This window comes from Nicotiana tabacum, chromosome 6 (genome assembly GCF_000715075.1).
Source record: "Nicotiana tabacum cultivar K326 chromosome 6, ASM71507v2, whole genome shotgun sequence".
NCBI classification, from domain to species: domain Eukaryota; kingdom Viridiplantae; phylum Streptophyta; class Magnoliopsida; order Solanales; family Solanaceae; genus Nicotiana; species Nicotiana tabacum.
The window spans coordinates 195,663,799-195,735,887 of NC_134085.1; the positions used below are offsets into that span (position 1 = coordinate 195,663,799).

At 38.9% G+C, this 72,089-nt stretch overlaps 1 protein-coding gene across 1 annotated transcript; it reads left to right on the forward strand.

Annotated features, from left to right (window-relative positions):
* The first annotated feature begins 26,322 nt into the window (after nt 1–26,322).
* LOC107787946 (uncharacterized) lies at nt 26,323–59,612 on the forward strand. Its single transcript, XM_075256431.1, has 6 exons — nt 26,323–26,504; nt 26,588–27,510; nt 27,607–27,961; nt 28,317–28,825; nt 29,271–30,496; nt 59,601–59,612. Exons 1-6 carry the CDS (start codon nt 26,323–26,325, stop codon nt 59,610–59,612), a joined length of 3,207 nt encoding a protein of 1,068 aa, XP_075112532.1.
* Nucleotides 59,613–72,089: the final 12,477 nt, after the last annotated feature.

Sequence of the window (72,089 nt, forward strand, 5' to 3'; positions counted from 1 at the left end):
TACAAGACCCAGAAGCACACTTTGCGGGGATCAGGCTTGATAACAGAAACACTCAAATCCTATTAGGACTTGTTGACTAAGGTTGATGATATTGAAGTTGGTAATGCTCTTGGCAATACTAATGCAAAGCTTAGTGGCTAAGATGCCAATTTTGATAAAATGGAAGGACGCTCCGTTCCTTGGTTAGCAAGAGAGAAGCTGGTGGTGTCTTATTTTGTTGTCATTTCTGTTGTCCGAATTATTCTTAGGGTTGTAATCCGAATATTGTCTTGTGTCAAACCTTCTTATCTTTCCAGTTTGTCATATCAATTTGTTTAAGTTTTGTCAAGGCTGTGTTAGGATTTTATTCTGGTTGTTTTGTTTGTTTTATTATTCAAACCATTTCGCCAGTAGTCTAATACAAAAGTCGGTCTTTTGTTGTTTCCAGTCATCTTTTGTTTAGTCCTTTTATCATTTTTTGTTCAGCGCCGATTCTCGTGACATGACATGTGCACACAGTTTGGGCCTGGTCTTTAAAGTTAATCATAAAACCCTGGAGAGGTGATCAAAGCATTTAAGGGAAATAAGAACAGTTTGAGATTATTTGAAGCCCGAGTCATGTGGAACTGGGGCAAGTAAAACTTAAAGAAAACCGTTAAATGCAAGATTCGCCAAATTGGCATGAGGGTCGTTCATGAGAATGAGAGTGTCGCCCAACGGTGCTTTAGAAATGACAAATGAAAAAGCAAGTGTTTAACATAATTGTCAAGTCCAGCACCATCGGAAGAGATTATAAATCTATGATCAATTGTGTTGTTTGCATTTGGCATGTTTTGAAGACTGGAATGACGAAGGCATTTTGTTCTGCTATCTAAACACTTTATCCTTCGTTACCCCCCTTTGAGCCTTATTTATTTTCTTTCATACCCCTCGTTCGGAATCAATAGCAACGACTAGGAAATACGAGCCTGGAAGGCAAAGAAAAAAAAATCAAAAAAAAAACGAAAAAAGGAAAAGAAAAGAAAAATGATAACAATAAAAAAAAACAAAAGAAAGTCAAATGAAAACAGAGGAATTGGGAACTACGTTTGACCTGATTCCTCAAAGAGGATACGTAGGCGCTTCACGGCTCGGTCATAGGATGCATAGTGTGCATAGTTTGCATGGTGTGCATAGTGTAAAAAAAAATTAAAAAATATATATAATAAATAAATAATCCCCAAGAAAGAAACTGGGGCAAGGGTTGCGCTTGTTATAAATAAGTATGATTTCGAAGGTTGTAATTTTGAACCCCAAATTGATTTGTTTTTGAGCCTTAATACCCTTTATTTCTAAGCCTATCCAAAAAACCCACATTACGGTCCAAAGAAAGACCTTCTGATCAGTCTGCAAAAGATGCCAAGTCAGACAAATGAGAGTCTTACCGGCGAACATAACATTCTGTTCCACAGCAGAAAGGACTCTAATCTCCAGCAGAGAAAGTCATACCGGCAACACTCCAAATCCCCAGCTGGAAAGTGATACAAATGAGAGAGTCTTATCGGTGAAAATATTTACGGACACCATAAGGCGACGCAAGCTGAGAGAAAAACCAAAATGAGAGAGGCTTGATAGTGAAAACCCTTCGGGCACTACAAGTCGAATAAGATTGGGAATCAGATGGGGAATCGCCAAATCAAGGGAAGATCTCGAAAGACGATTGATGACGAAGGATAGGCCACATGTGCATGTCATGACCATTAGAGTCGGTATTTGCGTTTGATAGGTTTTTATTTATAGTTTCTTTTGTTAAAGAGTCATCTTTTTCCGTTGTCTTTTATTCTGTTCCCTTTTATCTTTTCCTTTCATAGAAATTTCCCCAGTAGAGTCTGTTTGGTCAGAACCAGTGGGAAATGACTTCAAAATAGGCCATTAGCTTTCCAAGATAAGATCTGACTAATACATACAAATGGTATAGTCAGCAAGGAACAAACGCGAGGCCAGTAAAGAAGATATCCCCAGCAAAATGGAATTGACAAAAAGATCAACGAGTGTCAAGAGGGATATCCTTGCCAAAATCAAAGGTTATTAAAACCTCAAGGCCAAGGCCCGTGGACAAACAAGGAGAGCAATAAGCATGGCTTGGAAAATTCATGCGATACTAAAAGGTCGGAAAAATGCAAGTCTCTGAGCCATGTCACGAAAGAAGAGGGATATCCCTAGCAGAAAAGGATTATCCCCAGCAAATAATATCGTCCCTGGTGGAATGCAGAGCAAGGAAGGAGAAAGGGAAAAGCCATCCCAGTGGAGTATCACAACCAACTACCACGCTTTAAGCTAACAAATTTTGTTTGAGTTAAAACAGGTAAAGGAAATGGCATTGATGTCGGAAATGCATGCCGCAAGAAAGATTGTCAAACTGGGGCAGAAAATTTTCTTTTCAGTTAGAAAATTTTCTGGAAAATCAGGTACCCATTTGGGGAAGAATAAAGATAGCACCAAGGAAGTGGTCTTTGAACCAGGGTTGCCCCCAACATAATAAGTTTCCAATGGAGGAAGTTGATCCCCAGCAGACAGAACAAAGAGATGACATTTGTGCTCAGAAAAGCAAAGAGCCATTATCATCACCAGCAGCTTCCAAAAGAATGAAGCATCGATTTGAAGGGATAAAATTCTCCAGCAGCGTTATCCTCAACAACGTTATCCCAAGAAAATAACACTTTTATCCCCAGCAGTGTTGAAAAAAAAGAGAAAAAAAAAACCAAAAACAAATTTGAAGGAGGGGAAGAAAGGAGACTCCCACAGTGGTATTATCCCCAGCAAGCAAGAACAAAGCAGAGCGGAGGATAAAAAAAAATTGAAGAAGAAGTCAGGCGTCCACCTGGAGAATGAGGATGAAAAATTGAAGAAGAAATCAGGTGCCCACCTGGAGAACAAGGGAAAACAGTTGAATTATCAGAAGTCAGGCGTCCACCTGGAGAACAAGGAAGGATAGTTGAAATAGCAATCAGGCATCCACATGGAGCACAAGGAAGAAGAGTTGAAATATCAGAAGTCAGGCGTCCACCTGGAGAACAAGGAAAATCACCAAAACTAGGGCAGAAAATTTTCTGCCATTGTAGAAAATTTTCTCGGAGGAACGAGGAAATTAATTCAAGTTTTAAGAGATAGCAAGACAACACGATTCGAAGAAAAACAGTCGGAGGTAAGACAATTCCAAGATTTTGAAAATGGGATCATCCGCCCTCGAATAGGATATTTTGGGTTCATCCGCCCTCGAATAGGATATTTTGGGTTCATCCGCCCTCGAATAGGATATTTTGGGTTCATCCGCCCTCGAATAGGATATTTTGGGTTCATCCGCCCTCGAATAGGATATTTTGGGTTCATCCGCCCTCGAATAGGATATTTTGGGTTCATCCGCCCTCGAATAGGATATTTTGGGTTCATCCGCCCTCGAATAGGATATTTTGGGTTCATCCGCCCTCGAATAGGATATTTTGGGTTCATCCGCCCTCGAATAGGATATTTGGGTTCATCCGCCCTCGAATAGGATATTTGGGTTCATCCGCCCTCGAACAGGATATTTTGGGTTCATCCGCCCTCGAACAGGATATTTTGGGTTCATCCGCCCTCGAATAGGATATTTGGGTTCATCCGCCCTCGAATAGGATATTTTGGGTTCATCCGCCCTCGAATAGGATATATGGGTTCATCCGCCCTCGAATAGGATATTTTGGGTTCATCCGCCCTCGAATAGGATATTTCGGGTTCATCCGCCCTCGAATAGGATTTTATTTTTTAAAGTCCTTAAATAGGATATATGGGTTCATCCACCCTCGAATAGGATATTTTGGGTTCATCCACCCTCGAATAGGATATTTTGGGTTCATCTGCCCTCGAATAGGATATTTTGGGTTCATCCGCCCTCGAATAGGATATTTTGGGTTCATCCGCCCTCGAATAGGATATTTGGGTTCATCCACCCTCGAATAGGATATTTTGGGTTCATCCGCCCTCGAATAGGATATTTCGGGTTCATCCGCCCTCGAATAGGATTTTATTTTTTAAAGTTGTTGAAATCAGGAGCCCCCCTGAAGAACAGAATGGCGATGTATTGGTTGAAGTCAGGAGCCCGCCTGAAGAGAGGAATGGCGATTATTTTCAAAGTTGTTGTTGAAGTCAGGAGCCCGCCTGAAGAGAGGAATGGCATTCATTTTTAAAGTTGTTGTTGAAGTTGGGAGCCCGCCCATAGAACAGAGGCATACATTTCAGTCTTTAATTTTCAAGCATTGAACTTGGGAGCCCGCCCAGATAACAGAGGCATACATTTCAGTCTTTAATTTTCAAGCATTGAACTTGGGAGCCCGCCCAGATAACAGAGGCATACATTTCAAGTCTTTAATTTTCAAGTATTAAAATTGGGAGCCCGCCCAGATAACAGAGGCATACATTTCAAGATCAAGTCAGAGAACAATAAAACAGAGGGTTACAATAGGAATCCCCAGCAGGAAACAATAAAATTCCCCGGCACCGGGAAGCAGAAGGTTGCAACAAGAGGTCGCAGCACAAACTCAAGTGCATGTGTCAAAAAAAGAAAAGTACCGGAAGAAATGCAAGCAGACAAGGAAGCAAGGCAACAAAAACAAATTGTACTCTAGCCTAGCTTCTTGTTTTCTTTTAAGCACGTTGTAACAAGGAGATCGGTAAGCAGTAGTAATAGCATGCAACAACAGTAATAGTGCAGTCCAACGGTAGTCCCAGCTACCAAAGTTTCCCGAACTACATTGACCTGATTCCTGTTTAGCCCAGGATATGTAGGAAACCTTTGAAGCAAAGGTTCGGTCAAATCTTTTTCAAAAAATGCTTCAACGGAGTACTCGAATAGCCAAAAATCGCTCGCTTTATCTTTGCACGAAAACCCTTCGTGTCTTCGGGCAAAGAGGGGCAGCTGTAAGCACGTGATTTTTGCCCTATATGAGAATTACTCCCAAAAAATTCAAAAAATAAAGTAATTTTTCTTGGTGTGCAATTTTGTGATGTTTTGTGATATTTTGAATAATTATTTGTATATGTTTATTTGCTAAATTAATAAAAAATACAAAAATATGTCGCATTTTGCATATAGGATTTAATTCTACAACTGTTAGTAATTAAATTTGTTTTACAAAATTAAAAATTACAAAAATAGGCATAGTTTGCATTTTTAGCATTTAATGTCCAAATATACAATTTTATGCTTAATTAATACTTAATTGTGCGTTAATTGTTATTGGAAGTTAATTTGCGCTTTTATAACTTAATTTAGTTCTTAATAATAGTTTAAGTATTTTTATAATTTAGTTTTAGAAAAAATAAAAGAAGAAAAGAGAGCGAAAATATAAAGAAAGTCGGAATTAGGCCTCTTCTTCAATTTCAAGCCATAGGCCCAAAAAATGGCCCAATCTTCCCTACGACCCAGTCCATTTCGAACTGGGTCGACCCAGTCCATAACCCAAAAGACCCAATACCCCTATCTTGCATTTCAAAGACACAAAACAAAAAAAACAAAAAAAAAACCAAAAACCCTAAAAATGACCTAAGTCATCCGCCCCCCCTATCATTCTTCTTCTTCTTTTCTTCTTTCTTCTCCAAACTCTAAAACACACATCCATGGCTAAGCTCCAGCAGCTTAATCTCCTTCGACACAAGCGCACACACCACCAAGAAGCCCATTTTCTCCATGTCAAGCTCAAAAGGCTCGTCCATGGCTGCGTCTTCGTCGTCAACCCATCGCCATGTTTGTTGCTTTTTCTTGCTGCCTCTGCGTCGTCCATGGCTTCCCGAACTGCTGCTCCATTTTCTCCATAAGCTTCTGAACGCAGCAGCAGTAGACGACCAGCTGCTCCTCCGCCGTAGTTGTCGTTGCTGTTGCTCGAAACTGCGCAAGGCTGCGGCTCCAGCTCCTCGCCATTGTTGCTAGCTGCGAGCTTCTGCTTCATGCTGCCATGGTCGACCAGCTGCTTCTGTTCTGCCGCGTCAACTGCTGCCCGTGTCCAGCTGCGACGAGCAGCCATGGCTGTCCGCGACGCTGCCGCTGCTCCTCCTTCCTCCGCCGCTGCTTCTACTTCTTCTTCGTCTTCGTCGTCCTTCGTTCGAGCTTTGGTCGAGGCTCGGACAGATTTGTTTACAATCAAAGTTCGTCGTTGATTCACCTCCAGTTAGTTGTTTTTGAGTTTTATTTTTGTCCATATTTTTGTTTGATATTTTCCGGATCCAAAATCGTTAAACGATTTAATCCTTGTTTTGTTCGTTGTTCATCATTGAAATAATTTTCTAGTGTGTTCATGTTGTTTGTTAAATTAATTTTCAGATTTCAAAATAGAAGTTTAATTAGTTGTTTTCATATTCATGTCATGTTTGTATTATTGTTTAAGTGAATATTTGTTAGTTTGATGTTTGTTAGATTCAAATTGAAATTTAATTAACTATTTCTTCAATTTGTTTCATGTGTTTATGTATTGTTAGAAATTGTTAATATTGTTAAGTTCAAGCTTAAGTTCATAATTGTTTATTCGTCGATCTTGTTATTTGTCTAAAGAATTTAGTTGTGTTAGAGAAATATGTTGGTTTAATCGTTTAAATCCATCATATTTGTTGTTCAAAATAGATTCAATTCATGTTCATACTTTGTTTGATTGTTCTTGAATTGTTGGTTGTAATGTTGTTAGAATTGATTTTAAGTTCAATATGATTGAAGTTTAGAAATCCAAATATACTTGTTTGTTGTAGTTGTTGAATCCGAAAATAGGATTGTTTGTTGCTAAAATATTGTTCAATCAAATTTTAGTTGTTCTTTGTTGTTCAATTTGTGTTCATGTGATTTGTTGTTGAAATGTTGTTAAAATTGTGTTCATGTGATATTGTTGTTATGATGTTCATCCGTGTTCATATTGTTGTTTGAACATTGTTAGAAATTGATCATATTGTCTATATTTTGGTTAAGTTTGATTAATTGATGTGTTATAGCTGATGGGTAGTTTGGTAAATTTGTAGTACGTTCAGGGGTAGTTTGGTAATTTCAGTAAGGTCGGAGGGGGTAGTTTAGGAATTGTACATTTTGTAATTGTTTATTTGAAGCATGTGGGACAAAATGAAATGGGGTGGGTTGTGATATGATTATTTAATATAAAGGGGGGACAAGATTTAATTTAAAGGGGAATCTTGCATTATTTTAAATGAAGCATGGGGGGACAAAATATAATGGGGTGATGTGATATGTTTATTTAATGTAATGGGGATGAGTGGAAAGATAATGGGTTGGGTAGAGAAAAAGTATTGATTTTAATTAATTAAAAGGTTTATGGGATGTGTTATATATGTGAAGTCTTGAAGACAATAGAGAGAACAGAAATAGAGAAAAGATACGAGAAAAAATACACACACAGATAGAGAAAAAAACGGACAGAGAATAGAAGAGAGAAAAATTCCGAAAAATATTTAAGCTTTCAAAATAAAAATAAAAGCTAAAAAATCTACTGCTTTCTTTCTTTGTTTGAAATTAGTATTAATGGTTGTTGTTTCATTTAAAGCTTAAAGCTTTTGTTTTTGGGATTACTACTCCACCGGTCTGTACTGGGTTGTTACTGTTGCTGGGCAGTTGTTGATGTTGTACTGTTATTACTGCCGCTGATTCTCATCTTCATTTTCTTGCTTCCAATATCAGGTACATATCTGTAAATTCATGTCATGAAAAGCTTCAACATGGCAAGTAAATGAAGTTTGGAATTATAAGGATGTCTTCTACTCATTTAAATTTTATTAGTTTAAGTTTCAGTTTTGTTTTAGTTGGTTAATATAGTATTATACTTGACATGATAAATTGTTAACTAATTAACCTTCTGGAGTAGTAAATTCCACGATAATCTTATATGTTTTGAGGACTAGTGATGATATTTACTGTTTGAATTGTTGAGATAGGGAACATTGCAGAAAATTGGCCATTAATTAAATCATGTGATATTGTTAGCTAAGTAAAGAATAGTACGGAAATACCCAGAAATTACATTACTAGCTTATTTTGTCAAATATCTAATTTTGTTTAAGGCTAGATGATGTCGTCTTATTAAATCAATTGGTAGATTAGTTCTCTTTCTTAATAACAAATGGCATAGTTATTTTAGGAACGCGATCAACTCATTTCTTTTAATGTATGAAATAATGTCGATGATTTTTTACAAAATATAGAAGTTAGTGTTTTTAAATATTCGTGTAGGCAGAGAATAAGAATTGGTTTATTTATCTCAAACTCAATCTTCGTAATAAAAAATTAACTAAATAATTATAACTTTGGACTAAAAACAAGTATATGAAAAGGATATAGGATTTATAAGCACGAATTGCAACATTTTATGTCAAGGATATGTAGAAATAGAGTTCGCATTAAATATAACAATGAAAATTCTTCAGAAACTATTAATTTGTCTATCAAGTTAATTCTTTTTCCAGTTTTATATGTGATTCGATTTTTGGATATATTAATGTTGTATCCACGATAAAAATGGTAGTATTTTTAGTTACATGTTGTTTGTTTCTTTTTCATATCATTAATTCTTTAAAATTTGAATAGTTTTGAGGTATATAATTCATACGCGTAAAATAAGACTTGTAGCAACGCCTAATAAATTTTGAATTCTTTGTCAAAGAAATTTGTTGGCATCCCAATCGGTGATTCTCCATGACTCTTACATTTAAAAATAGATGGATGCAATAAACATTTGTAGAGAATTTATATTACTGTCAAGAATATTTGCATAATTAAGGATGCGTTCGCGTGACTTGATTATACTTCTAAAGGCAATTCGGATTATGCGTTCGCGCAATTTCGAGCAAATTTTTATTAAAAAGAGATTCGTCGGGGAATATTAAATTAATTTTATAAAACCCGAGATGTGTGGTTCACTATTTAAGAAAGGCGAATGTTCTTAATTTTATTTTTAAACACAATTTCGAAAAAAAATGATTATTTTTATAATAAATATATTATCAATATCATTGTGTACACGTACGCGTGACACGATTTCTCACGTAAAAAAAAATATAATATATAAAACGAATACACGTATGCGTGATTCGATTCGAAGAAGGGTCTTTAATTATAAACAATCTAAACAGAAGCGGTAACAAAATCATGCAATAAAAATGTAAAATCGAGATAATTAAGCCAAGAATAAAAACAGTTAAGCGACCGTGCTAGAACCACGGAATTCGGAAATGCCTAACACCTTCTTCCGGATTAACAGAATTCCTTACTCAGGATTTCTGGTTCGCAGAATAATAAACAGAGTCATATTCTCCTCGATTCAGGGATTAAAATTGGTGACTTGGGATGCCTTAAAATTCCCAAGTGGAGACTCTGAAACAAACAAACAAATCCCGTTTCGACTGTCCTTCAATTGGAGAAAACTCCCTACGCACCCTCGCGGGCGCGGAAAAGGAGGTGCGACAAATGTGATTAAGTAACTTATGACTAGATTCGAACGGATTGGTGGTGGAATCAAGAGGTAAAGCTATACTAGAAGCGTGATTTGAGTTTGGAGCATTCGAGGTAAGTGTTTGGTCTAACTTTGGTTTGAGGGAATAGAATTAGGATGTTATCTGCTACTTGCTAATGTGGAGTACGGTGTATAGGCATGGTGACGATTATCTATGCACCAAAGTCTAGCATGCCCGTGAGTCTTAATTGCTTTTAATTCGAATAACGTGACACAATCTCCTTGTTTATTTGATGAGTTTCATATAATGTGAACGGTTGGGGTAAAATTGTGATTGGTGTACTTTTGGAGCGTTAGCTCGAACATGAATGTGTTATTTGAGGAAGAAGGGATTTAAAAAGAGAATGTATTGTGATTACTCCCTTGCCGGGATGTGTAGACCGATATATATACTCTCCCTTGTCGGGATATTTTGGGCTGTTAGATGTACCCTTGCCGGGTTAGAGTGATATGTTGTTGATTTTCCCTAATGGGACTCTCCTTACAAAATCAGATGTTTCGAATTATATTATGGGATCGTGTGGCACGCCGTTCACTTATATATGGTATTATGGGATCGAGTGGCACACCGTCCACTTATATATGATATTATGGGATCGTGTGGCACGCCGTCCACTTTTATATGATATTATGGGATCGTGTGGCACGCCGTCCACTTATATATGATATTATGGGATCGTGTGGCACGTCGTCCACTTATATATGATATTATGGGATCGTGTGGCACGTCGTACACTATATATATATATATATATATATATATATATATATATATATATATATATATCATGGGAACCGGAGTTTCTTCTGTTTATTTCCGATATTTCATTTTTATCTGTTACTCCCCAATAGCATGTCCCCTCCTAGCTTTACTTTGTATTATCTTGTTATTGTTTTCTTGCATTTGTATATATATCTGTACAGGTTAAATTGTGGTAGGTCCTGTTTAGCCTCGTCACTACTTCGTCGGGGTTAGGCCAGGCACTTACCAGCACATGGGGTCGGTTGTGCTGATGCTACACTCTGTGCATTTTTGTGCACAGATCAGGGAGCAGCTTACGGACCACAGCAGTAGGACTTCTGGGAGCTATTTTCAGTCCAGGGACTCTCGAGGTAGCGTAGCTGGCGTTCGCAGGCCGAAGCCCATTTCCATCGTTTGTTCATCTTGTATCCGACAAACATGATGTATTTCATTTCAGACATTGTTTGTAGTATTCTGTAGTAGTCCGTGAGCTAGTAACACCAGACCTTGGGTATTGATGTGTATTAAACTTCCGCACTTTTGGTTTTCAGTTGCTTTAGATTTAAAGTCTTCCGCTTAAATTTTGTCTCGTTTATTATATTGTTTGAAAAAAAGAAGGAAAGGTGTTTTAAATATTTGGCTTGCCTAGATCCGATAGTAGGCGCCATCACGACACTCGATGGTGGGAAATCCGGGTCGTGACAAGTTGGTATCAGAGCCCTGGGTTACTTAGGTCTCACAACTCACAGACAGCTCGGTAGAGTCTGAGGGATCGGTACAGAGATGTCTGTATTTATCCCGCAGAGGCTACTGAGTTAGGAAAATTTCACCTTGTTCATTCTTGTCGTGCGATTCTGTTTCTCAAGTAGTGATTGTCTTTCCACTCTGTTCTTTCGTAGATGGCGAGGACACGTGCTTCCTCTTCTACCGCGCAATAGCCCGAGTCCCCAGCAGCAGCTCCTATCAGGGATAGGGGGCGAGGCCGAGGCCGGGGCAGAGCTCATCCTCGAGCGGCAGTCCCAGAGGTGGAGCCTCATGTTGACTACGATGAAGGGGTCCTAGCTCCTGCAGCTCCGGTGGGCCCAGCTCAGGTCCTAGAGGGTTTCATAGACACTCCAGTGCTTTAGGACGCTTTGGTCTGACTGGTAGGCTTTATGGAGGGCATTTCTAGAGCGGGTTTGCTTCCCATAGCTCCAACCACATCTCAGGCTGGGGGAGGAGTTCAGACTCCCGATACTCGTACTCCAGAGCCGGTAGCTCCTCAGGCTCAGGTTCCAGCAGTTCAGTCAGCCATGGCAGTTCAGCCAGCTGTGGCAGCCCAGCCAGGTATTGCGGCTCAGTCCAGCGATAGTGCGGCTATGTCCGCGGATGCTTTGTAGAGGCTTGATCGTTTCACCAAGCTCTTCACAACCACATATAGTGTCACCCCCTCAGAGGATGCTCAGGATTTCATATTCAGCTGTCATGAGGTTCTACGAACTATGGGCATTGTAGAGACCAATGGGGTCGACTTCGCCACTTTTCGCCTGGCAGGATCCGCCAAGACTTGATGGAAGGGATTTCTGTTTAGCCAGGCCAACAGGGTCGCCATCATTGACCTGGGATCAGTTTTCAGAGTTATTTCTGGGGAAGTTTCTTCCAGTTACTCAGCGAGATGCTCTTCGCAGGCAGTTTAAGCGTCTCCAGCAGGGTCCTATGATGGTCATAGACCCGGTTCATTGATCTTGCTCGTCATGCCATTGTGATACTCCCTACCGATAGAGAGAGGGTGCGGAGGTTTATTGATGGGTTGGCCCAACCGATCCGTGTTCAGATGGCCATGAGTGCCGGTAGTGAGATTTCATTTCAGGAGGCGGCAGATGGTGCCCGCCAGATAGAGATGGCACTTGCTTAGAGAGGTGGTCATGGGTATGATAAGAGGCCCCGTTATTCTGGTAGATTCGGTGGTACCTCGTCTGGAGGTAGGGATTCTTATGGTAGAGGCCATCCTTCGAGGCCCTTTCAGTCAGCTCTCCAGGCTTCTCATGGTACACCAGGTGGTCGTGGTTCTCAGCCGCAGTATTCTGACCAGCAGCTCTTCAGTTCACTATCAGCACCTATTAGTGCACCACCACTTCGTTATTCTCAGCAGCCGAGGTCTTGTTATACTTGCGGCGATGTGAGTCACATTGCCAGATACTGCCCTCGAGCTTCCAGCAGCTCGCAGCAGCAGGGTCCTCGCCCGATGATCCAGGCACCAGTTTCCCCACAGCCTGCCCAGCCAACTAGAGGCGGGGGTAGAGGACATAGAGGTGGAGGTAGAGGTCTTACAGGTGGAGCTCAGACCGCTAGAGGTAGGGGTCAGCCAGCAGCAGATCGTCCCAGGGATATAATTCAGGGAGGTGGGCCCCAGCCCCGTTGTTATGCCTTGCCATCCAGGCCATAGGCTGAGTCATCAGATGTTGTGATTACATGTACTATTCTGGTTTGTGATAGGATGCTTCTGTGCTATTTGATCCCAGATCTACGTATTCATATGTGTCGTCCTATTTTGCACCATATTTGGTTATGCCTAGTGAGGCCTTGAGTATTCCTGTATATGTGTCCACGCCAGTGGGGAATTCTATAGTGGTGGACCGGGTTCATCATTCATGTGTGGTGGTATTCAGGGGTCTTGAGACCCGTGTTGACTTGTTGCTCTTGGATATGATGGATTTCCACGTCATATTAGGGATGGATTGGTTGTCCCCGTATCATGCGATCTTGGATTGTCATGCCAAGACCGTGACCTTAGCCTTACCGAATTTTCCCCGTTTAGAATAGAGAGGGACTCCTAGTCATTATTCTCGCAGCGTTATTTCTTATGTGAAGGCTCGACGCATGGTCGAGAAGGGGTGTCTAGCTTATCTGGCTTATGTTCGTGACTCCAGCGCTGAGGTCCCGTCTATTGATTCTGTTCCTATTGTTCGGGAGTTTCCCGAGGTCTTCCCTTCAGACCTGCCGGGCATGCCGCCCGATAGGGATATTGATTTTTGTATCGATCTGGCTCCGGGCACTCAGCCTATTTCCATTCCACCGTATCGTATGGCGCCGCCAGAATTGAAAGAGTTAAAGGGTCAACTTCAGGATTTGCTTGAGAAGGGTTTCATTAGACCCAGTGTTTCGCCTTGGGGTGCATCGGTGCTATTTGTGAAGAAAAAGGATGGTTCGATGAGGATGTGCATTGATTACCGGCAATTGAACAAGGTGACGATTAAGAACAAGTACCCACTGCCGAGGATCGACGATTTATTCGACCAACTTCAGGGTGTGAGGGTGTTTTCAAAGATAGATTTGAGATTTGGCTACCACCAGCTGAAGATTAGGGCGTCTGATGTCCCTAAGACATCATTTCGCACTCGGTATGGGTACTATGAGTTTTTGGTCATGTCATTTGGATTGACTAATACCCCAGCAGCGTTCATGGAGTTGATGAACCGAGTCTTCAGATCTTATTTGGACTTGTTCGTGATAGTCTTCATTGACAATATTCTTATATACTCCCGCAGTCAGGAGGAGCAAGAGCAACACCTCAAAGCGGTTCTTCAGACCCTGAAGGGTAGTCAGTTGTATGCTAAGTTCTCGAAGTGCGAGTTTTGGTTGAGTTCGGACGCATTCCTGGGTCATGTCATATCAGTAGCAGGTATTCAGGTAGACCCGAAGAAGATAGAGGCAGTCAAGAACTGGCCTTGACCAGCTTCAGCTACGGAGATTCGGAGTTTCCTAGGGTTAGCAGGTTACTACCGTCAGTTCGTGGAGGGGTTTTCATCCATTGTAGCCCCTATGACCAGATTGACCCAGAAAGGTGCCCAGTTCAGATGGTCAGACGAGTGTGAGGCGAGCTTTCAGAGGCTCAAGGCAGCTCTGACCACGGCACCGGTGTTGGTTTTGCCCACAGGTTCAGGGCCCTATACAGTCTATTGTGATGCATCTCGTATTGGACTTGGTGCAGTGTTGATGCAGGATGGCAAGGTCATTGCCTATGCTTCGAGGCAGTTGAAGGTTCATGAGAAGAACTATCCAGTGCATGATTTGGAGTTGGCAGCCATTGTTCACGCATTGAAGATTTAGAGGCACTATCTGTATGGTGTGGCGTTTGAGGTGTTCACGGATCATAAGAGTCTTCAGTATTTGTTCAAGCAAAAGGAGTTGAATTTGAGGCATAAGAGGTGGTTGGAATTGTTGAAAGATTATGACATCACTATCTTATATCACCCGGGAAAGGCCAATGTGGTGGCCGATGCCTTGAGTAGGAAGTCAGCCAGTATGGGTAGTCTTGCTTATATTCCGGTCGGTGAGAGACCGTTTGCTTTGGACGTTCAGGCTTTGGCCAATCAGTTTGTGAGGTTGGACATTTCTGAGCCTAGTTAAGTATTAGCTTGCACGGTCGCTCGTTCTTCGTTATTGGAGTGTATCCATGATCGGCAATTCAATGATCCCCATTTATGTGTCTTGAGAGACACGGTGCAGCGTGGAGGTGCCAAGAAAGTAAGCTTAGATGATGATGGCGTATTGAGATTGCAGGGGCGAGTTTGTGTGCCCAATGTTGATGGGATTCGAGAGTTGATCTTAGCGGAGGCCCACAGTTCTCGGTATTCTATTCACCCGGGCACCGCGAAGATGTATTAGGATCTGAAGGCAGCACTATTGGTGGCGCAAGATGAAGAAAGACATCGTTGCACATGTGGCTCGGTGTTTGAATTGTCAGCAGGTTAAGTACGAGCATCAAAGACCTGGTGGTCTATTTCAGAGGATTGCACTTCCCGAGTGGAAGTGGGAGAGGATTATGATGGATTTCGTTACTGGGCTTTCGATGACTCGGAAGAAGTTTGATGCAGTTTGGGTCATTGTTGATAGGCTGACCAAGTCAGCGCATTTTGTTCCTGTTTCAGCCACCTATTCGTCTGAAAGGTTAGCCGAGATTTATATCAGGGAGATTGTTCGCCTTCATGGGGTGCCGCTATCTATCATTTCGGATCGGGGTACGCAGTTTACCTCGCATTTCGGGAGAGCGGTTCAGAGAGAGTTGGGCAACTAGGTTGAGTTGAGTACAACATTTCATCCCCAGATGGACGGTCAGTCCGAGAGGACTATTCAGATTCTTGAGGACATGCTCCGAGCCTGTGTCATTGATTTTGGAGGCTCGTGGGACTAGTTTTTGCCTTTAGCAGAGTTCGCCTACAACAACAGCTACCAGTCCAGCATTCAGATGGCTCCGTATGAGGCGTTGTATAGTAGGCGATGTCGGTCTCCGATTGGATGGTTTGAGCCGGGAGAGGCTCAATTATTGGGTACAGATCTAGTTCAGGAGGCCTTGGACAAGGTTAGGATTATTCAGGATAGACTTCGTACAGCTCAGTCCAGACAAAAGAGTTATGCATACCGCAAGGTCAGAGATGTTGCTTTCATGGTTAGGGGGCGGGTATTGCTCCGTGTATCGCCTATGAAGGGCGTGATGAGATTTGGGAAGAAGGGCAAGCTCAGCCCTAGGTTCATCGGTCCATTTGAGATTCTTGATCGTGTGGGAGAGATGGCTTATAGACTTGCCTTGCCACCTAGCTTGTCAGCTGTGCATCCCGTGTTTCATGTATCTATGCTCCAGAAGTATCGCGGAGATCTATCGCACGTGTTAGATTTCAGCACTGTCCAATTGGACAAGGATCTGTCATATGAGGAGGAGCCGGTGTCTATTCTAGACCGGCAGGTTCGACAGTTGAGGTCGAAGAGTTTTCCTTCGGTGCGTGTTCAGTGGAGAGGTCAGCCTCCTGAGGCATCGACCTGGGAGTCTGAGTCCGATATGCAGGGCCGTTATCCTCATCTATTTTCCCGACTCAGGTACTTCTTTCTTTTGTCCGTTCGAGGACGAACAGTTGTTTTAGAGGTGGAGCATGTGACGAGCCAAAGGGTCATCACCGTAGTTCTTCCTTGTTCCATGCTTCTGAGGCCTTGAAAACCTCGCTTTTAGTTGCCTCGATTTGCGTGCGCAGTTCGGGTGCGTAGCCGGAAAGTTTTTATGTTAGAATATGTGAATTATGTGAAAAATTTGATGGATTTTGATATTAATATGCATAATATTGACTTCGGTCAACATTTTGGGTAAACAGACCCGGACCTGTGATTCGACGGTCCCGGAGGGTCCGTATAAAAATATGGGACTTGGGCATGTGCCCGGAATTAAATTCCGAGGTCCCAAGGCCCGAGGAATGAAATTTTGTGTGAAATTGTTTTATGAAATTAATTAAGGAAAATGAAGAAGGAAATTGATCAGAAAACTGTGGTATCGGGCTCGTATTTTGGTTCCGACGCCCGGTACAAGTCTTAAATATGTTTTAAGCACTATCTGTAAAGTTTGGCTAAAAACGGACGTCATATGACGTGTTTCAGACTTAAAATGGGGAATTGGAGTTTTATGAAAGTTGAAAGAAAATCATGTGTTTTGAGGCTTGATTTTATGTATATGATGTTATTTTGGCGATTTGATCGCACAAATGAGACCGTAAGATGTTTTTAAGATCATATGTATGTTTGGTTTGGATCCCCAAGGGCTCGGGTGAGTTTTGAGTGGGGCTCGGGAGGTCTTAGACTTAAAAAAAATGCAGGTTCAGGTGTTGCAGGCCCAGCGCGGCCGCGGCCGTTTCCGCGCGGTCCGCGCTGGCAGCCACGCGGCCGCAGTGCTTTTCTGTGCGGTCCGCGTGGTGGGGGTTCAGAGGGTCGGTAGCCAGGTCGACCAGTGCAGCCGCGCACCAAATCAGTGCGGTCTGCGCTGGGTGGGTTCAGAGAGCCCACTTCTTCCCTCCCTCGGCGCGGCCGCGGTACATTTCCGCGCGGTCCGCGCTGGCAGCCACACGGCCACGGTGCATTTTCTGCGCGGTCCGCGCCAGGCCCCAGCATATATATAAATTCGGGATTTTTAGTCATTTTATCCACTTTTCAAAAACCCAAAACCTAAGAGGCGATTTTCCAAACAACTTTTCTTCTCCAAAACGATTGGTAAGTGATTTCTAACTTAATTTCTTTATTCCTTGACATCTTTTAACATGATTTCAAATTCAAATCAAAGATTTTCATGGGGGAAATTGGGTGTTTTGGGTAGAACCTAGGTTTTCTACAAATTGAGAAGTTGGACCTCAATTTGAGGTCCGATTTCAAAACAAATCATATATTTGGATTCGTGGGTAAATGAGTAGCCGGGTTTTGGTCCGAACCTCGAGTTTCGACCACGTGGGTTGAGGTTGTTTTTGACCATTTTGGGAAAAACCTTGTAACATTTATTTTTCATGCATGGGGAGTGATTCATTTAGTAATTATTAATGTGATTAAGTAACTTATGACCAGATTCGAGCGGATTGATGGTGGAATCAAGAGGTAAAACTATACTAGAAGCGTGAGTTGAGTTTGGAGCATTCGAGGTAAGTGTTTGTTCTAACTTTGGCTTGAGGGAATAGAATTAGGATGTTATCTGCTACTTGCTAATGTGGAGTACGGTGTATAGGCATGGTGACGGTTATTTATGCACCAGAGTCTAGCATGCCCGTGAGTCTTAATTGCTTTTAATTCGAATAACGTGACACAATCTCCTTGTTTATTTGATGAGTTTCATATAATGTGAACGGTTGGGGTAAAATTGTGATTGGTGTACTTTTGGAGCGTTAGCTCGAACATGAATGTGTTATTTGAGGAAGAAGGGATTTAAAAAGAGAATGTATTGTGATTAATCCCTTGCCGGGATGTGTAGACCGATATATATACTCTCCCTTGTCGGGATATTTTGGGCTGTTATATGTACCCTTGTCGGGTTAGAGTGATATGTTGTTGATTTTTCCTAATGGGACTCTCCTTACAAAATCAGATGTTTCGAATTATATTATGGGATCGTGTGGCACGCCGTTCACTTATATATGGTATTATGGGATCGAGTGGCACACCGTCCACTTATATATGATATTATGGGATCGTGTGGCACGCCGTCCACTTTTATATGATATTATGGGATCGTGTGGCACGCCGTCCACTTATATATGATATTATGGGATCGTGTGGCACGTCGTCCACTTATATATGATATTATGGGATCGTGTGGCACGTCGTCCACTTATATATGATATTATGGGATCGGAGTTTCTTCTGTTTATTTTTCGATATTTCATTTTTATCTGTTACTCCCCGATAGCATGTCCCCTCCTAGCTTTACTTTGTATTATCTTGTTATTGTTTTCTTGCACTTGTATATATATCTGTATAGGTTAATTGTGGTAGGTCCTGTTTAGCCTCGTCACTACTTCGCCGGGGTTAGGCCAGGCACTTACCAGCACATGGGGTCGGTTGTGCTGATGCTACACTCTGTGTATTTTTGTGCACAAATCAGGGATCAACTTACGGACTACAGCAGTAGGACTTCTAGGAGCTATTTTCAGTCCAGGGACTCTCGAGGTAGCCTAGATGGCGTTCGCAGGCCGAAGCCCCTTTCCATGTTTTTCGTTTGTTCATCTTGTATCCGACAAACATGATGTATTTCCTTTTAGACATTGTTTGTAGTATTCTGTAGTAGTCCGTGAGCTAGTAACACCAGACCTTGGGTATTGATGTGTATTAAACCTCCGCACTTTTGGTTTTTAGTTGCTTTAGATTTAAAGTCTTCCGCTTAAATTTTGTCTCGTTTATTATATTGTTTGAAAGAAAGAAGGAAAGGTGTTTTAAATATTTGTCTTGCCTAGCTCCGATAGTAGGCGCCATCACGACACCCGATGGTGGAAAATCAAGGTCGTGACATTCTTTCTCTTATCATATACCCCCCACGTTTTCCCACTCCCACCCAACAATCCTCACGTTTCAACCCTCTACTTCACATCTCCCTTCACAAATCATCCACACTGCCCCACTATAACCACTTCCCCATTATACTAATGACATGATATTATAAAAGGACATAATAAGGGAGGCGTTAAAACAAAAAAAAGTGAGAGAACAAAGAAAAACAGAGGAGACTCCGACAATATTACGTAACAAATTTTTCTGCAAAATCACGATAGCCTCAAGTCTTTAAATTTCGCCCAATAACAACGGTATGAAGTTTAATCCACTGTTTGCAGATTTACGATTTACATAATTGTTGGTTAAAGATGCTCTTTTATTTTCCCCATTTTTTTCTTACAGAGTGTCTTTTTGGAATAACAGATTTGGAAAACTATTTTTTCAATTTAATTACTGTTTTTTGTTGCAATATAGGATAGTATCATGGACATGAATATACTAAATTTTATGTGATCTACTGGAATTTATTATGTACAACTGTATTTGTGTTGTCATCTTATTAGTATACTGACTTAAATTAGGTTGCATAGCTAAATACTCATATTGGAATTTAGCATAATGTGGTTTCTGTTTTTAACTGAGTTGTTACATGTCCAGAATTGCTGAAACTTATAAAGTTTGTACTTTTCCTTTTAATTTTCAGAATTACAGAATTTGTCTCACAATTTCTTCTCATCTCCTTTAATATTCGAAAGAGCTTCAACAAACTTTTGTTTATTTTTATTGCATGTCGATGCTCAACCAAGGAAGCTTTATATCCACTACTGATGTTTGTCCTTCATTCAGTTGACAATGTCTTTAAAATAGTTGTATAAATCCATCAATATGTTCAAATAATATGCATGTCCTATGTTATCACAATGAGATGTTGTAGCGATTCTTATTGTTTCCTTAGTCCTATTTCAAATATGGCTGAACAAGGACACGTTCAAATTACTCCAACTATGAGTTCTCAAATTCAACGAATGGGACAACGTAGAAGGGTACGCCATCGCAGCATTTATTCCTATAATGATTCTGACTCAAAGCCTGAAGTTATCAGGAATGTCCCAAGGGCGATACAAAATAAGTTAAGAGATCAAAGGGCTGAACGAAGGGACAGAGAAAAAAAATTTAGAGAGCTTAGGCCTTCAATAGATGAACATATTGCAAATTATCAGCTTACTCGAGATGCACTAATTGATGCTATAGAATAACGATCATCAATACAATTCATCTTTCTTCTAAAGTCTTTCAAAATGGCATACTAAATCCAGCTTCTCAAATCCTTCTCCATGGAAAATCAAAAAATCCCACTTTCTATACCAAGCAAATACACCATACAGAATCAGAAAAGGCGCAAAAAAAACTTTGTTACCAAAGGTATGTTCTTTGATTAGCATTATCATATCTGAAATACTTTTTATATTTTTTTTATTGCAAGCTTATAAGTAGTAAGATCAAATAGAGTAAAAAAAATTATAATCTTTGATCAATTTGTAGATAAATGGGGTAAAAACATAATTTTGGCGATGATTATGATATATAAAATTCTGGTTTAAGTTATGAAGTCTTTATAGTGAAACATCTACTGTAAAAGAGTAGATAGAAGTATTCATATAAATTTAGCTTCTAAAAGGACTTGACAACATGAAGTTGGTTGAAGAAGTTCAACAGTAATCGAGTTCTAACGTTTGCAATTCAATAGTTGCAAATTACAGAAGGGAGTGGAACTATAGTGTTAGGTTATTTCTACTCCATATTCATGTACTGAGACTAAATTTTAAGATAATTGATTTATTCTTGAATTTATATCCAAATTCATGCATTCCTTCGGACTCGTGTGCTAGATGCGCTAGCAATTTTTGCTGGTCTTTGAGGAAATCTTGATCATCTAAATATCTGCTTAAGTTTATTTGGTCGCCAAATTTCTTTTACTATCATCTTCTACCTTGTGTAATTTATAATTGCTCTGAATTTTAGCATCTGTCGTTTTATGAGATTATAGATTTTCTAATAATAATCTTCTGGTGCCTTCAATTTTTGTGCTTCATTCTGTTTTGATGTGAGAATACATAAAAATAATTTAGTCCGAAGGATGAAAAACATGTGGTTCAAAGGAAGAAAAGGGTTAGAGGTACCGGTTCAACAAGAACAGCTAAAAGGGACGAAAAATTTATATAGCTTATATTTTGTTAGTTCTCTGTTTCACTGATCATTAGGAAAGTTGTGCATATTATTGTCTCTGAAGTTTCCTCCTTCAAAATTCTGCATTTTATATTTTTATATTTTACTAAAATTTATTCTTATTTGAATGTTTGGTTTAGTTAATTATTAGTTATATAATTAATGATGCATATTAAATATTATTTTGTAGACATGAGAATACATCATATTGAACCTTCCAATAATACAAACTATTCTGTCGGAAGTGAAGAAAGAATTCCTCCTTTGTCCGATATAACAAATGGTGAGCAAAATATCATCTATTTAATATATTAGTTGTGTTGTTACAACTTACTTTATCATAATTTATTCTTATTATAATGTTTGGCCAAGTTGATTAATAGTTCTACAACTAATGATGCATATAAAACTCATTGTGCAGACATGCAAATAAATTATCTTCTCCCCGATTTAAATACAATTCCTATATGGCAAGGTTAGTTCCTCAATGGTGTTCTATATTTAACACCTTTATTGTATACATTTTTTGTTGACTTATTTTATTCTATCTGTATTACTTTTAAAATTATACATTCTCATCATAGGTGCGTACAGTGACAACATATTGCCTGATTTAAATGGCACTCCAACTGAAAAAGGTATTAAAAGTTTGATTCTCATATTAATTTTTCGTCTAAAGTATATCAAAAGTTAAAAAAATTATTATTTAATAGGAACTCTTTCAATTAATACTAACAATCCTACTACATTGTAGATGTGCAAATGCATAATTCTCTGCCAGATTTAAATGAAACTCCAATAATGCAAGGTAAGCATTTGAAATTCATATTGTTATTAGTTAAAAGTAAAATACAATGTTAAGATTAATGAAAATTAAATACTGCAACTCTCTTACTAGAAATCGGGGTTGCAATAAACAACACTGTCATTCTGTATGTTTCTATGAGATATTGGTTTACCTTTAAATAATGACCTTATACTAGATGTGGCTATATGAATTTGAAGTTACTTAATTGACTATCTTCAAGAGAAATATTTTGGCATTGTTTCAAATTCTAACACCCGAAATATAGGAACTATTTTTTTCAGAATGATAGTATTACTAAGAAGTGAACTGGCAACTAAAAGTTGTAAGTTTAGGAGTATATGTCAAAATATTGTACGTTAACGCACTGTATCATCTTGATGTAATAATGAAGATTGTTGAGTTGTCTTTACCAATACTTGAATTCTGGATTCAACTTGCGCGTCCCATCCTCTAATGTTTATGAATCGTAGTAAATTAAAAAGAATGGCAGTGTTCCATTGAAGTCTTAACTGACTTGACAACTTAGTATGTCTGTATAGACTACAAGTAGAGTGTGCAATAAAGGGAAGCTTCTCTAGGAGAGCCTATGGATGATCAGGGGAGTAGAAGTAGGAGTAGTAATAGTCTTAGATCAATATACACTTTACAAATTATACATGTAACAGGGCAGTTGCCAAATAACATAGGATATGAAGATGATGAAGAGTATCCAGGTATGACAACCATATCTTTGCACTTTTCTGTTATTATTAAAGAAAGAATCTATATTCACAAACATAGATGTATATATTAATAATCCATCCCTATTAATTGATTTAACTAATACTTTTCTTAGATGTGGATGTTGAATGTGACAAAATTTACACTGAAGGTACTTATCAGATACTCCTTATTCACTCAATGTAGTTGGATAAAATAAATCAATAATCTCTGTCTTTGACTTTGTATATTATTGCAAGTATAGATTACTGGGACATAGGAGATGCTACATATGAATGCGAAAAGTGCGGTGCTCTTTTTTGGTATGAAGAAAGAATCCGCAAGCATTACAACTCAAAAAAACCTATTTTCACAATGTGTTGTGATCGTGGAAAAATAAAGCTTCCAGATCTTAAGAAGCCTCCTGAAGTTTTGAAACAACTTTTATTTGGATCAGGTTAGAGGAATTATGTCACGACCCAAAATCCCAACCCGGTCGTGATGGCGCCTCTCGTGAGGAAAAGGCCAGCCAATCAACAAAATAGTACATCTCTTTATAATTACTTAGCAGGAATAAGTCTAAATCATGGGCAATATAATCTTAAATGTGAAATAAACGTGATAGAACAAGGAAAACCCTCCCAACTCAGCCCAAAATCGGGGTGTCACAAGTCATGAGCTACTACATAGTTTACTAATATTTTACAAAGTCTGGAATTATCATAAATAACAAAGATAAGGGAGAAAAAGGGGTTGCGGACGTCAACAACTACCTCGTTACTCCTAGTCACCGCCTGGTCTGGAAAGAATCAGCGCTCAGGAGCGAACTTAGCTCTGCCTGTATCTGCACACATGGTGCAGGGAGTAATGTGAGTACTCCGACCCAGTGAGTAATAAAAATAAATAACGACTGAAAACATGAAATCTCATAACGGCACAATATAGCGCTATCCCAAGCAGTAAAATCAGTTATACAGTAAAATAGTGAGTATCAGATAATTCTTCTTTTAAAACAGTAAAGACAAATAATTTTCACAGTAAGCATAAATCAAAAACTTGCCCCTCGGGCTCAATATGTAAATCTCAGTATAGTATCAGCCCCTCGGGCTCACTCCCAACTCACCAGCCCACAACATCAGCCCCTCGGGCTCACTCCCAACTCACCACACACAAGCAACGGCCTCTCGGGCCCACTCCCAACTCACCTGGGTACCCTGTGCTCACTGGGGGTGTGTACAGACTCCAGAGGGGCTCCTACAGCCCAAGCGCAATATCAATTGGCCTGAAAGCCTTCACACATCACACACGAGGCCTGAAAGCCTCCTCATATAACGCTCGAGGCCTGAAAGCCTCCTCACATCACTCAACATATCCTCACGTATGGCCCTCGGCCTCAATCAGTCCAGAAAATAATCATAAGCCTCTTGGGCATCAGTAAAACAATAGTGCTCAGCTCAACAGCATTATAAATATCATTAAGAGTTGAGTATAAATGTAGCTGAGTTCACAAAATAATATAATTCAATTGGACTGAGTTCAAATAATATTTCAATTCATGAGGAAAATAGTGATGTAAATTCACAAAAGATTTCAGATAATTGGCACGAAGCCCAAATATGGCAATAAGCCCAATCATAGTGAAAAACAATAAATCTTTATCAATTACGCGGTAAAAATATCAACTGGAATGGACCAAGTCACAATCCCCAATAGTAAATGACCTCGCGCTCGTCATACAACGCGTGTCTCATCTCAACACAGCAGTATGTTGTGCAATCCGGGGTTTCAAACCCTGAATGTATCATTAACATCATTACTCACCTCAAGACGGTCCAACGTCTACTCCGCTATGCCCTTGCCTCTCGAATTTACCTCTTCGCGCGTCGAATCTGGTCAAAACCACAACGAATACATTACAATAGGCTAAGGGAATATAAAAGACTCGAAAAATATTGAAATTCACGTAATTCGCAAAACCAGATCCCCGGGCCCACTTCTCGAAAAATTACAAAAGTCATATCACCGGATTCCTCGTCTCGCAACGAGTCCGTAGATATATTATTTACCAAAATCGGAGTTCAAATGACCCCTCAAATCTTCAAATCTTCAAATCTTATTTTCAAATCCCTAGGTCTAAATCTTCAATTTACTCCTCAAAAACATGTAATCTAGTCGGATTATTCGATGATAATTCAATTTATGGAGTAGAAATAATAACAAGTGACTTACCTCAAGATTTCCCAAGATTTCTTGCTAAAAATCGCCCAAAATCCGAGCTTGGAAGTAAAAACAAATGACCAAACTCGGACTGCTGGACATTAAATCTGTCCAGAATTTTTCGGTACTGTTTACGCGGGGCACTGTTCATGCGCGTGAGGTCACTGTTCACTATTCACCCGCGCGGTTACTGTTCACTACTGCAGAAAATACAGCAGCTTTTAAGAAATTTGCAACACAGCCATTTTTCACTAAAATGGCTCTAACTCCATCATACGAACTCGGAATTAGACTATTCTTGTTCCTATGAGTCACAAATAATAATACAAACACAACCCTTCAATCGAAACTCAATTCGGAGCTTGTTTGCCTAGTTCAATACCCATTTCGCTCGTTAAACAATTAACTCACATTTCACATCAAAAACCCAATCGCGACTTGATGAAATTAAACCAAAATTTTCAGATCAGTCCTATAATTCATGATTTAAATTTTGGAAGTCTCGAAATCAAATTTGGATCTCTAGAACTAAAAATAAACCTTTAGATCATTACATTTATGCTCAAAACGACAAAAATCTTCCAAAAATGACCCGTTGGGCATCCGAAACACACCCGAGGCCCCCGGGACCCCGACCAATAATACCAACAATTCCCAAAATACATTACGGACTTGCTCGAGGCCTCAAATCACATCAAACAACGCTAAAATCATGAATCAACCGACAATCCAAGTTTTATGAACTTTAGAATTTTCAACTTCTATTCCCGATGTCGAAACATATCAAATCACGTCCGATTGACTTTAAATTTTGTACACAAGTCCAAAATGACATAACGAAGCTATAGAAATTCTCGAAATTCCATTCCGACCGTCGGATCAAAATTTCACCTATCAACCGGAAATCGCCAAAATACTAACTTCGCCAAAATGAGCTAATTTCTTCACCGGACCTCCAAAATTAATTCTGATGGCGCTCCTAGGCCTTAAATTATCCCCCGAAACTAAACGAATCATTGGAATTCAATTCCGAGCCCTCTAACTCACAAGTCAACGTCCAGTTGACTTTTCCAAACTAATTCTTCCTTAAAGAGACTAATTGTCCCATTTAATACCAAACTCGATCTGAATTGACTCAAATTCACCAAGTACACATATTGAAACATGAATAAGCATTTAACGGGGAATACGGGACGAAAATACAGGAAACGATGGTTCGGGTCGTTACAAATTATAACTTTTAATATCAACATGTTCATATCGTCTTATATTCACATTTATCATTTTGCAATGGTTTTAATATAGGTCCTAAAAGTAGCCATTTTCGAGAAAATATTAGGAGTTATAACTCTATCTTCTCATTTACGTAAATGGGGGGTAAGGTTGATGTCTCTATCAACCAGAAAAGAGGGCCAAGAACGTTCAGATTATGTGGTCAAAACTATCATCAAATTGGGAGCTTACTACCTCCTAAAGGATCTACTCCAAAATTTGCACAGTTATATATATATGACACAGAGAATGAAGTTACAAATAGAATCAATGCTTTCAGGTTAGTCTTATACCTTTATTATATAATACTATGCAAATAACATTTAATTTAAAAACCTTTATTGATATCATATATTTTTTCAGTCGTGGCCAAGATATTAATAAACTTCATGCTGAAATTGTTTCTGATCTAAAACAAACGCTTGATGACAATAATGTTTTGGCAAAGACATTTAGGATGGTCAGAGATCGATTCCAGGAGAATATAGACTCCAATGTTAAGCTCAGATTAATAGGGAAAAGAGGTACTGATGGTAGAAGATACAACTTACCAACAATACCAGAAGTAGCTGCTTTGGTGGTTGGTGATTTTGAAGTTTCTGGAAGTGATCGTGATATCATTATAGAAACACAATTTGGACAGCTACAAAGGATAAATGAACTAAATGCTGCATATTTAGGACTACAATATCCTTTGTTTTTTCCTTATGGTGAAGATGGATACAGAGAGGATATTCCTTTAAGTCATGGCGATGAATCATCGAGAGGAAGGCAATGTGTTAGCATGCGAGAATTTTTCGCTTATAGAATTCAGGAAAGAAAAGATGAAGTTCCCACCATTGTGTCTTCAGGAAGATTATTTCAGCAATTTTTAGTTGATGGTTATACAATGATAGAATCTTCTCGGTTGAAGTTTATCAGGACTCATCAAAAGCAATTAAGAGTTGATTCTTATAAAGTCCTAGCAGATGATATTTTGCATGGTGACATCGATCCTTCATCCCAAGGTAAAAGGATAATTCTACCTTCAAGCTTTACAGGGGGTGCACGATATATGGTTCAGAATTATCAAGATGCTATGGCAATATGTAAATGGGTCAGGTACCCTGATCTTTTTATCACATTTACTTGCAATCCTAAGTGGCCAGAGATTACTAGATTTGTGGAGAGCAGAAACTTGAATCTTGAAGATCGTCCAGACATTTTAAGTAGGTTGTTCAAAATCAAATTGGACCACTTAATAAAGGATTTGAGAGATAATCAAGTTTTTGGACAAGTAAAAGTAGGTACACAACATTTACAATTTATTTTAAATAAACATGATAATTTATATGAATCAGATAATTGTTTTTTTTAATAAACTTGCTTAGTTTCCAATGCAGTGATTTATACCATTGAGTTCCAAAAACGAGGACTACCTCATGCTCATATCTTACTTTTTCTTCACGAGCATAATAAATTTCCATCTGCATCAGATATTGATAGAATAATTTCGGCAGAAATACCAGATAAAGTGGATGATCCTAATTATTACAATGCCGTTAAAAATTTAATGATGCATGGCCCATGTGGTTCTGCTAGGAAATCTTCTCCTTGCATGCTGAATGGTAGATGTACAAAGCACTTTCCTAAAAAGTTTGTTGAGGCCACAACGGTTGATGAAGAAGGGTATCATGTTTATAGAAGAAGGGATAATGGTAGAACAATTATGAAAAATGGTATTGATTTGGATAACAGGTATGTGGTGCCACACAATCGCTTTTTATTATTAAAATATGGTGCTCATATCAATGTTGAGTGGTGCAATCAAACAAGATCCATTAAATATTTATTTAAGTATGTCAATAAAGGTCATGATCGTGCAACTGCTGCTTTTTCTCAAAGTACTCATGACAATGGTTCATCAACCGTTGATGAAATCAACATGTATTATGATTGTCGCTACATATCCCCATGTGAAGCTACTTGGAGAATATTTAAGTTTCCTATTCACCATAGAGAACCATCAGTGGAAAGACTATCATTCCATCTTCCAAATGAACGAAATGTCATTTTTTTCTGATGATGATCCAATTGATAATGTTGCCAATAGACCAACTGTGAAGGAATCAATGTTTTTGGGATGGTTTGAGGCAAACAAAAATTTTCCGGAAGCAAGAGATTTGACTTACGCAGAATTCCCTCTTAAATTTTGGTGGAACCAAAAATTAAAAAAATGGGAAAAGAGGAGAAAATCTGAATTTTCTATTGGGAGGATTTTCTTTGTTACTCCTGGAAGTGGAGAGATATATTATCTTAGATTGTTGTTGAATGTAATCAAAGGTCCAACTTCATATGAACAACTTAGAAGAATTAACAATCATGACTATCTTACTTTTAGAGATGCATGTTATGCACTTAGGTTGTTGGATGACGACAAAGAGTATGTTGATGCTATAAAGGAGGCAAGTACTTGGGGCATGCCATCTTATCTAAGACAGTTATTTGTCATGTTATTGTTATCAAATTCAATGTCACAACCAGAAATTGTTTGGCAATCATCGTGGGAGTTATTGTCAGAAGATATTCTCCGTGAAGAAAGAACATTATTGAGTAATCCAGGTATTAAAAGATAAAATTATTAGATTAATTTTTTTTTAGTGCTATATGTTAAACAAGGAAGAAATATTAATACTTCATAACTTCTATAATATTCTACTTTGTTGAATTTGGTATTCATATAGATGAAGACCACTCTCTGTTTTTAACTATTGATAAAGTCAATTTCATTAATTTTATAATACCGATTTTTTCTCGCTACATTTTGTTTTTATATGTTCTAAACGACATCACAAATTTCAGCTTTTTCTTTTGAGTTATTGTAATACATGTAGTTAAAAGAACTAAAATATAGTACTCTAGATTTATGCTTAGACATGTTATTCTATAACAAATTAATGATCTGTATGCAAAAGCAAACAACCTATATATACATAAAACTACATGGTTGAGTTTTAAATATGAGTATATATTTTATTTTGAACTTTAACATTTTTATGTCATGCAGCGGCAGAGTTAACAGATGATGAATTGAAAAATCGTTGCTTGAAAAAGCTGGACAATATTTTAAAAAGTTGTGGAAAAAGTTTTAACGATTTTCCGACAATGCCAAGACCATATTACAATGAGGAAGAATTTGATGGTGCTAACAGACTAATTAATGAGGAATTGCGCTATAATAGGCGCTCTTTGACACAAGAGCATGAACAATTAATAATGAAATTAACAGTCGAGCAAAAGTCTGTTTATGATAAAATCAGATTTGCAGTGATTGAAGACAAAGGAGGGTTATTCTTTTTATATGGTCATGGAGGAACTGACAAAACTTTTATCTGGAAAACATTGTCTTCTGGCGTACGATCTAAAGGCGATATAGTGATAAATGTTGCTTCAAGTGGTATTGCTTCTCTTTTGTTACCAGGAGGTCAAACTGCACATTCAAGATTTGCGATCCCTCTAAATCCAACTGAAGATTCAACATGCAATATAAAACAAGGTAGTCCTTTAGCAAAGTTGATTGTGAAGGCAAAATTGATCATTTGGGATGAGGCACCAATGATGCATAAATACTGTTTTGAAGCTCTTGATCAAACTCTTAGAGATATTCTAAGATTTAAAGATCCGTCAAATTTAGATCGGCCATTTGGAGGTAAAACAATTGTTCTTGGAGGTGACTTTAGACAAATTTTGCCTGTAATTATAAAAGGTACTAGGCAAGAGATTGTTAAAGCAACTCTAAATTCTTCATATTTGTGGCCCCACTGTCAGATTTTAAAGGTAACAACAAATATGAGATTGCAAGAAAATAGATCTGGTGCAGATTTGGATGATTTAAAACAATTTTCTGATTGGATCTTGGCAATAGGTGATGGAAATATTGGATGTTCCATTGATGGCATTGAGAAAGTAGAAATACCCGACGATCTTCTCATACATAATTGTGATGATCCAATATCTGGAATTGTAGAAAGTACATATTCTGATTTCTTGAGACATTTCACAGATATAAAATACCTTCAAGAAAGAGCAATTGTTGCACCAACACTTCAGATGATGGAATCGGTGAATGATTACATGGTTTCTCTCAACAATAGCCAGGATAAATCATATTTAAGTTCGGATACAATTTGTATGTCTGATCATGCATTTACATCTTTGGAACATGTACATACACCTGAATTCCTAAATAGTATTAAATGTTCAGGTATTCCAAATCACTCTATCACTTTGAAGGTAGGTGTTCCTATGATGTTGTTAAGAAATATAGATCAATCGTCGGGATTGTGTAATGGTACTGTCACACCTCCTTTTTGCGCGCCCGGCCCCGAAGGGTTAAAATGCGCGGGTGGAGTTTTTCCAATTTAAGTGACAATATTCGAAATGGGATTATTTATTTAATTCAGAGTCGCCACTTGGGAAAGGTTTGGCTTTTGGTGTCCCAAGTCACCGGTTTATCTTGAATCCCAAATCGAGGAAATTTTCGACTTTTCCAAATGAAGTCTGCGAACCAGAAATTCTGAGTAAGGAATTCTGTTGACCCGAGGGAAGGTGTTAGGCACCCTCGAATCCCGTGGTTCTAGCACGGTCGCTTAAGTTGTTATAATGGCTAAATATCTGATTTAAATATATGTTGTGACTTATGTGCTTTTATTGAGTTTTAACCGCTTTTATTATTATCATTTTTATTTTTTATAGAATTGCAACGTCGTGAAAATATATCTCGAACCACGTCACAATCAATGCACCCGTAGTTGTTAATACATTTCGACTCCGTTGAGATTTGAATTTGGGTCACATAAATGCGCACCTGAATTTAAAAATGTAATTTGCATAGGGTTGGATACTTTTCAGTCCCATCAACAGAAAGTGAGGCCGGGTTGCTGGCATGTATATGATTTCCTCGATAGGTGACCATCCGAGCGTCCATTGGATTTGGCTGGCAGTGAGAGTTCGGAGAAATGAGGTCCATGATGTGACTCCCTCAGGTAAATTGAGCCCTTTGATTCTCGTGTAGAATTCTCCAATACAAGTTTTCTCTGGCGAACCATAACCCACAAGTGAGGAGCGATGACATAAATGATCGGTCATCCATACTTGCAACAGTAGGTTACATCCTTCGAAGAAGTCACCCCTGGCTCGACAAACAGTGAGAGCCTGGAAAATGTCAGCCATAATCATAGGCGCCAGAGTACTTTTTTCTTGGGTAAGCAAAGTACTGACAACCCCAGTTATTCTTAGATCGATGTTGCCGTCCTTCCTTGGGAACACTATAAGACCTAAGAAAGCCGTCATGAAAGCCAATTGCCTGTGTTCGTCCCATTTTTGTCGGTTGCCTTTACTACATAGTTTGAAATCCGGCTTATTGAACCCACCCTCATGACCGTATCTAGCATACATGAGATGGAGACTGCAGAAGCCTTTGGCAAGATCTGGATGGTGAAATGTTCGGGGTATTTTCAGAAAGTCCAAAAATCGGTGTACCGTGACGGCTCTAGGTGCAATCAAGTACTTGAACCTTAACGGAGCTTCATCACCCCCAATGTATCCCGCTATTTCCTCCAGCGTCGGGGTGAGTTCGAAGTCTGAAAAATGGAATACATTGTGCGCCGAGTCCCAGTAAGTGACCAATGATCTGATAATATCACCCCGAGGCTGAATGTCTAGTAAATCCGGGAGATTTTTCAGATATTTCCTCACTTTGCCTTGCCCTTCTTTGCCTAAGTCGTTCCACCATAATCGCAACTCAAAAGGGATCTTGGTCATTATTGAAAACGATTCATTTTGTATCGTGCTCATCCTGCACATTTATTTAAGGCGATAAACTTTATTAAACTCAAAAAATTAAAATTATCTAGATTTTTTTTTGAAAACGGGAGGTTGGACCCGCCGAGGGTTGCCTACGTATCTCACCCCGTGCGAGAATCAAACCGGCGTAGTTCGGTCATAGAGAAAATTAAATAAACCTAGTAATCAAGAATAAGCATTTTTATTGTTTTTGGAGAAAGATAAATACTAAAAAAAATATTTTTTTTTTGTTTTTTTTTGCACTATTTGGACTATTAGTCCGAATTTATAAAAGGGTATTACAAAAGAAACAACACATTTTTGAATTATGAGTTTTCCATTTTTTTTTATTTTTTTTTTAAATAAATACCCTTTTTTTCTTAAAAGAAAAGAAACAATTTTTATATGTTTTTTTTTATCAGACTAAAAGGCAACTTTTGGTTTTATTTTTTTTCTTTTTTTTTTAGAAAAATTCCGACGAGGTTTCGACACTACTTGGACATTGGTTTTATTTTTCCAAAATAAGTAATTATCTCCCTACGCTGCTATTTTTCTTTTTTTTAGAAACCGATCAACATGCGGAACCGAAGCAAATAAATGCGCAAAACAAATAAGATGCAGCAGGGTGGCCTTTTCATTTCTGGTTGCTTGTCCTAGACGGACCCAACCCCTGTGTTGAGCCCCCTAAGTCGAATGCAACATGATGCAAATAAGCGTTCCTACTAGGGATCCGGCATGAAGTCGAGTTATACTAGGTTTAAACCTTGGTATTTGTTCTAGACTGTGTACCCGAGCGGACAACTCGAGTCGAGGAGGGGCAACTTACCGGGAACCAAAAGGCCGTCCGGCTTCGTAACTTATCCGTCCTCTTTCTTATTTCGGGTATTGACACTAACAGAATAGGGAGTCTCGACCAGCGAGCTTCTCCCCGGAGGTGAAGAGAGAAAGGTTTCGGCATAGTTTATATACAGTTCAGATAATATCAAAGCGGTAAAAGACAATATTTAGCACGTTATGCAAAAATATGTAATAAAGATCAGATAATAAAGCCAAATATAACAGTTATTCTAAGCTCGAATTCTTGAACCCTGAACCAGAGATTCTGGGTTCGTCCCCAGCAGAGTCGCCAGAGCTGTCACACCTCCTTTTTGCGCGCCCGGCCCCGAAGGGTTAAAATGCGCGGGTGGAGTTTTTCCAATTTAAGTGACAATATTCGAAATGGGATTATTTATTTAATTCAGAGTCGCCACTTGGGAAAGGTTTGGCTTTTGGTGTCCCAAGTCACCGGTTTATCTTGAATCCCAAATCGAGGAAATTTTCGACTTTTCCAAATGAAGTCTGCGAACCAGAAATTCTGAGTAAGGAATTCTGTTGACCCGAGGGAAGGTGTTAGGAACCCTCGAATCCCGTGGTTCTAGCACGGTCGCTTAAGTTGTTATAATGGCTAAATATCTGATTTAAATATATGTTGTGACTTATGTGCTTTTATTGAGTTTTAACCGCTTTTATTATTATCATTTTTATTTTTTATAGAATTGCAACGTCGTGAAAATGTATCTCGAACCACGTCACAATCAATGCACCCGTAGTTGTTAACACATTTCGACTCCGTTGAGATTTGAATTTGGGTCACATAAATGCGCACCCGAATTTAAAAATGTAATTTGATTAAGTCGCGCCTAGAGAATCTAACGCGTTATTGTCTTCGGGGAGGGCAGTGGAATTCACTAAACAGCCCGTCCCAAATTCTAAGTATTTATTATGACCAATTATCGAGGGCCCCGCAATTTGCCTTTTTATTCGGCGAGGCTTGTCTTATTATTTTTAGAAAGGTATCCTACAGTGACTACATTTCTATTATTTTTATTTCCAGAGATAGAAGAAAGGAAAGTGTGTGTGCTAATTGAAGTATATACTTCAGCTTAAACCAAACTCCTGTCAATTTTTGATTGATTACTTTTAAAGTAAAAAATGTCATGCCTTTTACGAAAATGATTTGGTCGAATAAAAGATTACATATGAGATAGATGAAATGCAATACTTAATCCGAACATTTCTTAATTTGAACTTAACTGAACTTATTTGAACTAGGTTAAAGGATAACTGGCGAAGTAAAATGCTTTAATTTGACAAGGAATCATATACGAGTTAGCGAAATACAACGTTTAATCTGAGCATTTCTTGTATTGAACTTGACCAAACTTATATGGACTAGTCTTACTAGAAAAAAAAACTAAATGAAACAGAAAACAGTATTGTGTAAAGTCGAAATATGCATACTTATACTAACAGACAATTGTCGAGCTCAAATACAAAGAGGTGAAACTCAGTCGGCTATCAGTATACTCTTTTAAACTATTGAAACATAAGCTAAATCAATTTCCACAAGGCCTGTTAATGTACTATGAATATTACGGCAAATGCTTGAACTTTTTCAACCTTTTTCATTTCATGCTTTCAAACTGTTCCAATTACATCAATATGGGACTTGAAATGTGTATCTGAAAATGCTGAAAGTGCAACGGAGAAGAAGAAGAAGATGGGAATCAGCAGCAGCAAAAAGGCAGAATTAAAAGTAGCAGCAGGACAAAAATGTAGCAGCAATAGCGAGCAAGATAGCAGCAGCAATCAGAGCAGCACAACAGAAAGGATTCTGTTGCGAGGTGGAACTAGAGTTGAAGGAGAAACAACTCGATGAAACAGCACACAGTGCGATACTCCAGACAGTCCAATTCCGGAATATACCAAATGTAGCAGAACACTAACAATAATCTTGATTGAAATTTAGAAGAAAGAACACTGCCTAACGTATTGACAATAAATGAACTTCAGACAAACAAGACCAAGTTTTTGATTTCTTAATATGTTTTCTCTCTTTCTTGCTCTCTTTCTATTCCTGTCAACTCTCTCTTTTCTTTCTATCTTCACAGTGTGTGTGTCTCCTTTTTTTTTCTCTTTTTACCTTCAGAAAATCCAGTCCCCCCTTAAACTCCTCACCTCCCCCTCTTATAGGCCTCAACACTATCCCTATTAAACAGCCTGTTCAGACTATTACCATACCCCTCCCATGTGCCTTTAAACTTTTCAGTTCCACTTTAGTTAATTAGGTATAAAAACCCCATCATTCCTTGGCAGATTTAGCTTTTCCATTTTATTTAACTAAAAGCAAGTATGGGCAGTAGGATATGTTGACAGCATATGCTGTCAAACCATTTTAAAATTAAACAAGGACCTTTATGCAGGCCACAGGTTGTGCACAAAGCACATGAGGTGCACCAATGCACATGAGGTGCACTAATGCAAATGCTGTGCAAGAGTGCACATGCCCTCCAATTCAGCATTTAAACCAAACATCCCTTTTACATTACTGATCCAAATCAACAGCTATAAGTAAACAAAATTGTTTCTCAATTGATTCAAAAAATGTTCGACAAAAGCAAATCGATTTGCTATGCTCAGATAGTTGTTCATGTCGACTCGACTATATTAGCATTAACGTACACAATCGTAGCCAAAAATCAGACATTCAGAAGTATGGGACACATGACTCGACTTATACTGATTAAAATAGAATGGTACTTCGAGGAATCAGTTAGTCAGTACAAATTGGAATACAACCAATACGCATGCCGTATCAGAATAGGAGGAGAGGGATTCAGACAAACACAGATGTTCAAACAAAGTGGACAAACAAAAGTTGATAAAAATTAAAACAAATATGAACAGTCTTTTAAAACAAATCATACGGACTAAAAACAAATAAAGGAAAAGAAAGCAGACTTACCTTAAAACTTGAAAAGTTTAACAGTTTGAACTTGGATTTGGACAAACTTTCTTAAGGCTGAATGGACTTTAATCGAAGTGTTTCTCAGATGAGAAACACTTTGATTGAAGTCCATTAGACCTTAATCTCTTCGGTTGAACCGGTATGAACCAGTGACGAAGGACACAAAACCTTTCAAATTTAGATCTGGGATTCAGGCTTCCCTGATCAGATTCGGACCAAACCAAGTATGGTTTGGTCACGAGGGGGTCTGGTGAGTATCTGGTGTGAAGCTAGGGTTGAACCGTGTAGATCGAGTTTTGACTCGAACCTTCAAATGAAGATTCGAGAAGGTGGGGAGGGATTCGAACTACAGGGTTAATGGATTCATGCTCAGGATGGCAAGGGGGTTCTAGGGTGTTAAGGGGAAGGTCACCGGCGTCCATGCCGCCGGTTTTCATGGTGGAGGATACAGGGGCGGCTCTAGGGTTTGATGGGGATGAGGTTGAAGACGGGAGCTGGGGTATCTGATGGGGGGCAGGGTAAGGTTATAGGCTTATATATGGAATAGGCGGCTGATCTCAACCATCGGATTAACTGGAATCAATGGCTTGGATCTAAAGGCCTCGGGGAAACGATGTCGTTTCAACTAAAGGGGGTTCGGGTTGGTCCGGGTGGAAACGGGTCGGGTTCTGTTCGTGGGTATAGGAAATGTGATCTTGGCCGTTGATCAATTTGAGATCAACGGCCCAGATCAACCTGTACCAAAATGACGTCGTTTGGATTCTCTGGGCATCAGGTGGTGTTGGACCGGGCAGGTCTTGGTTTTGGGCTGTTTGTTTGGGCCAATTTTGTTAAAATTGGCCCAAGTCCGGGAGGGAAAGGGGTCCTTTCAATATATATTTTTTTTCTTTTTTTTTCTTATTTATTTTAAAACTAAGCCAAAAAATCAAATTAAAATTAAACACACACTCAATACAATTATTTGCACACACACTAAAATATTTCAAAACAGGTAAAGTTAATCAAAATAAAATCACGGACGAAGATGCCCATTCGTGATTTTCTTATTCAACGACCAGATTACGGTTCGAATTATGCAGGACACATATATTTTTTGAATTTTGTTTTAATAAAGTAAATAAATAAAAATCGGCCGAAGTCACAAATAAATTAACAAGGTGTCGCACAGAAATCCAAAATTTGTACAGCAGGGCCAATTATTATTTTTTATTTCCTTTTGGAGCGATTGTCGTGCGAAACAAAAATCACGTGCTCACAGCTGCCCCTCTTTATTCGGAAACACGAAGGGTTTTCGTGCAAAGATAAAGTGAGCGTGTATGAGCGATTTTTGCCTATAGACCACTCCGTATGAAGCATGTTTTTAAAAGATCTGACCGAATCTTGCTTCAAAGGTTTCCTACATATCCTGGGCTAAATAGGAATCAGGTCAATGTAGTTCGGGAAGTTTTGGTAGCTGGGACTACCATGGGATTGCAATGCTTGCTGCTACTGCTGCTGTTGTTGTCACTGCTACGTCACTGACCGCCTTATTACAACCAAACGAAAATTAGAAACTGAACTAACTACTTATATGTATGTCAACTGCTAGTTACAAGATTCCTATCTATGATTCTTTTACGACTTGATCTTGGGTCTTAGCTGATTCTGCTTGTAGACTCTGATCTGAATCTTGATGCTTGCGAGTTGCGGCGACTTGTTTAATCTCCGGGATACCGAATAAAATGTGACTGGCAGAGTTCAGGACCTTAGTCAAATGTTGGAGTCGATCTGCTTTCCCTTTACTCTGATATCTCGGGATATCTTCTTTTGTCTTTCTTCTTCTTTGATTCCGAACTGGGATTTATCTCGTGGGTCATTTCGATCCATGTGTCTCGAGGTCAGACCTGCGGGAGAAAACAAACAAACGAACGAAATTTTCTGCCCCAGTTTCACTAGGAAAATTTCGTTAATTATTCACCAGGAAGTTCATAAAATTGATGAAAGAGGATATACATGTTCAGTTCAGGGCTGGAGCCCTAACACCGGCTAGCTGGGGAGAGGTTCAGTTTGGGGTTTAAAAACCCTAACGCCGAACAAAGGAAGAATTCAGTTTAGGGTTTAAAACCCTAATGCTGATTGCATGGAAAAGCTCAGTTTAGGGTTTAAAACCCTAATGCTGGTTGGAAGAAAAAGTTCAGTTTAGGGTTTAAAACCCTAATGCTGACTAAATGGAAAATTCAGTTTAGGGTTTAAAACCCTAATGCTGATTGCATGGAAAAGCTCAGTTTAGAGTTTAAAACTCTAATGCTGGCTGAAAGGAAAAAGTTTAGTTTAGGGTTTAAAACCCTAATGCTGACTAGAAGGAAAATTTAGTTTAGGGTTTAAAACCCTAATGCTGATTTCATGGAAAAGCTCAGTTTAGAGTTTAAAACTCTAATGCTGGCTGAAAGGAAAAAGTTCAGTTTAGGGTTTAAAACCCTAATGCTGACTAAAAGGAAAATTCAATTTAGGGTTTAAAACCCTAATGCTGATTGCATGGAAAAGCTCAGTTTAGAGTTTAAAACTCTAACGCTGGCTGAAAGGGAAAAGTTCAGTTTAGGGTTTAAAACCCTAATGCTGACTAAAAGGAAAATTCAGTTTAGGGTTTAAAACCCTAATACTGATTGCATGGAAAAGCTCAGTTTAGAGTTTAAAACTCTAATGCTGGCTGAAAAGGAAAAGTTTAGTTTAGGGTTTAAAACCCCAATGCTGACTAAAAGGAAAATTCAGTTTAGGGTTTAAAACCCTAATGCTGATTGCATGGAAAAGCTCAGTTTAGGGTTTAAAACCCTAATGTTGGCTGAATGGAAAAGAATTCAGTTTAGGGTTTAAAACCCTAATGCTGATTAAAGGAAAAATTCAGTTTAGGGTTTAAAACCCTAATGCTGATTGCATGGAAAAGCTCAGTTTAGAGTTTAAAACTCTAACGCTGGCTGAAAGGGAAAAGTTCATTTTAGGGTTTAAAACCCTAATGCTGACTAAAAGGAAAATTCAGTTTAGGGTTTAAAACCCTAATACTAATTGCATGGAAAAGCTCAGTTTAGAGTTTAAAACTCTAATGCTGGCTGAAAGGAAAAGTTCAGTTTAGGGTTTAAAACCCCAATGCTGACTAAAAGGAAAATTCAGTTTAGGGTTTAAAACCCTAATGCTGATTGCATGGAAAAGCTCAGTTTAGGGTTTAAAACCCTAATGCTGGCTGAATGGAAAAGAATTCAGTTTAGGGTTTAAAACCCTAATGCTGATTAAAGGAAAAATTCAGTTTAGGGTTTAAAACCCTAATGTTGATTGCATGGAAAAGCTCAGTTTAGAGTTTAAAACTCTAATGCTGGCTGAAAGGAAAAGGTTCAGTTTAGGGTTTAAAACCCTAATGCTGATTAAAGGAAAAATTCAGTTTAGGGTTTAAAACCCTAATGCTGATTGCATGGAAAAGCTCAGTTTAGAGTTTAAAACTCTAACGCTGGCTGAAAGGGAAAAGTTCAGTTTAGGGTTTAAAACCCTAATGCTGACTAAAAGGAAAATTCAGTTTAGGGTTTAAAACCCTAATGCTGATCGCATGGAAAAGCTCAATTTAGAGTTTAAAACTCTAATGCTGGCTGAAAGGAAAAGGTTCAGTTTAGGGTTTAAAACCCTAATGCTGATTGCATGGAAAGCTCAGTTTAGAGTTTAAAACTCTAATGCTGGCTGAAAGGAAAAAGTTCAGTTTAGGGTTTAAAACCCTAATGCTGACTGCATGAAAAAGCTCAGTTTAGAGTTTAAAACTCTAATGCTGGCTGAAAGGAAAAGGTTCAGTTTAGGGTTTAAAACCCTAATGCTGATTGCATGGAAAGCTCAGTTTAGAATTTAAAACTCTAATGTTGGCTGAAAGGAAAAAGTTCAGTTTAGGGTTTAAAACCCTAATGCTGACTGCATGAAAAAGCTCAGTTCAGAGTTTAAAACTCTAATGCTGGCTGAACGGAAAAAAATTCAGTTTAGGGTTTAAAACCCTAATGCTGATTAAAGGAAAAGGGTCAGTTTAGGGTTTAAAACCCTAATACTGACTAAAGGAAAAATTCAGTTTAGGGTTTAAAACCCTAAGGCTAATTAAAAGAAAAATTCAGTTTAGGGTCTAAAACCCTAATGCTGATTAAAAGGAACATTCAGTTTAGGGTTTAAAACCCTAATGTTGATTGGCTGGGGATAAAGCTTGAGAATACTACACGACCTATTTTTGAGTTTTCTCGTTTTAATAGAAGGAAAAAGGGAGTTTTGCGGGAACTTACCTTTTGAGTGAATTCCTTATTGCCAAAATGTTTCTTGTACCCGTGTACCTTCTTCTTTGGGCGACACCTGCTTCTAGCACGGTTGTCTTGGATTAACACCTGTTTCAACTTCTCAGACAAAGAACAATTGTTAGTTCGGAAATGACGGTTGGTTCGGTGACCTTGATCGTTCCCAATTGCTCCGTTGCGTCTTTACTTCTGTTGCGAAGTCCCGCCATTGATTCGATTCGAATGGCGAAACCTTTAGACTGCTCAGGCTTGTATTTCCGGATTCTGTGATGATTTGCCTCGTGAGGCCCCCTTTTTTTGTGTCTCGTTTTGATTGAGGGTTCTCAACGGGGGTTTCATTGGAGGTGTTCTGTGGGAATTTATACAAAAAAAAACGCTCTGTGGGGGAAATGTTTACAAAATGGATCCTTTTGTGCGGATTCTGTACAATGGGGTGTGCTGGGTTTTTATTTCAAAACGGGTTTCCCAGGGTTTGTTGGGGTAAGCTTGTTGGGGAATATTTACAAAAGGACTCGCTGGGGATGTGTTGATGAAATTCCAACGGGGATTTTTTTTTTTTTATTATTTTTTTTCTTTTATACTGGGGAGACTTTGTGGGAGATTGTACACAAGAGAAACTCTGTGGGGTTTTGTACAGGGGGAGGCTCTGTGGGGATTTGTCCGAAGGTGGACTTGCTGGGGAAGATTCCAAGGTTTCATTCTTTTTCCTTTACTCCGGAACACCATCAAACGTCATGATTCATCATGCTTGGGTAATCATATCAACGAGATGAGGTGCTTTCCCTCATGAGACGGGATTCCGTGCAAACAAACCTGCCACCTGTCCTTTCCGGTGTGTCCTGAACTCGGGGTTAAAATGCGAAAGGGATTCGAAAAGAAAACAAAGAAAGGGAAAAACAAATCAGAAAAGGAATACCCTTTTCGGGATGAGAAAGACTTATCTGAGGAAGATAACGCTGGCTTTAAATGACATGACATGCTTTTTGGACTGGACGTTTGACCTTCTAAAAGCTTGCGTTTTCCTGAACCAGAACAGATCTGTGATTCCAAAACCGGTGGAACTTTGCCGAGACCTTCTTGGGGTGGCGTCATTCCCTTTCGGCCAACAGCGCCCTTTGCGGGTTTTCGCTGGCTGACCTCTCTCATTTCTCTTCCTGTCATCGCTTGACAGCACTCTTTGCGAGTTTTTACTAAACAAGCTCTCTCATTTTGGTTTCTCTACTCCCGTCGCCTCGTGGTGCCTGAAGGTTTTCACCGCCGAGACTCTCTCATTTTATCTCTCTCGATTCAGAATGTGCTGGTCTCCATTTGTGACGTTTATTGGTTCCCCATCATATTTGGTAATTGATTTGAAGGCTTGTGCTTGGTAAAGAGAGGTAGATGATACTAACTCCTAAACTGCTCGACGTGCCCCAGTTTCAATTTCAGGGTGAATGGGATTTTATTGTTGGTGTGACTGAACCTCAAGGAGAGGCTGCCTACGTATCCATTCGGAATCAAGTCAAACGTAGTTCAGGCCTCAATCAATGTTTGTTTTGTTTTTCTTCTTCTTTTTTTTTGTTTTGTAAGCGGCTCAAAAGTTGGTAGAGAGAATTGGGTAGTTATTTTTTTTTTTGGGGGGGGGAGTAGTGGGGAATAAACACCTTCGCCATTTTCAACGTGTCAGGACTATTGGAGTATGATTTAGACGTAGTACCTCTTGACCGCATCTGCATTTACTGCTGTGTCGGGGTCATTTCCTTCGAGATCACCTAAATACAATGCTCCTCTTGGCAATATTTTCCTTACGATGTATGGGCCTTTCCAATTTGGGGCAAACTTTCTTTTTGCTTCTTCATGATGCGGCAGAATACGCCTCAGTACCAGCTGACCTACTTCGAAATTCCGGGGTCGGACTTTCTTGTTGTAAGCACGGGCCATCCTTCGTTGGTATAACTGTCCATGACAAACTGCAGCCATCTGCTTTTCATCAATCAACGTCAATTGCTCTAACCGAGTCTTAACCCACTCGCTGTCCTCGATTTCTGCTTCGACAATGATTCGAAGCGAAGGAATTTCTACCTCTGCCGGTATTACAGCCTCGGTCCCATAAACCAAAAGATAAGGAGTCGCTCCCACCGATGTGCGTACCGTAGTGCGGTACCCCAATAATGCAAAAGGTAACTGCTCATGCCACTGTCGGGAACTTTGTATTGTCTTCCTCAAAATCTTCTTGATGTTTTTATTTGCAGCTTCCACAGCACCATTGGCTTTTGGCCGATAAGGAGTGGAATTCCTGTGTGTTATCTTGAATTGCTCACACACATCTCCCATCAAGTGACTGTTCAAGTTTGCCGCATTATCTGTAATGATAGTCGCAGGAATATCGAAGCGACATATAAGATTTGAGTGTACAAAATCCACTACAGCTTTCTTGGTGACCGACTTGAGAGTGACAGCCTCTACCCATTTCGTAAAGTAGTCTATGGCAACTAGTATAAACCTGTGTCCGTTTGAGGCCTTTGGTTCAATCGGTCCAATGACGTCCATGCCCCAGGCGACAAATGGCCATGGTGCGGACATGGGATGCAGTTCCGTGGGAGGTGCATGAATCAAATCACCGTGCACCTGACACTGATGACACTTCCGAACGAAACTAAAGCAATCCTTTTCCATGGTCATCCAGTAATAACCTGCTCGGAGGATTTTCTTCGCTAAGACATACCCGTTCATGTGAGGTCCGCACACACCTGCGTGTACTTCGTGCATGATCTTTCTCGCTTCCTCGATATCGACACATCTTAAGAGATTGAGGTCCGGAGTCCTCTTATATAACAATTCATCGCTCAAAAAGAAACCACTTGCATGTCGCCTAATGGTCCTCTTTTGATCTCCAGTAGCGTGCTCGGGGTATTCTTGCGTCTTCAGGAACCTCTTGATGTCATGGTACCAAGGCTGCGTATTTGATCCCGCCTCGATTACACTGCAGTAACCGTGTCTTTCCTTGATTTGGATTTCCAAAGGATCGACGTGGGCGTTGCCCGGGTAGGGTAGCATAGAAGCCAGAGTAGCAAGTGCATCTGCCAGTTCATTGTGACACCTCGGAATATACCTGAACTCTATTGAGGTAAAGCGCTTGCTGAGGTCCTCTACATGTTGTCGGTATGGGATAAGCTTGACATCCCGAGTTTCCCACTCGCCTTGAACTTGCCGGATGATCAGGTCAGAATCTCCCATAATCAGTAAGTCTTTGACATCCTGATCGATTGCCATATGTATGCCCATAATGCAGGCTTCATATTCAGCTGTATTATTTGTGCAGAAGAAACGAAGTCTAGCTGTGGCGGGATAATGCTGACCGGCAGGTGAGATCAAAATTGCCCCAATCCCTATACCCTTGGCGTTCACGGCTCCGTCAAAGAACATCTTCCAAACATGAGCTTCCTCCGAGATCACTTCTACGGTGTTTACCTCTTCATCTGGAAAGTAAGTATCTAATGGCTGGTATTCCTCATCGACCGGGTTTTCGGCCAAATGATCTGCTAACGCCTGGGCTTTCATTGTCGTGCGAGTGACATAAACTATGTCGAATTCCGTAAGCAAGATTTGCCATTTAGCCAGTCTCCCAGTAGGCATTGGTTTCTGAAATATATATTTCAAGGGATCCAACCTGCTTATGAGGAATGTAGTGTGGGCTTGGAGATAATGCCTCAGCTTTTGAGCAACCCATGTGAGAGCGCAGCATGTCTTTTCCAACAGAGTGTATTTGGCCTCGTAGCTGGTGAATTTCTTGCTCAGGTAGTAGATCGCCTGCTCCCTTTTCCCGGTTACGTCGTGTTGCCCGAGGACGCAGCCAAAAGAGTTCTCCAAGACTGTCAGATACAAGAAAAGTGGCCTCCCTGGTTCTGGAGGGACCAAGACTGGGGGATTCGAAAGGTACTCTTTGACTTTATCAAAGGCTTCTTGACACTCCGTTGTCCACTTAATCGCCGCATCTTTTCTTAACAACTTGAATATGGGCTCACACGTGCTTGTCAGCTGGGCAATAAATCGACTGATGTAGTTCAGCCTGCCCAAAAGACTCATCACGTCTTTCTTCGTTCTCGGGGGAGGTAGATCTTTGATAGATTTTATCTTAGTCGGATCTAGCTCGATACCTCTCCTGCTTACGATGAAACCCAAAAGTTTACCCGACGGAACTCCGAAAGCGCATTTGGCTGGATTTAGCTTCAAGTCATACTTCCTTAGCCTCTCGAAGAATTTCCTCAAGTCTTGGATGTGATTATCCTGCGTCCTGGACTTGACTATTACATCGTCCACGTACACCTCTATTTCCTGATGCATCATGTCATGGAAAATGGCGGTCATGGCCCTCATGTAAGTAGCCCCAGCATTCTTTAGACCAAATGGCATGACCCGATAACAGTAGGTGCCCCAAGGCGTGGTGAAAGCGGTTTTCTCGGCATCCTCTTCATCCATCAGTACTGATGATACCCAGCATAACAATCTACAAAAGACTGTATCTCGTGTTTGGCACAATTATCAACGAGGATGTGGATGTTGGGCAGCGGGAAATTATCTTTGGGACTTGCTCTGTTCAGATCTCGGTAATCTACACATACCCGAGTTTTCCCGTCCTTTTTCGGTACTGGAACCACATTCGCCAACCATGTTGTATATTGGACTACCCGGATCACTCCTGTTTTCAGTTGCTTGGTGATCTCCTCTTTAATTTTGTCACTGACCTCGATTTTGAACTTTCGTTGCTTTTGTTGAACCGGAGGACAATCAGGATGAATCGGCAATTTGTGAACCACTAGATCGACACCTAGTCCCGGCATGTCATCATATGACCAAGCAAACACGTCTTTGAATTCGAAAAGAAGTTGAATTATCGCCTCTCTCGTTTTCTTGTCCGTGTGAATGCTTATCTTGGTCTCCCGGATTTCTTCCGGGGTTCCTAAATTTACCGGTTCAGTGTCATTTAGATTCGGCTTAGGTTTATTCTCAAAATATTCCAACTCTCGGTTTATCTCCCTAAAAGCCTCTTCTGCATCATATTCTGGTTCTGGGTTCATTAATTCGCAGTTAAATAGCTCATTGTGATCTGGGCGTGAAGTCCGCGAGCATGTCATATTTAAAGCCGCATTATTAGGACTGAAAAGGAAGATGAAAGGAAAACTAATAAAAATCAGAACAAAGAAATAATAGGAAAGCAATGATGATTTTTTTTTGTATATTTTCTTTGGAAAATTGGAAGACAACAACGTTTACAACTAGGAACAACAATTGAAAAGAAGAAAACGTTCAAGTCATGTCCCGGAGATAACTTGTGATACAGGAAAGGTGGCAGGACAGGTCTACCCGGACTTCCGTCTAGTTGGGAATGGCGTGATCTCCCAATTTTGGAGTTTGGCGTTTGGCCCCATGTACATCATCTCAGCAGTGCTCGTGCCTTCGCCTGGTTGAACCATGTGGACCTCGTAGAGCATCTCCCTCATTGTCCCACATATTTCCTCGATTTCCTCAGCTGTGAAGACCTCATCATCTTCTTCTTCAGCGTACCTTGGCCTGACGAAAGTCGCATGTAAATCCGGCAGTGGTTGAGGCAACTTCCAGCCCTCATTTCTCCTTTTCTTTGCCCATTTTTCGTCTGCTGGAGTAGGTTTGAAACCTAGTCCAAAAGGTTTCTTGATGACTGGTAAAGTAATGGGTTCCGTCATTCCCTGAAGGGTTCGTCCAAGCCCCTTCCCTGGCCTAAATCCGTGTCGGATCATCTCTTTGGCCACCATAACCGAAGCGTTAGACAAGAAAGGCTGGGGGCAAGGTACTCCCTCTTCGTGCTGCTCTGCCAATACCACCTCGAAAGCTTGATAGACCGTATGCTCGCTCCCTTCTCTTGGTTCAAGATACGGGATGGATGGGTCCCGATAAATGGCATGTTCGTCTTCCCCATGGACCACGATCTCTTGGTCTTCATACTCGAACTTCACCATCTGGTGAAGAGTAGAAGGCACGGCTCCTGCCGCATGGATCCAAGGCCTGCCAAGGAGGAAATTGTAAGATGTGTCCATGTCGATCACTTGGAAAGTGACTCGAAATTCGACTGGTCCTATGACCAGCAGTAGGTCTATTTCTCCCATGGTGTCTCTCTTGATACCATCGAAAGCTCTTACGCAGACATTGTTGGGTCGGATTCTTCCGGTCCCAATTTCCATTCTCTGTAGCGTGGAGAGCGGGCAAATGTCAACGCCTGAACCTCCATCCAACATTACTCACTTGACATAGTAGTCCTCGCATTTGACTGTTAAATGCAAAGCCTTGTTGTGTGCTGCTCCTTCCGGGGGTAGATCTTTCTCGCTGAAGGAGATTTGGTTGACGGCGAAGAATCTTTCTGTCATCCGCTCTAATTGTTCAACCGAGGTTTCAACCGGCACATATGCCTCATTCAGGGTCTTTAGTAAGATCTTTTGATGCTCGCCGACCTTGTCAATAATGATAGCATGGACACCTGCTCAGGGTGCTTGCGCAGCTGATCTATCACTTCGTAATCCGGCATCTTCATTTGTTGGAAGAACACTTCCGCCTCTTCAACACTCACAGGCTTCTTCGGAGGAAAGCGCCTTTGTGTGGCGTTGTTCAGTTCTTGGGTATTTGAGTACCCTCTAATGAAAGTATTTTCCGGAAGTTCTCCCACGACCTCTTTTCCTTTGTACATCACCAAGGTCTTTTGATAATTCCACGGCACTGTGGTCGGGTTGGTCATTGGCTTTTGTGGCACGCGTCCGATAACCACTGGCTCATTCAGCCGAGGTGGTTGAATCGTCCCCCGGACCACATAGGCCCCTTTTGGCACATACATAGGTTTTGTCTTTTTGATCCCGGATCTCTGCGTCTTCTCAGCTTGACCTCGCGGTACGTAAAGAACTCCGCCCTTTGCTGGTACCACTTTTTTTTCCACCTTCTTTTCAGACTTGCTCTCTGCGACCTTGGCCTCCTCCCCTTTTTCTGATTTTTGGTCTATTTCAGGCCTCTTCCCTGTGTCGACAATGGCAATTATGGCTTTTAAAGCAGGGTCGAACTCTTTGTCTTCACAAATCATGCCGATCAACGGCCCATTATTGTGAGCGGGCAATGGATTGTTTGTTACATTCGGATCTCCTCGTCCCTTAGCACTATTTTCCCCTGCTCTATCAAATTTTCGACCACTCTTTTCAATGACCAGCAGTCGTTTGTATCATGTCCCTCGGCCCCTGAATGATAGGCGCATCTGACTCCGGCTTTGTAAGAAGGAGATGTCGGGTTTTGCCTTGTTTGAGGGATAGGTTGCAAGAAACCCAACTGGACCAACTTTGGGAACAAAGTTGAGTATGGCTCACCGATGGGCGTGAAAGTCCGCCGTCGAGGTGGCTCTTGGGGGCGGTAGTTATTCTGCGGGGGTTGTGGGTTATAGTGGTTGCGGTAGTGAGGCTGATTTCTGGGAGGTGGAGCTGGGCCTCGGTTGGCTTGTTGTGGTGGATGGTTATAAGGTTGGGCATTCATGACCATATAAGGTTGATGAGCATATGCCGAATTTGAATGGGGGTAATAGTGTTGTGGGGCTCTTCCCGGAAAATGGGGCCTGGGATAACGATACTCCCTTGCTTCAGAGGCTGCCATAGTCGTTTCTTCTTTCTTCTTCCCCCTTGTTGTTCCTCCAGACCCACTTTGGACGGCCTAGGAGGTTGCCCTTATGGCTGCTTGACTCAAAATCCTTCCCGTTTTCAAACCGTTCTCCACCATCTCTCCAATCTTGATCGCTTCCGCGAATGGCTTACCCATGGCCGACATCATGTTCTGGAAATAGTCAGACTCTTGAGCCTGGAGAAAGGTAGTGACCATTTCCACTTCATCCATGGGAGGCTTCACTCTCGATGCCTGTTCACGCCACTTAATAGCATACTCTCTAAAGCTTTCTGAAGGCTTCTTCTTCAAATTTGAAAGAGAGTTTCGGTCTGGCACAATGTCGATGTTATACTGGAATTGTTTTACAAAATCTCTGGCGAGATCATCCCATATATGCCATCGGGACATTTCCTGATCCATATACCATTCCGAGGCTATCCCTACTAAACTTTCCCCAAAGTATGCCATTAGCAGTTCTTCTTTTCCGCCGGCTCCCCGCAATTGGTTGCAGTATTTCTTGAGATGTGCAATAGGGTCACCGTGCCCATCGTACTTCTCAAACTTGGGGGTCTTGAAACCCGTTGGCAGGTATATGTGAGGAAACATGCATAGGTCGGCGTAAGAGACGCTCTTTTGCCCGCTCAATCCTTGCATATTCTTCAGACTTTGCTCAAGGCTTCTCATCCTTTTGGCCATTTCGTTTTGTTCTACAACTCTGGGGTTCTGATCCTGCCCTGGTACAAGCTCGCACTGAGGCGGTAGAGGATTAGTACTGGTAGCGAACCTATTTGGTTCCACTGAGAACGACGGTGCTTGGAATGTAAAAGAGGATGAGTCAAGGCTTGGCTTGTACGTGGCAGGCTGTGCCGTAGCTGGGCAAGGCGATGCAGTAAAGATGTTCATGCTTGCATCATTGGCCGACATTCGGGGATGAGGCTCAGACGGTGATCCTGCAGAGAAGGCGGAGGTGGCTGGGTACCCAAATGGGGTAGCAGGGTAATTTATGGGAACATTAGAAGTCCCACTTGACCTGGAGAATAGTTCAGGGAATCCGGGGACGACACTTGGCGGCTCTTTCCCATTGTTCCAGTCATCCAACATTTCCAACATGCGGAGCCGTAGGATCCTATTTTCCTCCGCAGTTGCGGATTCAGGTGTGAGGACGGTTGAGATTGAGCTCTCCTCGGAGACGGGGACTGTTTGTAATGGAATTTCCGAAGACATTTCCACACTTCCTTTTGACCTGGTGAAGTAAGTGTGAGTACTGCTTCTGGTCCTAACAATAGGTAGTTGAACACCTTTCCTTGATCTCGTGAAGTATGAGTGCGATGCCAGACTTTCACCAAACCAACCGTCTTTTCAAAAACCCTGAAAATGCTTAATGACAAACGCACGGTTAATTCTGCAGCAAATAATAGATAGTTAATCTCACGTTGGGCATGATGCACCTATACAGTTAAGTGGATTACTATATGTTTGCTACGAGAGCATGCGTCATTCCGGCATTTTTTCTCTTACTAGTTTTTCCCCCCTTTTTTTTTCTTTTCTTTTCTTTTCTCTTTTCTTTTCTTTTCTCTTTTGTTTTCCTTTTATTTTATTTACTATATATTTTCATTTTTTTTTGTAGTAAAAGAAATGCGACCGGATCCGATGAGGATTGCCTACGTATCACGATGCCTACGTGAATCAGATCATTACGTAGTTCGAAAAACACAAATGGACGTAAAAGAAACAACCTCTTCATTGTTGAAATGTTCTATTACAAGCTACATTCTGCAAAAGAAAAAGCAAACTTGGAAAATGAACCTAGACTCAAAATAGACTGAAAATCACCTTGATGAAAAAACAGGCAGAAGATGCTAAAATACAGATTTGACCTATGAATGCATTATGGTTTTAAAAATTGGTCTCCGCGGGGCATCGTTCGGCCTCGCCGCGGTCCTAGGCGTGAGATCCCTCTCGAGTTGCTCCAGCTCGTGCATAGTCTGCTTGACATAACCCATTACTGCCGAGAGGACGGTAGCGCTGGACATGTTCTCACATCGTAGACATCGTCTGGTGATGGCATGGGCAATGGCATTGATCCTATCTCTGGTTTGCTTCTTCTCTATGAGTAGGTGCCTTATCTGATCACTGCTCGTCTTGAATACCTGTGAGTCCTGTATGTGCTGATCCCTCAACTGCCGCACTTCTTCCTTCATTTGGGCCAACAAGTTGTAACAGTATCTACTCTCCATTTGGAAATCCCTGGCCTGCTTAACTGCTTTAAACTCAAGTGCAGCCATTTCCCTTTTTATTTTGGAAACAGCCTTCTCGTGATCACGTTTCAATTGGTTCAAACATCGGCGATGCTTATCTACTCTTGTTTCCCACCGTGCCTTGAATTCTGTCATGACCTTTTCGGATTCTTCTAATCTGTCTCGCCATTCCGTGATCTCTCTTTTCAAACCCTTTATCAACCGCTGGTCTGACTGACTTCTGGGTTGCTCATCAAGAGACAGTCTCAATTTTTGGACTTGGGCCTTAAGTTCTTCATTCTCTTGGATCAACCTATTCTTTTCGCTTCGATCCGCCGCGATTTGTACGCTGTTATCGAATTTCAAACTATCTATTTGTAGCTTCAAATTGCCAATCTCTGCTCGATAACCCTTCTCTTTTGCTAACCAGTTCCATTGCCCTTGGGATGATTCTACGAAATCTTTGAGATGCGGCCTCTTAGCCGGTTTTTCGTAAGACAGGCTACCTCTAAACCAAGCGTGATATCCTGGGGCGATTTCCCCTTTTGCCGTGTCGATCACACAAGTGTTTGCTGTCAGATGTTGGCATTCACTCCAGATTTGGCGAACTTCTTCTTCAGGGAAATGACCGTGCGGACTGATTTCGATCACTTGGGTACTCAAATCTTCATCTTTCGGTACCACTTGGTACCTCCCAAGCTGCCTCAAAACCCGATACGGTGCATAGGGTTGGATACTTTTCAGTCCCATCAACAGAAAGTGAGGCCGGGTTGCTGGCATGTATATGATTTCCTCGATAGGTGACCATCCGAGCGTCCATTGGATTTGGCTGGCAGTGAGAGTTCGGAGAAATGAGGTCCATGATGTGACTCCCTCAGGTAAATTGAGCCCTTTGATTCTCGTGTAGAATTCTCCAATACAAGTTTTCTCTGGCGAACCATAACCCACAAGTGAGGAGCGATGACATAAATGATCGGTCATCCATACTTGCAACAGTAGGTTACATCCTTCGAAGAAGTCACCCCTGGCTCGACAAACAGTGAGAGCCTGGAAAATGTCAGCCATAATCATAGGCGCCAGAGTACTTTTTTCTTGGGTAAGCAAAGTACTGACAACCCCAGTTATTCTTAGATCGATGTTGCCGTCCTTCCTTGGGAACACTATAAGACCTAAGAAAGCCGTCATGAAAGCCAATTGCCTGTGTTCGTCCCATTTTTGTCGGTTGCCTTTACTACATAGTTTGAAATCCGGCTTATTGAATCCACCCTCATGACCGTATCTAGCATACATGAGATGGAGACTGCAGAAGCCTTTGGCAAGATCTGGATGGTGAAATGTTCGGGGTATTTTCAGAAAGTCCAAAAATCGGTGTACCGTGACGGCTCTAGGTGCAATCAAGTACTTGAACCTTAACGGAGCTTCATCACCCCCAATGTATCCCGCTATTTCCTCCAGCGTCGGGGTGAGTTCGAAGTCTGAAAAATGGAATACATTGTGCGCCGAGTCCCAGTAAGTGACCAATGATCTGATAATATCACCCCGAGGCTGAATGTCTAGTAAATCCGGGAGATTTTTCAGATATTTCCTCACTATGCCTTGCCCTTCTTTGCCTAAGTCGTTCCACCATAATCGCAACTCAAAAGGGATCTTGGTCATTATTGAAAACGATTCATTTTGTATCGTGCTCATCCTGCACATTTATTTAAGGCGATAAACTTTATTAAACTCAAAAAATTAAAATTATCTAGATTTTTTTTTGAAAACGGGAGGTTGGACCCGCCGAGGGTTGCCTACGTATCTCACCCCGTGCGAGAATCAAACCGGCGTAGTTCGGTCATAGAGAAAATTAAATAAACCTAGTAATCAAGAATAAGCATTTTTATTGTTTTTGGAGAAAGATAAATACTAAAAAAAATATTTTTTTTTTGTTTTTTTTTTTGCACTATTTGGACTATTAGTCCGAATTTATAAAAGGGTATTACAAAAGAAACAACACATTTTTGAATTATGAGTTTTCCATTTTTTTTTATTTTTTTTTTAAATAAATACCCTTTTTTTCTTAAAAGAAAAGAAACAATTTTTATATGTTTTTTTTTATCAGACTAAAAGGCAACTTTTGGTTTTATTTTTTTTCTTTTTTTTTTAGAAAAATTCCGACGAGGTTTCGACACTACTTGGACATTGGTTTTATTTTTCCAAAATAAGTAATTATCTCCCTACGCTGCTATTTTTCTTTTTTTTTTAGAAACCGATCAACATGCGGAACCGAAGCAAATAAATGCGCAAAACAAATAAGATGCAGCAGGGTGGCCTTTTCATTTCTGGTTGCTTGTCCTAGACGGACCCAACCCCTGTGTTGAGCCCCCTAAGTCGAATGCAACATGATGCAAATAAGCGTTCCTACTAGGGATCCGGCATGAAGTCGAGTTATACTAGGTTTAAACCTTGGTATTTGTTCTAGACTGTGTACCCGAGCGGACAACTCGAGTCGAGGAGGGGCAACTTACCGGGAACCAAAAGGTCGTCCGGCTTCGTAACTTATCCGTCCTCTTTCTTATTTCGGGTATTGACACTAACAGAATAGGGAGTCTCGACCAGCGAGCTTCTCCCCGGAGGTGAAGAGAGAAAGGTTTCGGCATAGTTTATATACAGTTCAGATAATATCAAAGCGGTAAAAGACAATATTTAGCACGTTATGCAAAAATATGTAATAAAGATCAGATAATAAAGCCAAATATAACAGTTATTCTAAGCTCGAATTCTTGAACCCTGAACCAGAGATTCTGGGTTCGTCCCCAGCAGAGTCGCCAGAGCTGTCACACCTCCTTTTTGCGCGCCCGGCCCCGAAGGGTTAAAATGCGCGGGTGGAGTTTTTCCAATTTAAGTGACAATATTCGAAATGGGATTATTTATTTAATTCAGAGTCGCCACTTGGGAAAGGTTTGGCTTTTGGTGTCCCAAGTCACCGGTTTATCTTGAATCCCAAATCGAGGAAATTTTCGACTTTTCCAAATGAAGTCTGCGAACCAGAAATTCTGAGTAAGGAATTCTATTGACCCGAGGGAAGGTGTTAGGAACTCTCGAATCCCGTGGTTCTAGCACGGTCGCTTAAGTTGTTATAATGGCTAAATATCTGATTTAAATATATGTTGTGACTTATGTGCTTTTATTGAGTTTTAACCGCTTTTATTATTATCATTTTTATTTTTTATAGAATTGCAACGTCGTGAAAATGTATCTCGAACCACGTCACAATCAATGCACCCGTAGTTGTTAACACATTTCGACTCCGTTGAGATTTGAATTTGGGTCACATAAATGCGCACCCGAATTTAAAAATGTAATTTGATTAAGTCGCGCCTAGAGAATCTAACGCGTTATTGTCTTCGGGGAGGGCAGTGGAATTCACTAAACAGCCCGTCCCAAATTCTAAGTATTTATTATGACCAATTATCGAGGGCCCCGCAATTTGCCTTTTTATTCGGCGAGGCTTGTCTTATTATTTTTAGAAAGGTATCCTACAGTGACTACATTTCTATTATTTTTATTTCCAGAGATAGAAGAAAGGAAAGTGTGTGTGCTAATTGAAGTATATACTTCAGCTTAAACCAAACTCCTGTCAATTTTTGATTGATTACTTTTAAAGTAAAAAACGTCATGCCTTTTACGAAAATGATTTGGTCGAATAAAAGATTACATATGAGATAGATGAAATGCAATACTTAATCCGAACATTTCTTAATTTGAACTTAACTGAACTTATTTGAACTAGGTTAAAGGATAACTGGCGAAGTAAAATGCTTTAATTTGACAAGGAATCATATACGAGTTAGCGAAATACAACGTTTAATCTGAGCATTTCTTGTATTGAACTTGACCAAACTTATATGGACTAGTCTTACTAGAAAAAAAAACTAAATGAAACAGAAAACAGTATTGTGTAAAGTCGAAATATGCATACTTATACTAACAGACAATTGTCGAGCTCAAATACAAAGAGGTGAAACTCAGTCGGCTATCAGTATACTCTTTTGAACTATTGAAACATAAGCTAAATCAATTTCCACAAGGCATGTTAATGTACTATGAATATTACGGCAAATGCTTGAACTTTTTCAACCTTTTTCATTTCATGCTTTCAAACTGTGTAAATTACATCAATATGGGACTTGAAATGTGTACCTGAAAATGTTGAAAGTGCAACGGAGAAGAAGAAGAAGATGGGAATCAGCAGCAGCAAAAAGGCAGAATTAAAAGTAGCAGCAGGACAAAAATGCAGCAGCAATAGCGAGCAAGATAGCAGCAGCAATCAGAGCAGCACAACAGAAAGGATTCTGTTGCGAGGTGGAACTAGAGTTGAAGGAGAAACAACTCGATGAAACAGCACACAGTGCGATACTCCAGACAGTCCAATTCCGGAATATACCAAATGCAGCAGAATACTAACAATAATCTCGATTGAAATTTAGAAGAAAGAACACTGCCTAACGTATTGACAATAAATGAACTTCAGACAAACAAGACCAAGTTTCTGATTTCTTAATCTGTTTTCTCTCTTTCTTGCTCTCTTTCTATTCCTGTCAACTCTCTCTTTTCTTTCTATCTTCACAGTGTGTGTGTCTCCTTTTTTTTTCTCTTTTTACCTTCAGAAAATCCAGTCCCCCCTTAAACTCCTCACCTCCCCCTCTTATAGGCCTCAACACTATCCTTTTTAAACAGCCTGTTCAGACTATTACCATACCCCTCCCATGTGCCTTTAAACTTTTTAGTTCCACTTTAGTTAATTAGGTATAAAAACCCCATCATTCCTTGGCAGATTTAGCTTTTCCATTTTATTTAACTAAAAGCAAGTATGGGCAGTAGGATATGTTGACAGCATATGCTGTCAAACCATTTTAAAATTAAACAAGGACCTTTATGCAGGCCACAGGTTGTGCACAAAGCACATGAGGTGCACCAATGCACATGAGGTGCACTAATGCAAATGCTGTGCAAGAGTGCACATGCCCTCCAATTCAGCATTTAAACCAAACATCCCTTTTACATTACTGATCCAAATCAACAGCTATAAGTAAACAAAATTGTTTCTCAATTGATTCAAAAAATGTTCGACAGAAGCAAATCGATTTGCTATGCTCAGACAGTTGAAACTAATTGACGACTCATGTCGACTCGACTATATTAGCATTAACGTACACAATCGTAGCCAAAATCAGACATTCAGAAGTATGGGACACATGACTCGACTTATACTGATTAAAATAGAATGGTACTTCGAGGAATCAGTTAGTCAGTACAAATTGGAATACAACCAATACGCATGTCGTATCAGAATAGGAGGAGAGGGATTCAGACAAACACAGATGTTCAAACAAAGTGGACAAACAAAAGTTGATAAAAATTAAAACAAATATGAACAGTCTTTTAAAACAAATCATACGGACTAAAAACAAATAAAGGAAAAGAAAGCAGACTTACCTTAAAACTTGAAAAGTTTAACAGTTTGAACTTGGATTTGGACAAACTTTCTTAAGGCTGAATGGACTTTAATCGAAGTGTTTCTCAGATGAGAAACACTTTGATTGAAGTCCATTAGACCTTAATCTCTTCGGTTGAACCGGTATGAACCAGTGACGAAGGACACAAAACCTTTCAAATTTAGATCTGGGATTCAGGCTTCCCTGATCAGATTCGGACCAAACCAAGTATGGTTTGGTCACGAGGGGGGTCTGGGGAGTATCTGGTGTGAAGCTAGGGTTGAACCGTGTAGATCGAGTTTCGACTCGAACCTTCAAATGAAGATTCGAGAAGGTGGGGAGGGATTCGAACTACAGGGTTAATGGATTCATGCTCAGGATGGCAAGGGGGTTCTAGGGTGTTAAGGGGAAGGTCACCGGCGTCCATGCCGCCGGTTTTCATGGTGGAGGATACAGGGGCGGCTCTAGGGTTTGATGGGGATGAGGTTGAAGACGGGAGCTGGGGTATCTGATGGGGGGGCAGGGTAAGGTTATAGGCTTATATATGGAATAGGCGGCTGATCTCAGCCATCGGATTAACTGGAATCAATGGCTTGGATCTAAAGGCCTCGGGGAAATGATGTCGTTTCAACTAAAGGGGGTTCGGGTTGGTCCGGGTGGAAACGGGTCGGGTTCTGTTCGTGGGTATAGGAAATGTGATCTTGGCCGTTGATCAATTTGAGATCAACGGCCCAGATCAACCTGTACCAAAACGACGTCGTTTGGATTCTCTGGGCATCAAGTGGTGTTGGACCGGGCAGGCCTGGGTTTTGGGCTGTTTGTTTGGGCCAATTTTGTTAAAATTGGCCCAAGTCCGGGAGGGAAAGGGGTCCTTTCAATATATATTTTTTTTCTTTTTTTTTCTTTTTTTTTCTTATTTATTTTAAAACTAAGCCAAAAAATCAAATTAAAATTAAACACACACTCAATACAATTATTTGCACACACACTAAAATATTTCAAAACAGGTAAAGTTAATCAAAATAAAATCACGGACGAAGATGCCCATTCGTGATTTTCTTATTCAACGACCGGATTACGGTTCGAATTATGCAGGACACATATATTTTTTGAATTTTGTTTTAATAAAGTAAATAAATAAAAATGGGCCGAAGTCACAAATAAATCAACAAGGTGCCGCACAGAAATCCAAAATTTGTACAGCAGGGCCAATTATTATTTTTTATTTCCTTTTGGAGCGATTGTCGTGCGAAACAAAAATCACGTGCTCACAGGTACAAGATTGATCATCACAAGACTTGGAAATCGGGTAATTGAAGACAAAGTATTATCAGGAAAAATGGCTGGAGACAAAGTTTTTATACCAAGAATGACACTTACTCCATCTGATGCAAGAATTCCTTTTAAGTTCCAAAGAAGGCAATTTCCAGTCATTCTATCTTTTGCCATGACCATCAATAAAAGTCAAGGTCAATCATTATGTAATATGGGATTATTTTTGAAGAAGCCAGTGTTTACTCATGGACAACAATACGTTGCACTTTCAAGAGTAACAAGTAGAAAAGGGTTGAAGATCTTATGTTATGATGAAGATGGGAAAGTAACAAGTGAAGCTACAAATGTTGTGTATAAAGAAGTTTTCCGAAATTTAGAGGATAGAAGTTTTGAATGAGTAAGTATCAAATGAGTAGCAACAATGACAAGTTCAATGTACATACTCAGTATATAGTTGCTCATGCTACAGAGAAAGATAAAGTTAAATGAGGTAAACATTCTTCCAAATTTACTTTACATTGATATATCCTGTTGCAGCTTAGTCACATGTACTTTATTTATTAAATTGTCTATCTATATTTGCAGTCAATCAATTCAATTAAATTGTGGACTTGAAAGAATATGGATTACCAACCATCATTTCCATTCATTGACCGCTACTAGGTATGAAATATTACTTAGAAAGAATTTTATTAAAAAAATATATAATAGGAGTAATACTATCACTTATCAATCACAACTCCAAGCTCCTGGGGAACTAAATATTTTTCAATCTGGCATCAAATGTGGCACTTGTTATTTCTTGAAATCCAGTTCCAAGCATAATCACTTCTATATCCATGTTAGTCACAACAGTTTTTAAGAATATTGAGAATTAATTTTATTCTAAGTTTCTCGAGAAACATATGTTTGTTAAATGTTAAACATTTAATTGTGCATTTTTTTAACGCTGAAGATCTAATAAAAGATCATGAATGCTGGACAAGGCCAGATAACATGAAAACACCATAAATTGTACTACTGATAGATCAAAATAAAAGATCATGAATGCTGGACAAGGCCTGTTTGGCCTCAGTTCGTTACCATATTTATTAATATGATGGTAATATGACTGCTAGCAATTTATGAAATCTATGACTATTTCTCAGGTCCTTTTTAATTTGTGGAGTAATCTCTTGAATGTTGCTTAACTTTGGTACACTGATATTTTTAGATTGTTTTAGATATCTGTTTGATAGGAAAACTTATCATCATTATGCTTAATTGAGAAACTTGTTGTTATTTTCTCCAGATGTGTGAAACAGTACAAAAGAGAGTTGCTTTTTTCCTCTTTATTTTCTTTCTTTTTTCTTGTGATATGCAGAAGTACAAAATTTTTATATATAGTAGTCATTAGACAAAATTCTCCTAACTAACCTTTTAAAGGCAAAATTGCATCATTCTTTCTCCTTTTCTTTATCTTCTTACAAACATATACAAGAATATCTTGGTTTCCAGAGTCACTTTACTACAAGCCAGCATGACATTTTATTGTAGCTACTTCGGAAATACTTATGTATAGTCCAATTCTTGATTTGTATAGGTACTAAAAGTATTACTTTTTATTCTAAAATTATGTTACTTTTAGGTGTTCTTTGTGAATCTCTTTTCTTTTTTGGCTTGCATCATTATTATTACTAAGTAAAACAGTACAAAAGAGGGTTGCCTTTTTTTTCTTTTTAATCAGTAGAAGCAGTACAAAAATATTATAGCATTCATTAGACATACTTCTCCTAATTAACTTTTTGAAGCAAATTTGTTGTGTTTTAACTCCTCTTTGATAATGGTTTTCCTTAGCTTAGCTTTTCATCTTGCAACTTAAGGACTGATAATAGAAATGAAATCTATACAGGGATTAAGATTGTACTGCTACTATTAAGAAACGTCTAGCCGTAAGAAAGGCGCGAAGTTCAAAGGTTTGAAGGTACATGGAAATATCATTATTCTTCAAACATTAAATACTTATAGGAGCTATTTGACTTAAAATCTTCTATTGTTTTACGCCTCTTAATTTATCATTGTTCTAACTTCTAACATAAGTATTCAATAATTAATAGTGAATGATAGTTGAAACAGAGTATTCGATCAATAACATTTAAGAATTTAACCTCATGGTAAAAGCTTATGTTTACTTTTTTCTTTTGATTTTCTTTTTTCTCCTGCAAGAGGAATTGCTTATTATGATATACATTTGATCATGTAGGCTGTAACTATACATTCCTTATTTAAGATATTGTGGTTGTAGCAGTAATTGCTGACTTGTATTAAAGCAATTCATTTGCTTCATGTTGTTAGTATTTCAAATAGACGAGGGTGATGTAAATCTTATATTCTAGACTAGATTGCAAATGTAGTCTTATAATATTTGTCCTTTAATCACGTTTTTTGCTTTCTACAAATTGCAGAGTATTTCTTCCAAACAAGTACTATTCTTTCAGCGTTAGTCGATATCCTTGATGAATAAATGATCGGAAAGACAATTGTCAATGTTGGATAATTAACTAGAGATTCATCTTCTCCGGTAAATTACATCTATTCTTTGATATTTAATAGCCTCCATATGCCACTAGCAGCTTTTTTGGTTACAAGATTCAGAACATACTATATCCTTCAATACAACAGACTATAATTAAGTAGTTCTTATCCAATTTAACCTCCTGATAATTGAGGATCTTGAAAACTCTATTGATGGTAATTCAAGTAAGTTGGTCGATTTATTGATCAACTAATGTAGAAGCATACTTTAACTCCTTATGGATTAGTATGAGTATTTTTTTGGTCTCTATTTTTTTTTTTTTTTTTTGCCAGGTAGCTTATTAAAAGATAGTGGCAAGTCGTTGGATAAATTAGCAAAGCTAAATAAGTTAGTTGATTTTTCGCGTTACCAAGAAATTAATTTTTTTTATCATTATTATTATTATTATTATTATTATTATTATTATTATTATTATTATTATTATTATTATTACTTATAACTCATAATGAGGAATAAATATTTTACCTATCAAAAAGAAAATCAAATATTTCATGCTCAAGCCTTCTTTTAAAGAGCCGTTTGGGATCGGTCGGTGGCCCTTGGTAATAATAAATATTTGTCTTTTATTTTAATTATTTTGGTCGCAATTGCTAAAATTAATTTGCAATATGCATATGTTTTTATAATCTCTCTTTGCTCTTTTTTTCTTTGAATCCATCCGCTCATATATAAAAGAAAACTAGCAATATTACAAATTATTTGTTAAAGTTCTACCAGAGTACCAGTAGAAGGTTTTTGCCTGATAACCAGAACCTGCATCCAAGAAAAACCCCAGTTATCCCCAGAAAGCACTTGAATCCAGAAACTGTTGCAAAAATGGACACCAATCAACGAAAAGCTGCAAAACACAATGAAAAAATCACTCCCCGACCTTTACTTTCGAAGAATATTCATCATTCCATTTAAGGAAAATTAACCATAGCCTACTATTAAGGGTTCCTAAAGCACTATCCTGGCTTATGCTTTGAGCCGCCGTGACCTCAAACTGGTGTCTTGGCTTTCTCTTGCAGAAGATAACCTATTTTCAAAAATATTGGGTCCGCACTGTTCGATCCCCCTCAGTCAAACTGAAATTGCTGAGGTGAACTGTTCCAATCTTTTTCAGTTTGCGTCATCGATTTTAGCTCTAGTATTCATTCTTGTGCTTCCCTCTTTCAAGATTGCTTGAATTTCGCATTAGAGCTTAGAGTTTGACCACTGGAGCTTGCCTAGTGATGATGGTATTATCTTTCTTTCTGTTAGATGGGTGTTGAGATTTTGAAGAAAGATGTGAACTTTATGCGAAGAAAGAATGTTTGTCGTAATTTTGATCTTATATAATTGTTTGGGTATGAGCCGGGTTCTATCGGAAACAAACTCTATACTCTATCTCCAGATCCCACATTGTGCGATTATACTGGGTTTGGTGTTGTTGTATAATTGTTTGGGTAGTCAAAATTTTCTTCTATGGGACTAGGTTTGTTACCAAGAAACTCTTCCTTCAACCTGTTATTCAACCATTTACATGAATTGGGTTTAGAAAGAAGCCTTTGCAGAAAGTATTATGGTTCTTCTTCAGTACAGTTATTGTATGATTCTGATAAAGCTGTTATTCCGATAAGAAGATCACATAGCTGCAAAGGTCGCAAGCTTTATTCAGTTGTAGTGAGAGTATGCAAGTCTTTGAGTTGGGAAGTTGCAAAAGAAATCCCTTTTAAAAAAGCTATGAAAAAGTATGGCTTGTCTCATTCGATAAACGCCTTTAGCGCGATGGTACATATTTTTGTGTTTGCAGGGATGGATAGAGAAGTGTATGCTTTGCTCAAAGATATTGTTTTCAACTTTGAGAACACTGGTATTGACTTGCGTAATGTAATCCACATTGCTCTGCATTCATCACCTAATAATGCTACAAGTTCAACTGTTCTAGCTGATGTACTTATCAAGGTGTTTGCTGCAAATACTATGCTTGATCATGTTATTGACGTTGTTAATCAGCTCAAGAAAATTGGGCTTGAACCGAGTATTTATTCGTGTAATTTCTTACTGAAATGCTTGGCAGAAGCAAGCCAAAAGGAGAATCTTGTAAAACTATTTGAGGCAATGAAGAAATTTGGACCATCACCTAATGTGAGGACATACACAATCATGATGAACTTCTACTGCACATATTATCCAGGGCAACAGACCGGCGTAGATATAAAAGAAGCCTACAAAATTCTGAAAGAAATGTGGGAAAAACAGATCAATCCTTCTGCTTCAACATATAGTGTATGGGTCCATGGACTTTGTAGAATTGGATGTCCTGATGTTGCTTGGAAATTCATTCGGAAGCTGAGATATGAGAACCAACCTCTGAATTCTTACTGCTACAATGCTATTATTTACGGATTCTTTGCTGAGGGTGAAGTAAGTAAAGCTATAAGCGTTTTCGAAGAAATGAGGAGTTTTGGAATAACACCAGATGTCTGTAGCTATAGCATTCTAATCGGTGGGTTCTGCAAATTCTACAGTATTGATAGAGCATTGTGTTTTATTCAGGATATGCAAGATAATAACATCAAGCCTAACCCAATTAGCTATAGCTCAATTCTTAAGGGTTTGTGCAACATTGGAGCAGCGAAAATCGCCAAAGATTTTCTTCATGACCTTAAGAACTCTGGATGCAAAGTTGAGCAACGTGCTTACAACATCTTAATTACTGGATTTTGTGCTCAAGGAGATCTGAGTTCAGCCCATGAGCTACTGGAGGAGATGATCAGCAGTGACTTGTCTTCAGATGCTTCAATTTATAAGAGATTAATTCTTGATTCCTGCCACATGGGGTCTGTCTATACAGCGTTGAAGTACCGAAATATGATGGTACGAGAAGGTTTCCTGCCTGATTCCATTACCTGCCATTTTATTGTTAAGCAGTACTGTACTGAAGGGCGTGTGATGGAAGCTTTGCACCTGATTGATGAAATGATAGATCAAGGCATCGTCCCCAACTTGTATACCTATAATGTAGTCATTAACCACTTGTGCAAAGATGAAAACACAGAAGAGAAAGAAGGGCGTTTGCAGGAAGCTTTGCATCTAATTGATGAAATGGTGGACCAAGGGATCGTCCCAGACTTGTATACCTATAATGTAGTCATTCACCAATTGTGCAAAGATATAAACCCAAAGAAAGCGTTGGAGTTAATCACAGTGATGCTTCAGAGGGACATGTTTCCCAATGTTATGATTCTTAATACTCTTATCGATGGATTTGTTAAACAGTCCAATTTTAAGAAGGCTGGTATGTTTTACAGGGGAATGCTAAAGCTTGAGATTACTCCTGACATCACCACATATACAATTCTTATTGACATGTTATGCAAGCGGGGAAAAGTGAGAAAGCACTACAGACGGAGAAAAGTGAAAAAAGCCTACAAATTATTTAGGAAAATGATCAGGGAGGGTTTGAATCCCGATAACATCTGTTACACCTCCATGATCGCTGGCCTTTGTGAAATTGAAGATGTGAAAAACGCTTGTGCTTTGTTCCGCGACATGCAAAAAAGAGAACTCTTGCCTACTGTTGTTACCTATACTTGCCTCATTGATGCATTTAGCAAGTTAGATCAGATGGACGAGGCCAAGAAGTTGCTAAAATTGATGGTAAGACAAAATATTTCTCCTGATGTCAAGACTTATAGTTGCCTCATTGATAAATTTTGCAAGTTACATCGAATGGATGAGGCCGAGAGGTTGTTTGATAGAATGAGAAAAGAAAACATCTCTCCTGATGTCATCACTTATAAAATAATGATTCTGGGATATGAAATGGTTGGAAATACTGATCTAGCTTATGAGATGACTGATGAGATGCAGAGATTATTTAACATTCCGGGCGATAGTATTTGACATTATTTTTCTTGCATTGTTAAAGTAAACAACCTCTCTAGCTTCAACACAGGGGTAAGATTTGCGTACACACTACCCTCCCCAGACCCCAATTGTGGGACTAATACTGGGTTTGTTGTCGTCGTTGTTAAAGTAAACATGGTCTGTGAGGACTCATATAGTTGATCCCAACTTTTTTGGAACTGAGGTGTTGTATTCTTAAACTTAAACAGAATTTGCTTTCTTGACATGCTGGTACAGGTCATTATTTTTGTATATTTATTTTATTGTTTATATGGAATGTTTTCTAGAGCAATCAATATCATGGAACATATTCCTGTTTTGTCAATTCAAAGCCCACAATAGAATAGTACTACTTCTGAGATGATTTGATAATTGGTCAATTGACTGCATTGTGTTAGCTATATTACGAACGATTAGACTGATTAATCTCTCGATCCTTCTGTTCTCATTTAAGTTATCTTAATTCTACTGTTGCATTTTTATTAAGTAACTAGTGAAGTTGCCTGCGCCTCGCGCAGACATAAAAGATATCATCAGTGAATTTATAACATGATGTTTTTGAAATTTTGTTTATACTATTACGTAAGGAAAGCTCTTCTCGTTCATTATTTCACTTTCAATAAGAGTTGTATTAACTGTGAGGGAAACCCCCAGCAAAAGAATACGATTACGCTGGCGAACATGAGATGTCTTCTTTATTTGACCTAACATTTCACAGAATATTTCGATAGCCAATTTAAACACTGTGATTATCTTCTTTTCTTGAAATAATAGAGGAAATATGGGTAGACCGTGTTGTAGAATAAGTCTATGTATATAGTGGATATTATACCCTTTGAAATTTCATATACTGAAGGGTTAATGAGCAGTCACAAAGAATCATGATACATCAACAAAACTTCTCATTGCACGGAAAAATAGAGAAGAAAAGAAAAATCCGAGTTTTCGAATACAGTTTAACAAAGCTAAAATACTGTTTCCATAGTTACATTTGCTCATGTACAAACAAAAATTCAGCATAACTTATGATACACAAATTCAACATTCCTTATATTTACTAATGAAGGAATTAGTTAGGCATTTGATAAATTTGAATTAGAATAAAATTTGTAACATTCAATTCCGAAACTAATGATCATGTAACCTACAACCACATGTGTATTTGGGGAGGAGATAATTAAAACTTACCTTGACGAGAGCAAGCCCTTTTGTTGCTAGTTAGAAAATAAAAAACTTCTTAGAACATAAAAAGAATTATAGCAAAAAAGTGAAAAGAAAATTTAAGAAATAAATAAGGACACAAACTACTGGAATATATCTTCACTTAATAATTCTAAATTGGAAATATGAAATGAACATCAACATGTAATTGTCATAGAAACCTATTAGATATAGGTAGGGGTGTTCATAAAACCCCGAAAAACCGAATCAAACCGAAAACCAAATTAAACCGACCAAAAAAATCGATACTTTTTGGTTTGGTTTGGTTTTGGTTTTGAATTTTGAAAACCGATCAAATTTGGTTTGGTTTTGGTTTTAATCAGAAAAAAACCGAACCAAACCGACTATAGGAGTAGCTATTTTAAATTTATTATTACACCTATATATATACAAAGTTTCAAAAAATTTATGGTAAATGTTAATAGTTTGCACTTTTAATATAGTTCTTTACCTTTACATTCTAGTTTGATTGGTAGTTTTCTTTTGTTTAGCGTAAGAATCCATTTCGTGTTAAAAATAACATATTTTTTAATTGAGTCCTTAAATTATTATCACTATTTGATTCAATTATCATCAATATATCTTGGTAAATAATAGATTTATCAAAAGGCAATTGATTTGATAGTGTTACATTGAAAATGTGGTCGCCCGAATATGTGTTTGGTAGTGTGTCTTATATTTAAGAAAAAATCGACACATAACCGAAAAAAACGAAAAACCAACATAAACCGAATCGATAAAAAACGACTTAGAGCCTGTTTGACTTAGCTGATTTAGAGTAGCTGATAAGCATTAGGTGCTGAAAAACACTTTTAAGTGCTGAAGTTGATTTAAAATAAGTAGTTATGTGTTTGGGTAAAAATGTTAAAATTAATAATAAGCAGTTGAAGAACTGGGTATACGAAGAGTTTTGTTTTAAAAAGAAGTATTTTAGGGATATAATAGTAAATATTTTGGTCAAACCTAAAGTGTTTATAAGCTGAAATTTGATAAGTTGGGGGAGACCAACTTATGACTTTTGGCTTATTTTTGGCTTATAAGCACTTAACTTATAAGTACTTTTAATTTTACCAAATGCGTAGATAAGCCAAAAAGTGCTTATAAGCTAGTTTGACCAGCTTATAAGCTTAGCCAAACACTCTCTTAATTGGTTTGGTTTGGTTCTAATACTTGAAATACCGACTTAATTAGTTTGATTTCCTTTTAGGGAAAAACAGATCCAAACCGAACCATGACCATTCCTAAATATAGGAATGGCTAGTCAAAAATTGAAAAGCGGCTTCACCTCCTTTGAGAGCAATTCTCCGCAGAGATGGTTGTCCCACTGTTGTTATATGAAAGCGAGGAATTCGACAATACAAGATTAATAAGGATTGTACTTGAAGGATTAGTGTGTCGGTTACAAAAAGATATTTAATATGATCTGCCGTTTCAATTTCCATATAATTAAGTGGTGAGTATTTTTCAGTTATCATATTAATTGTACAAATTTATTACTTGCAAATGGATGGGAAAATTATATTTGACACGAAAAGTGAGAGAAATAATCAAAAAAGGAGAAAATAGATAAATACAATCTTTGGCCAAAGAGAGGTGCTACCTCATCTTTTATTGTCCCAACTTTATATTATATATATATATATATATATATATATATATATATATATATATATAGATTTGTGTTTCCTATTTGAAAGTTTCAAAAGATACATATTGTCATGATCCTCGAGAGTCGTGATGACGCCTACTAATGTGAGCTAGGCAAGCCAATTATTTGATCAATTTACCTTTTTTACCCATTTTATATTCTTTAACAATTACGAAGAAATAACATTTAAACAACGGAATTTAACATAAGCGGAAGAAAAACAATAAGCTATCTGAACATGAATATCTAATACAATTGTTTGAGTCTCGACTACCCAGAACTGGTGTCACGGTTTCATAGACGGTCTAAGAATACTACAAATAAAGGCCTGAAAGAAATCAATACAACACTGTCTCTGGAAATGCATGAAAGAAACAAGAATAGTAGATAGAAGGAGACGCCTAGGCCTGCGGACGCCTACAGGGCTACCTCGGGTCGCCCAATGAACAAGAATCAGCAATCCCACTGCGGTCTGAAGTCTACAACACTGGGGTCTGCACAAAAGAGTACAGAGTATAGTATCAGCACAACCGACCCCATGTGCTGGTAAGTGCCTAGCCTAACCTCGGCGAAGTATGATAAGGCTAGGACCAGACTACCAAATAAACTTGTGCAATTTAACTATATACAGCGGAAAAGAAGAACAATAATCTATAGTCAAGTATGGGAGGGGGAAACATGCTGCGGGGAAACATCGAATAGTAACAGAAGAACAACAAATAAATATGAGGATCACCACAGTTCAACTAAAAATAGGAAGGGGAAATCATGCTGCGGGGTATAACAAGTATCAACAGGAAACCAGCAATTAAATGTAGAAAAACTGTAACTCAGTTATCAATTAAAATTAGGAAATCAAAGACAAGTGCACGACATCACCCTTCGTGCTTTAACACTCTCTCACCAAAACAATACACGTCACCACCCTTCATGCTTTAACACTCTCTCACCATAACAGTACACGGCATCACCCTTCATGTTTTACACTCTTCCTCACCCAAGCAACAATTACAAGGCAAATAGGGTAAGAGAATCTATAACATCGAAATTAAATCAAGTAACAACAGAAAATCAGTAAATAAACGTAAAGGACAACATAACTCAATTATCAGCAAGAATCAGGAAAATCAAGGGCAAGTGCACGACATCACCCTTTGTGCTTTTACTCTCGCCCTCACTATAAGAATCAATATAAATTGCACGGCATCACCCTTCGTGCTTTTACTCTCATCCTTACCATGAAATCAATATAATAGGCACAGAATGGTACATCGTGTGACACGACATCACCATTCGTGCTTTACACTCTTTCCTCACAATAATACACGGCATCACCCTTCGTGCTTTACACTCTTTCCTCACAATAATACACGACATCACCCTTCGTGCTTTACACTCTTTCCTCACAAAACAAACAATGCACGACATTACCCTTCGTGCTTTAACTCTCTTCCTCACCCAAACAATAATCACAAACAATAGGGCAAGGAAATAAATGAAATTACAATAAAGATCCCGGTTAGGGAACAACAATTCAACAAATAAATTCCGGCAAGGGAACATCATCAATAACCTCAACATCCCGTCAAGGGAGGTAACGAATAAATCAACAATAGCCCGGCAAGGGCGACAACATAATGATCTCTTCTCTTTCTCACTTTTACTTCACAATTCACTTCACAACTCGAGCCAATACTCTAGAGGTTTAATTTTCACTTACACTTTCACAATTCGTTATACAACTTGAGCCACGCTCCTCAATGTTCATAGGTCACAATTCCTTCCACAAACTTTAACCAACAAATAGAAACCACCACTAAGGCATGAAAGATACAATGAAGTCATGATAATCACAATATAAAGACTCACGGGCATGCTAGACACCAACGTATAGATACTCGTCACCATGCCTATACGTTGTACTCAACAATTAACACATAGCAAATAGGACTCAACTCTTAATCCCTCAAGCTAATGTTAGACCAAACACTTATCTCGATGCCACAAACACAATTCACGATTCAATTATAGTTTTACCCTGTGATTCCACCACCAATTCGCTCGTATCTAGTCACAAGTTACTTACTTAATTACATTAATAAACGCTAAATGAATCAATTTGAATGCATGAAAATGAATTTCCAAAGTTTTACCCAAAAATTCAAAAATTACCCCCGGGCCCACATGGTCAAAACCCAAGGTTCGAACTAAAACTTGATTACACATTCCCCCACGAACTCAAATATATAATTTGTTTTGAAATCGGACCTCAAATCGAGATCCAAATCCCCAATTTTTGAAAAATCTAGGTTCTACCCAAAACACCCAATTTCCCCCATGAAAATCATTGATTTTGAGTTGAAATCATGTTAAAAGATGTTAATGAGTGAAGAAAATGAGTTAGAAATCACTTACCAACGTTTTGGAGAAGAAATATTGTTCGAAATATTGCCTCTTATGTTTTTTGGGGTTTTGAAAAATGAAAAATAACTGAAAATTCTGTCTAAATATACTACTCTCAGATGCCCTGTGCGGTCCGCACAAAATCAATTGCGGCTGCACAGCCTTTCCTGTGTACTGCAGTGATAGGTTTTAGTATTTTGGCTATAACTTTCTCTACATACGTCCAAATTGTGATTTCCTTACCTTTCTAGAAACTAGACACGAAGGGCTACAACTTTCGTTTTTGAATCATCTCAAAATTCCATGTAGATCAAAAGATATAGGCTTCCGAAGTCGGACTAGTGAACCTGTGCGGATCGCACAAAATCAACTGCGGCCGCACAGTCACTAGTGCGGACTGCACTAGCATGTTCAGAGATTTGCACTTCTCTGAACCTCCAATAGCCATGTTTTAAGCCTAAGACACCCCGGAACCTACCCGATCCCTCGAGACTCCAAAACCAAATGTGCATACTAACTCAAGAGCATCATATGGACCTACTTGTGCGATCACATCATAAAAAATAACATGCAAAATCATGAATTAAACCTCAAAACTCAACATCTTCATCAAGAACTCTCAAAGTTCATAACTCTTCAATCGGAAGTCCAACTCACGTCAAATAAACTCTGTTTTTCACCAAATTTCTAAGTTATCTTTTAAATACTATAACAAGTTTGTACCGGGCTCCGGAACAAAAATACGGGCCCGATAATAATGATTTCAAACATTAATTTTTTTCTTAGATACTTCAGTAAAATAATTTCTTTCAGAAATTGATTTCTAAAGATTGGGACCTCGGAATTCAATTCCGGGCATACGCCCAAGTCCCATATTTTACTGCGGACCTTCCAGTATCGTCGGAGCATGGATCCGAGTTCGTTTGCTCAAAATATTGACCAAAGTCAACCATAGTAAAAAATTTTAACTCTAAAATTTTTATTTCTCATATTTTCACATAGAAGGCTTTCCGGATATAGGTCCGGACCACACACGTAAATCAAGGTGGGGTAAATAGGAGGTTTTTAGGCCTCAGAACACTGAATTCATTTGCAACACAAGTGATGACCTTTTGGGTCATCACACATGCTCTGTAACACTCCTCAAATTTATAAAAGTTTCGAGACACGCTAATTATAGAATTAAATTATTATTATTATTTTTCTTGCCTATAGTGGAAATATATATATATATATATACACACAGACACACTATATATATATATATACACACACACACACACACACACTTAAATAATTGGATATACAATTAGGAAAATATTAATAATTTTAATATTATTAATTATTAAAAGTGGGTATCATTAAATACTAGTTAAGCCAAAACAAAAAAAGAAGAAGGAAAAAGGACCTAAAGCCCATAAAATGGGCTATTGGGAAACAAAGGCTTTAAGCCTTAGGAAAATAAGGTTATGTCATTCATGTAAAAAAAAAGGGCAGAAGGCAAAATAACAGAACCTTGGTTCTGTCATTCACGTAAACAAGGACAGAAGGCAAAAACGTGTTCTGTTCACTCACGAAACAGAGGGCCAGGCAACGGAAAATCTAGGGTTCTTTACAAATTACTAATTCTTGAACTCAGGTATATAAATTCCCTATTGTCAATTACCCTACAGTAGTAATAGGTAAGAATTGAATAGTTAATTCCCTTCTTCCTCTATATCAACAATAAATTTCATGTTTAGGTGTGAAACTTTAAAATTAATTGAAATGCACTGGTTGTTGTAGAATCGATTGTTTGACTGTGTCAATTGGACTGGGGCCTACGTATTGGCTCGAGAAGTTTTGAGGTGAGTTGATAAAACCCTTTACTAAAGTGGTTTAACTCACAAAACACGCATACAAGGTGTTCAATGAATTGCTTAAAAGAGCTTATATTTACTTAATTGGAGCGATTGAGTACCTATTAGCTTAGAATTGTTCTAGTAAAAGTTTAGATGATTTATTATGATATATGTGCATAAATTTTCAGATTTTTGTGTTATTCTTATATGTTATTTTCATGTTGAAAATTTATGAAGAAGCAAGAATCTTTAGAAATACTTTTAGATATTTATTTCATCTAAGTCCGAGCTTTAAACCAGATAAGTTTATACCACTATTTGGAATAAGCAATGGTCTGGTTAGTAGAAAATTTGTATTTAAGGATGTCAAACTTGGATACATATGACCTAAATCAGCCCTTATTCGATGTACTTGAAGTGGAGATCATTACAGAAGTATTTCCCAATAATATAGTTGAGTAGAAGACAAAGAATTGATGATGAAGTCCACTTATCAAATGAGATGGAAACTAATACTACAACAGACTACAACATGTGCTGAAATTCTATTTAATTGAAACAATTGCAAATAGTGCACTACTATACTGTCATCGCCACTCTTTTCTATTATCTTTAACTAGTGGAAACACAAGATATAACAAGTAATGCCATTGCTTAATAATATAAGCACATCATTACATGTATCTGTGGGTATTATATGCATAAACCTAATATACAAATTGTATAGACAAGCGCGCATCAATTAAAAAGCTTTACATTTAAGGATACTAGTAAGAGTATGTATTGGATGTTCTAGAAAAGATTTAAACTTGAAGAGTCACAAGAAGAAGTTTTAGAAAGAAAAGATTTTTGGGAGTATCCTTTATTCTGAGAAGGGGCCATCGTCCAGGCTGGGGGTCCTGACCAAGACGTTGACTTCCCGAAACTACTTGTGCCAAAGTAGGGAGCACGCGAGCCGAGGGTCTCATTGTTGATAAATTACTTAGCTAAGTTAAGATATGATACATGAGCGCTGAGAACCATGAAGCGAGTGACACCTAGTGGATTGGGCCTATTCGATCAGGTTGGGATCGAACTCGTGCCGATCACACGGTGACTAAGACAGAAACATGTTAGGATAGTTGGAACTCCCAAAGTATAAAGTGAAGTATTTTTTTTATAAGAAAGAAAAAGAAAAGAATCTCTTTTAGAATATTCATAAACTGCTATTATGCAATTATTTAGAATTATTCGTATAAGCTTTATGTTTTACGTGCATTTAGAACCTTTGCTCTTAATGTATATGTTATCAAAGTTTCGTCTCCTGTTGTTGAGACTCACTGAGTACAATGGATGGTATTGACGTTCTCTCTTAGGAACCTACGTTAGTTTGCGGTACAACGTAGGAACCGATTTTGCAGTCGAGCAAGCTACGGGTTAGAACTTCTTTCTCTTCCAGTGCTAGTGGTGAGCTCCGCTTTTGTTCGTGGGGTATTCCTTAGAGTCATCTTTATTTATTTATTTCTTTGTTTACTTAGAGAACTGGCCAGGAAATCTCATGTCCTGAGCAGTGCGTCAGTTTATCAGTAGAGGCTTCATAGACATAGTCGTTGCGTTAAGATTTAGATGTTTTTGATAATAACTTAGCAGTAATCTAGTAGTTACTACGAATAAAGTTTTGGAGTTTATTTATTCAAATATTTAAATTAATCAAAAGTATTTGGTTTGAGTATTGCCTTGTTGGATATAAAATTTAGAGTTATAATAGATTTGATAAGCAGAGAGGGTTCGCTCGG

Coding starts and splice junctions, on each gene's coding strand:
- LOC107787946 (XM_075256431.1), top strand. CDS start 26,323: ATGGGGGGTAAGGTTGATGTCTCTATCAACCAGAAAAGAGGGCCAAGA. Junction 26,505..26,587: donor AATAGAATCAATGCTTTCAG/GTTAGTCTTATA, acceptor ATATTTTTTCAG/TCGTGGCCAAGATATTAATA. Junction 27,511..27,606: donor TTTTGGACAAGTAAAAGTAG/GTACACAACATT, acceptor TTTCCAATGCAG/TGATTTATACCATTGAGTTC.